At 31.6% G+C, this 72,089-nt stretch overlaps 4 protein-coding genes and 1 pseudogene across 12 annotated transcripts; 3 read left to right on the top strand and 2 right to left on the bottom strand.

Annotated features, from left to right (window-relative positions):
• Nucleotides 1–10,281: 10,281 nt before the first annotated feature.
• LOC133829319 (tyrosine decarboxylase-like) lies at nucleotides 10,282–11,883 on the bottom strand (annotated as a pseudogene).
• Nucleotides 11,884–31,832: 19,949 nt separating this feature from the next.
• Nucleotides 31,833–35,241, top strand: LOC133784020 (uncharacterized). Its single transcript, XM_062223568.1, has 8 exons — nucleotides 31,833–32,473; nucleotides 32,736–32,948; nucleotides 33,049–33,249; nucleotides 33,513–33,620; nucleotides 33,728–33,865; nucleotides 33,968–34,219; nucleotides 34,357–34,677; nucleotides 34,758–35,241. Exons 1-8 carry the CDS (start codon nucleotides 31,880–31,882, stop codon nucleotides 34,923–34,925), a joined length of 1,995 nt encoding a protein of 664 aa, XP_062079552.1. The 5' UTR covers nucleotides 31,833–31,879; the 3' UTR covers nucleotides 34,926–35,241.
• Nucleotides 35,242–35,428: 187 nt separating this feature from the next.
• LOC133784008 (uncharacterized) lies at nucleotides 35,429–41,016 on the bottom strand. The gene is made up of 19 exons (XM_062223563.1): nucleotides 40,925–41,016; nucleotides 40,017–40,693; nucleotides 39,626–39,826; nucleotides 39,445–39,528; nucleotides 39,259–39,318; nucleotides 39,028–39,072; nucleotides 38,627–38,826; nucleotides 37,998–38,498; nucleotides 37,729–37,825; nucleotides 37,463–37,642; nucleotides 37,290–37,379; nucleotides 37,104–37,166; nucleotides 36,921–36,995; nucleotides 36,752–36,802; nucleotides 36,568–36,645; nucleotides 36,345–36,479; nucleotides 36,135–36,242; nucleotides 35,958–36,023; nucleotides 35,429–35,809 (listed from the first exon to the last, which is right to left on the bottom strand). Exons 2-19 carry the CDS (start codon nucleotides 40,389–40,391, stop codon nucleotides 35,735–35,737), a joined length of 2,484 nt encoding a protein of 827 aa, XP_062079547.1. The 5' UTR covers nucleotides 40,392–40,693; nucleotides 40,925–41,016; the 3' UTR covers nucleotides 35,429–35,734.
• Nucleotides 41,017–54,507: 13,491 nt separating this feature from the next.
• LOC133783997 (uncharacterized) lies at nucleotides 54,508–58,102 on the top strand. Its single transcript, XM_062223560.1, has 3 exons — nucleotides 54,508–55,293; nucleotides 56,337–56,423; nucleotides 56,542–58,102. The coding sequence occupies exons 1-3, from the start codon at nucleotides 54,982–54,984 to the stop codon at nucleotides 57,736–57,738; spliced, it is 1,596 nt and encodes a 531-aa protein (XP_062079544.1). The 5' UTR covers nucleotides 54,508–54,981; the 3' UTR covers nucleotides 57,739–58,102.
• A 7,137-nt stretch (nucleotides 58,103–65,239) lies between these two features.
• Nucleotides 65,240–69,677, top strand: LOC133783938 (uncharacterized). 9 transcript variants are annotated; one of them, XR_009871050.1, is made up of 10 exons: nucleotides 65,240–65,476; nucleotides 65,576–65,788; nucleotides 65,877–66,068; nucleotides 66,165–66,367; nucleotides 66,480–66,558; nucleotides 67,044–67,182; nucleotides 67,273–67,359; nucleotides 67,461–67,537; nucleotides 67,631–67,705; nucleotides 69,291–69,677. XR_009871050.1 is itself a non-coding variant. In XM_062223526.1 (10 exons), the coding sequence occupies exons 1-8, from the start codon at nucleotides 65,372–65,374 to the stop codon at nucleotides 67,535–67,537; spliced, it is 1,095 nt and encodes a 364-aa protein (XP_062079510.1). In that variant the 5' UTR covers nucleotides 65,240–65,371; the 3' UTR covers nucleotides 67,657–67,705; nucleotides 69,291–69,677. The 9 variants fall into 9 exon arrangements, 6 of the variants coding, with proteins under 6 accessions (XP_062079510.1, XP_062079527.1, XP_062079536.1 ...); XR_009871056.1 differs by having other exon boundaries at nucleotides 67,461–67,541; nucleotides 67,657–67,705; XR_009871059.1 differs by having other exon boundaries at nucleotides 67,461–67,541.
• Nucleotides 69,678–72,089: the final 2,412 nt, after the last annotated feature.

The raw sequence follows: 72,089 nt of genomic DNA, 5'->3' as shown, positions 1-72,089 counted from the left end.
GAACATTTTGTGCAATAATGAAGAAAAAAATAATGCATCGTTTGAACATGAAGTGGAAGTTGTTAACCCAAGATATGTTTCCAAGAGGGGGGGTGAATTGGAAATTTAAACTAATTTCGGAAATTTAAAACTTAATATGCCAAATTATGCAATAAATCAAATTTATCAAGTAAAAGCAAATAATATGGCAATCAAATAGATAAGCAAATAATCAAACTTGTAATGTAAAGAGTTTAAGGTTAAGAAATTGCAAACTCTCGAATTTTACAAGGTTCGGTAGAACTAAGCCACCTACGTCCTTGGTCTTCAAAGCTATGGACCTAGCTTTGAGTTCAACTATCGAGCCAAGTTAGCGGGCTTGACTAACCCTTACAACCGGGAATTTTTCACCAAGGTATTTCCAAACCTCTTACAATAGTTTTCCACCACCAATGACTATCAACCTCTTTTTCGGATTGTTGAAGTGCCAATCTCACTCTAACCGGGTTGTTTACAAAACCGGTGCCAACCTCACCTCAATCTCAATATGGGAATGTGTTTGATATTACAAGCAAAAATCACTCTAGAAGTATGATAATACAATGAGAAACCTAGAGTGATTAGCAAGCACACTTAGAAGAAATAAATACAAATTTTGGCTCAAGTGTGTGAAAATGTGTTTGGATGAGTTAAACTTTGAAAGCTCTTTGAAATCAATAGATTTGGTTTGGTATATGTAATAAATGCTCAGCCAACAACCAACTTTGAGTGAAAAACGAGTTTATATAGAGTTTGGGAAAAAAACTAGCCGTTTATAGCCGTTAGGAGTTAATTTTCGAAGCTGTCTGCCGCGAACCGGAAGTCCGGATGGGGAACCGGAATTCCGGTCTGGAAGCAACCGGAATTCCGGTTGCCAATCCGGAATTCCGAATGGCAAACAGAGAGCAAAAGTCCGAATTGTGCCATTTTCCCGTTTTTCAATTCTTCATAACTTTTAGCTCGTTTATCCGATTTCAAAAATTCCAATTGCGTTACGACCGTATCGGGATGTATTTTCTTAAAAGTGAATTTAGGATATTTATTTATCATTTTAAAATATCACCATTTTTTAGTACGTGAGTGAGCCAAATTTTATACTTATGACTTAAAGTATACTTGCAATCACTTTACAAGACTAAGAAATGAAATTAAACCTTTATCTTGAGTTTCTTGAGTCTTGAAGTCCATTTCGGGTCGTTTCCGGAAAATTTGGTAAAATGACCATTTTGCCCTTGGTCATAAGTTTGACTTTGAAGTGCTAATTCACTTTGGTTTTTGCTACAAAATCAACAAATCATTAGTAACAAATAATAATCAAATATTTGTTAATCATCAAAACAAGGAGACTTAAGAGTTTGGGTCAACAATCTCCCCCTTTTTGATGATATCAAATATTTGATTATTTTAAAAGAGAAATGAAATATTTTTAAATATTAATATTAGATTAGCTCCCCCTTAATGTGTGCAAGGGTAAAAGAAATTTACCTTTTAGTTTTACCTTGCATGATTTTGTAAACTCCCCCTCAATATATCACTTAAGTTCAAATAACATTGTTAGTCTTAGATATTGAGGTTTTGCCAAACATTAAAAAATAATCCTATCACTTCTCCCCCTTTTGATTCATCAAAAAGGATGGCAAAGGAATTCACAAAATAAATGGCAAAAATCAAAGAAAACATAACTAGCCATTGATTGAAATAACCATCAAAGTCAACCAAAAATATACAAGAATATGATGCACATGCTATGATGGTGGATGGCCAAATCTATTTTACCAAATGATGAAAATAGAGAGAATAAGGGTGAGTTTTGAGAGATTTGGGTAGATAATGAGTGTAAAATCATGTGTGGGGTGTTTTGTATGAGAGAAATGGGTTGGAAGCGTTATTTTTACCCTTAATACTAAACTTCCCGGTTCATCCGGAATTCTGGATGGAATGTGCCCAACCAACCGGAATTCCGGTTGGTCATATATCAGCAACTTTTTCGTAAAAGTTGTCTAAAAACTTCGTTTTTACTCCGAATGACCCGAAACTTTTTCCAGAACCTTAAATATGATAAATTGAAGATGCTCAAACAAGAAAATCAGAAAAATGTTGAAAATTGAAGATTTTGGGTAGATTTTTCGATTTTAGTCAAGAAAACTGGAAATGTACCCAAAATGAGTTTTATTTATCCAAATTGAAAAATTCTTTTTGCAACACCTCAAGAATGTTAAATGTGAGGTGTGGGAAGTTACGGTTTCGAAAAATGATGAAAATTGAGCATTTTGGGAAAAATTCCTCTTTTAGGCTTAAAACTTTTAAAAATGCACATGTAAAATGCATGAAATGCATTCAAACTATTTTTCAACAATTTAGAACCTATAGGCATACTAATTTCACTTATTTAGACATGTTTAAACATATAAATTTATATAATGATCAATAATGCAAAAATTTGTGTATGTACTAATTCAAAAAGTATGTCTAAAATATGCCTAAAAATCACAAAATGACCTATAATCTGATTTTTCAAGGAGTACAAGGTCATATATCATTTAGTTAATTTATTTATGCATTTGAAACATGTAAATATCATATTGAGAGTACATATGCATAAATTTATAAGTAAAGAGAGATATGATACCAATGATTTAAAGTCGCTAGTGAACCTTATATTTCATTGAGGTTGGTCATTCCTAGCTCTCTTCTAATGAAACTAAATCTCTCATCACTAAGAGGCTTGGTGAATATGTCCGCTAATTGGAATTCGGTGCTTACAAAGTCTAGTACAATTTCACTTCTTTGGATATGGTCTCTAAGGAAATGGTGCCTTATATCAATATGCTTGGCTCTAGAATGCAAGATTGGATTCTTAGAGAGGTTAATGGCACTAGTATTGTCACACTTTATGGGTGTACATTCAAAATCAACATCAAAATCCTTAAGAGTTTGTTTCATCCAAAGTATTTGAGCACAACAACTACCGGCGGCAATGTATTCGGCTTCGGTTGTGGATAGGGCTACCGAGTTTTGTTTCTTGCTAAACCATGACACTAAAGAGTTTCCTAGAAAGTGACATGTTCCACTAGTACTTTTCCTATCCGAATTACAACCGGCAAAGTCGGCATCCGAGTAACTAATGATTTCAAAGTTTGAGTTCTTGGGATTCCAAAGTCCTAGATTCATTGTGCCTATCAAGTATCTAAAGATTCTCTTAACGGCACTTAAGTGGGATTCCTTGGGACATGATTGGTACCTAGCACATAGACCAACACTAAACAAAATATCCGGTCTACTAGCGGTTAAATATAATAATGAACCAATCATACCTCGATACTTGGTGATGTCAACATCCTTACCACTTTCATCCTTGTCCATCTTTATGGAGGTGCTCATAGGAGTTTTCATGGACTTTGCATTGGCCAAGTCAAACTTTTGAAGTAGATCTTTGATGTACTTGGATTGACTTATGAATATTCCATCCTTTTGTTGCTTTATTTGAAGTCCAAGGAAAAAGTTGAGCTCTCCCATCATGCTCATCTCAAATTCACTATGCATACACTTTGAAAATTCTTCACAAAGAGCATCATTAGTAGCACCAAAAATAATATCATCAACATAGATTTGTTCTATAATAATGTCTTTTGATTTTCTTTTAATAAAAAGTGTATTATCCGCTTTTCCCATTGAAAAACCATTTGAGATAAGAAAAGTGCTTAAACGATCATACCAAGCTCTAGGAGCTTGCTTTAAACCATATAAAGCTTTCTTTAATTTATAAACATGGTTAGGGTGTTTGTGATCTTGAAAACCGGGGGGTTGAGAGACATAAACCTCTTCCATAATGTATCCATTTAAGAAAGCGCTTTTAACATCCATTTGATACAAGACAAAATTCTTGTGGCATGCAAAAGCTAATAACATTCTTATGGACTCTTGCTACCGGGGCAAAGGTCTCCTCATAATCAATTCCTTCTTCTTGATTGTAACCTTGGGCCACTAATCTAGCCTTGTTACGCACAATGACCCCATGCTCATCTACCTTATTTCTATAGACCCATTTTGTTCCAATCACCGATTGGTGTGACGGTCTTGGAACTAACTCCCAAACATCATTTCTAATAAATTGATTTATTTCTTCTTGCATAGCTAGAAGCCAAGATTCATCGAACTCGGCCTCTTTAAAATTCTTTGGTTCAATTTGAGAAATAAAAGCAATGAAATTACACAAGTTTCTAAGGGAGCTTCTAGTTGTGACTCCTTGTGAAGGATCACCTAGAATTTGGTCTATAGGATGAGCACTTTTGAACTTCCACTCATGAGGGAGGTTAGAATCCATACCTTTGCTTTCATTTACCTTTTCCTCGGGTAGTTCCTCTTTGGGAGTTTGTGAAGGAGCGTTAGATGATTCTCCAATGTCAAGCTTTTGAACCTCTTCTCCCAAACCTACAACATCATCATCTACACTTTTGCTTGTAGGAGGGTTAGACTCATCAAATGCAACATGAATAGATTCTTCAACAACATTAGTTCTTTTGTTATAAATTCTATAAGCTTTACTATGTGTTGAATAACCTATAAAAATTCCAACATCGGATTTTGCATCAAATTTTCCAAGGTTGTCCTTGGTGTTCAAAATATAGCATTTACATCCAAAAACTCTAAAATATCCAATGTTGGGTTTTCTCCCTTTCCAAAGCTCATAAGGGGTTTTATTCATGTTAGGCCTAATGAAAACACGGTTCAAAATATAACAAGAAGTATTAACGGCCTCGGCCCAAAAATATTTAGGTAATGAGATTTCATTGAGCATTGACCTAACCATTTCTTGAATTGTTCTATTCTTCCTTTCGACAACTCCATTTTGTTGTGGAGTTCTTGGAGCCGAAAAATTATGGTTAAAACCATGTTCATCACAAAAAAATTCTAAGGCATCATTGTCAAACTCTCCACCATGATCACTCCTAATGGAGGTGATTGAATACCCTTTTTCATTTTGCACACTCTTACAAAATTTAACTAGATTTTCCAAAACATCATTTTTGAGTTTCAAAAATATAACCCATGTAAATCTAGAAAAATCATCAACAATCACAAATGCAAAGTATTTACCACCTAGACTAGCAATTCTTGAAGGACCAAATAAATCAATATGAAGCAATTGCAAAGGTCTGGAGGTTGAAATCTCTTTCTTGGAATGAAAAGATGTTTTAATTTGTTTTCCAAATTGGCATGCATCACAAAGTTTATCTTTAACAAAAGGAATAGATGGCAAACCAACAACAAGATCTTTTCTAACCAACTTTGAAATAGAATCCATACTAGCATGTCCTAATCTTCTATGCCACAACCAAGAATTATCATTCATAACGGTTAAACATTTATTTTTGCTATCAAAGGAATCAACATCAATAACATAAACATTATCCTTCCTTTCTCCAACAAAAATAACTTCATTGGTTGAAGCATTTTCAATGGAGCATTTTGAGGATTCAAAAACAACACGAAAATCTTTATCACATAGTTGACTAATACTAAGTAAATTATGTTTAAGGTTATCAACAAGAAGCACATTTTTAATACATGGAGAGTATATGTTACCGATATCACCAATGCCCAAGATTTTTCCTTTTGAATTGTCTCCAAAAGTGACAAAGCCACTTTCCTTGCTCTTAAAACTCGAAAATCTTGATGGGTCACCGGTCATATGCTTGGAACAACCACTATCCAAGAACCACAAGCTTTTGCTCTTCCTTGTTGATTCCTACAAAAAGAAAATCATTTGTTGGCCTTTGGTACCCAAACAACTTTGGGTCCTTTCTTGTTAGTTTTGGAACCCTTTGGTACCCATTTGGTCTTGCCTAGATATGCATATCTCTTTACATGACAATATGAAATAGTATGACCATCTTGGTTACAATATGTGCATGTAAAGTGTGGTAGGCTAGTTGGTTTTACAAAGAAGTTTCTCAAAAAATTTTGTTTCCTACTAGGATCATATCCAATACCACTTTTTCCAAAACCACAAGATTGACTCCCTAGCATAAGTTCATAGCCTTCTTTACCTTTTGTAAAAGTATATATGTCATTCTTAAGGCTTTTTATGTTATCATGCAATTTTCCAATTTCTTTCTTATAAGAGGAGCAAGTAGTACATTGAGATTTAGTTAAGAGTTCTTTTTCATTTAATTTCAAAATCTCAATTTCTTTTAATAGCATGTTGGTCTTTTCTCTAAGAGTTTGGTTTTTAACAAGCAATTTTCCAAAATCATTAAATAGATCCTTAAATGAACTAGACAACTCATCATATGGTATTTCTAAGTTATCATCATCATTTTCACTATCATAATCACTTTGGCTAGAAATGCTTACCCCATCATCAAGAGTCATCATGCACATGTTAGCTACTTCATTCTTCTCCTCATTGTCGGAGTCCTCCTCATCACTATTTAGCCAATCCGCCAACATTGCCCTTCCTTTGTATTTATTTTTCTTTCTCATTGGGCAATCCATCTTCATGTGACCGGGCTTCTTGCATTCGAAGCAAATTGGTGGATCATCTTTGCTTCTTCTTTCTTTTTCTTTTGAATCACTTCCTCTTTGTGGCTTCTTCCCAAAGTTCTTCTTGAATTTCATGAACTTTTTGTACTTCTTTGTGAAGAGTGCCAAGTCCTCCATGTCGCTACACATGCTATCCTCATCGTCCTCACTAATGGCACGGGAGGAGGAAGACTTGAATGCAATAGTCTTCTTTTTCTTCTCAACTTCCTCTTCATCTTGTGCACTCATGAAAATTTCATGGTTCATGAGTGAGCCAATTAGTTCTTCCAAAGGAAGTGTTGAGAGATCCTTGGCTTCTTGAATGGCAATCACTTTGCCTTGATAGGCTTTGGTGAGACTTCTCAAAATCTTGGTCACCATCTCCTTTTGTGAAAGTACCTTGCCAAGAGAATTCAAACCATTAGTGATAGTAGTGAAACGAGTATACATGTTAGCAATAGTTTCATCCGCTTTCATCTTAAAGTTCTCATATTGAGTAGAATAAATTTGAATTTTAGTTTCCTTCATAGCATTTGTTCCTTGATGAGTGACTTCAAGCATTTTCCACATATCATAAGCGGTAGAGGCTTGTTCAATATTTTTGAACACATCTCTATCCAATCCACATATAAGTGCATATTTAGCTTTAGCATTCTTAGAAAGCATTTTCTTATCTTCTTCGTCATATGCCTCATATGTCTTAATAACTTCTTTATCATTAATGACATGTTTAGGAATGTAAGGACCATTAGACACTATATGCCACAAATCATAATCGATAGATTGAAGATATGTTTCCATCCTAATTTTCCAATAGGGAAAGTCTACTCCATTAAAGAATGGTGCTCTAGTTGTGCTTAGACCTTCTAACATGTTATTTTGTGAATTACTTGGAAACGCCATGCTCTAGATTGTAAAATCTAATCAATTAAATGAGCCCTAGCTTTGATACCAATTGTTAACCCAAGATATGTTTCCAAGAGGGGGGGGTGAATTGGAAATTTAAACTAATTTCGGAAATTTAAAACTTAATATGCCAAATTATGCAATAAATCAAATTTATCAAGTAAAAGCAAATAATATGGCAATCAAATAGATAAGCAAATAATCAAACTTGTAATGTAAAGAGTTTAAGGTTAAGAAATTGCAAACTCTCGAATTTTACAAGGTTCGGTAGAACTAAGCCACCTACGTCCTTGGTCTTCAAAGCTATGGACCTAGCTTTGAGTTCAACTATCGAGCCAAGTTAGCGGGCTTGACTAACCCTTACAACCGGGAATTTTTCACCAAGGTATTTCCAAACCTCTTACAATAGTTTTCCACCACCAATGACTATCAACCTCTTTTTCGGATTGTTGAAGTGCCAATCTCACTCTAACCGGGTTGTTTACAAAACCGGTGCCAACCTCACCTCAATCTCAATATGGGAATGTGTTTGATATTACAAGCAAAAATCACTCTAGAAGTATGATAATACAATGAGAAACCTAGAGTGATTAGCAAGCACACTTAGAAGAAATAAATACAAATTTTGGCTCAAGTGTGTGAAAATGTGTTTGGATGAGTTAAACTTTGAAAGCTCTTTGAAATCAATAGATTTGGTTTGGTATATGTAATAAATGCTCAGCCAACAACCAACTTTGAGTGAAAAACGAGTTTATATAGAGTTTGGGAAAAAACTAGCCGTTTATAGCCGTTAGGAGTTAATTTTCGAAGCTGTCTGCCGCGAACCGGAAGTCCGGATGGGGAACCGGAATTCCGGTCTGGAAGCAACCGGAATTCCGGTTGCCAATCCGGAATTCCGAATGGCAAACAGAGAGCAAAAGTCCGAATTGTGCCATTTTCCCGTTTTTCAATTCTTCATAACTTTTAGCTCGTTTATCCGATTTCAAAAATTCCAATTGCGTTACGACCGTATCGGGATGTATTTTCTTAAAAGTGAATTTAGGATATTTATTTATCATTTTAAAATATCACCATTTTTTAGTACGTGAGTGAGCCAAATTTTATACTTATGACTTAAAGTATACTTGCAATCACTTTACAAGACTAAGAAATGAAATTAAACCTTTATCTTGAGTTTCTTGAGTCTTGAAGTCCATTTCGGGTCGTTTCCGGAAAATTTGGTAAAATGACCATTTTGCCCTTGGTCATAAGTTTGACTTTGAAGTGCTAATTCACTTTGGTTTTTGCTACAAAATCAACAAATCATTAGTAACAAATAATAATCAAATATTTGTTAATCATCAAAACAAGGAGACTTAAGAGTTTGGGTCAACAGAAGTCAATGTGGAGGGTTTACATATAGAAAGTACTGAGAATGATGATGTTCATGTACATGAAGAATGTGCCCAACCTGACGTTGCACAATGGAGAATCTCGCTTGAATTTTTTAGGATCTCAATTTGTTAAAACAGAGAAAACAACATGTCAAGACAACTGACGAACCAGTTCTAACAAACTTTTAAAATGTGATCAAAATATTTATTTTATATATGAACTCCAAGTTGAAAAAAAAAAAAAATACAAAATCCTTAAGCATTTTCTTTTTTAATTCAAAATGATGAAAGCTTGGTTGACAAGAAATAATGAGCTAGCATGCACGTGTTTCTATCTCTCAATTATTCTAACAAGTCAATGATAATATATATTTTATATTAAGGTACTAACATGATCAATATTGCAATAGTAGTTTAGTTTTCTAATTATTAAATGATGGTTTAATCGGGTTGTTTTTTTGTGATTTTGAATAAGATCCTTTCCTTTTTTTTTTTGATATTTACTTTTGAACTCGGACAAACATGATGAGTTATATATATAATGCTTATTTATAATGCAAATTTCTTATATAATGTTTAGATAATATTTTTTTTAGTTCTTTAATTTAATATTTATGTGATCTACATATCATTAGGTAATCAAAAATTAATTTTAGAAAAAATTAACTAATAACTATAAATATGGACAATTGATTGTAATTAATACTAAAGTAATAATCGATGGATAATAATCATTAAAAGTGCACACATATTTGTTTATTTGGTTCGAAAATAATGTATGATGACTAAATCTCATTAGATTCATTAAATAACAATTTAAGACAAATATGTTCATTGTTTTTTTGTGGAATGAAATTCCAATATTATTGGATGAACACATATGAATTATAATACTCTCACTAAAATACACAATACAATACATTAATATTATTATTATGACATTTTCAATCAAGAACATCTATTTTTTTTTCTAATATTTTGACACCTAAATAATTTTTTTTTTAATGATGGTGTACATTGTAGTTATTTAAGATATTTTATAAATTTTCAATAAATTCTGAATAATTTACCATACCGAAAAAAGGTTGTTATACGCGTATCTATTTTTTTTTACCTTATTTTGAGTAATGTAAACTATTTGGAATTCTTTGAAATTTTATAATGTCTTAAATGACAACAATATAGAAAGTGATTAAAAATATTAGAAAAATAAATTATTTAAGTAATGAAATAGTGAAATGGTGGTTTTGGGTGCACCGAATAGTGTTATATATAAGAGAATTGCTAAGGATTACCACTGGTGTCCAACACCACAAGTAGGTAGCATACTATTATTGGTGCAATACAATATTGGGTCCCACTTATTTAAATTTAATAAAAATGATGAGATATCGCTAACCAATCATAAGACGACACCTCATATATTATTGTACACCTTAAAATGTGAAATAGCAACACTCTATATATAATTAGCTAATACTAAGTCTGTATGTTCCTTCACGACGTTCCAAGCCCTAACAACGTGAGACTCCTCCGTCAAAGTCGACCCGACTGCCAACCGGAGCGCAAACGCTCCACCCACCAAGCAGTGGCTCAAGTACATCCGACCCGACCCGACCCGTTTATCGACTCAAGCAACTCTTTGTTCACCTCATTTATGCACGTGTCCCTTAAATCTGAATCACCATTGATAACATAACACTCTTCTTTCTTACCAACGACGTCGTTTCCGATCTCGTAATGATGATGATGATTTTTACTAATGAGTTTGACTTTAGTAACGGCGAACGGAGAAACTCTGAAACAGACCAATGAAAAGTTCCTCGGAACGACAACTTCAAATCTGTCGTCCGAGGCTAAGAGAGCTTCAAACTGCTTCGCCATCTTCACATGGCTTCGGATAAGCCCTTGGAGTCCCTCGACGCCGTAGCTACGAAGCACGAGCCAGAGTTTAAGGGATCGGAACCTCCGGCTCAGGGAAATCTGCCAGTCTTTATAGTCGATCACCTTCTTTGACTCCGTGGCTTTGTTCTTCAAAAACTCCGGGCTTGTCGATAGCGATCTGGTCAGCGCATTCGGGTCTTTGACCCATAAGCAGCAGCAGTCGAGTGTGGTGAAGAGCCACTTGTGCGCGTTGAAGCTGAACGAGTTCACTCCCTCAACGCCGTCGATGAAGTGGCGGAACTCCGGGCAAATGCATGCGCTTCCGGCGTAAGCAGCGTCGACGTGAACCCACATGTCGTAATCATTCGCCACGTCAGATATCGGTCCGAGAGGATCGACGGCTGTAGTTGAAGTCGTCCCCACCGTGGCGCAAACAAAGAGCGGCACCAACCCGGCTTCCATGTCGGTGATTATCATTCGCCGAAAAATCTCCGGCGACATGGAAAAAGACGTAGCTTTATTCGTCTTGACGATCCGGCAGTTCTCCGGATGAATCCCAGCGATTCTGGAGGCCTTTTGAAATGCACTGTGGGTTTGGTCCGACCCGTAAACAACAAGCTTTCCAATATTTTCTCGTCCGATAGCGCTAAGTTTCCGATCTCTCGCCGCCACGAGTGTGCAGATAATGGCTTCACACGTGGTCCCTTGCAGAACGCCGCCACCGGTGCCGAAGAAGAGGAAGGATTTAGGTAGTTTGAGCATTTCTCCGAGCCAGTCCATGACTATGGTCTCCAGCTCGGTAGCGGCGGGAGATGAGACCCAGTTGAGGCCGACGACGTTGAGTGCCGCGGCTAGTGTTTCGCCAAGGAACCCGGCAGTGCTGGCAGTGTTGGGAAAGAGAGCAAAATGGTTCGGGCTCTGCCAATGGGTTAAGCCCGAAATTATGTGTTGATTCACGTCGTTGAGGATGGTTTCGATGGGTTCCGGGTTGTTTGGAGCGGATTCGGGTAAACGGGTTCGGAGATAACCCGGTTGGACTGTGCTTAGAACTGGGTGAGTTTCGATGTTCTTGTAGTAATCTGCTATGAAGTCGATCATCATATGGCCTTGTCTTCTGAACTCCTCCGATTCTAAAGGGTTCATGGTTATTACAATAAGAAAAGCTCTACTCGCTAATAATAATAATGTTTTCTTTCTATTATTACATCAAATATCTCTTCTCTATTTATAGATTTTTTCCAATTAAAATGTGTGGTTGAGATCAACTCCTACCAAAATTTAGTGATTAGGATTTATTTTAACGTATCAATTAAAAATAATTAAGAATATTGGAATGAATGAGTAATGATATGTGCACGTGCACCTGAAATATGCACTCAAATATTATACACAGTGATGTGTTAGTTTAACTTAGTCAATTACATTTATTAAAACTAAGACTGACTATTTTAAAAATTAGTGACAGTGTGTATAATTTTTTATTGCATATTTATATATGAGTATTGTTATTTGCGATACCCATATAATATTTATTAAATTCAAATAAATGAAATTCGATATTAAATTATAGCAATCATTAAATTTTATAAATAAAAATGATCAAACATACATTACATGTTGTTTGTATATGGTACAATTAATACATCTTGGCTCCTTTTTTTTTATATGGTACAATCAAATAAATAAAAGTTTGGAAAAAAAATTAAAACAACACATCACGTAAAATATATACGAGGAAGGTGAGGTGGTCCAAAGGGTCATCCTCTCATGCATGTGTGAGACTCGAAAAGAGACCATTTATTGAGACAGTGCCCTGGCTTTGCTCCTATTTGGACTATACATACTTCACTTGGTAAGTGTGAAAAAAGTCTCACCTGACAAATATATAGAAACAATAATATTTTTATAAAAGAAAGACTTACTCCATTTAATACCAATTGACTTTAAGATGGAACCACATTCCTAATTTTAGTGGTATTTTCCCCCTCAAATTGTAATATGATATCAAGAGCAAGTTCGTCTTCCGCTGCACTCTATTTCTGACATTTCCAATATATGTCGATTCGTGTTGGATTCTATGACTTGTTTCGAACAGCGTGCATATATATCCACAAAATTCCAGACTAGTCTTGTGATGTCCTATATTCCCACAAATATCTTGAGTCGGTCTTGTAGCATTCTATCAAATATTCATGTTCGGTTTTATTGTATCTAAAGTCGTTCATAATGTCTACATTTTCAGGTCCAAATGTGGGGGGCGTATTAAATGTGAAAAAAGTCACACATGGAAAAATATATAAGAACAACAATATCCTTATAAAAGGAAATAATTACTCCACTTAACATCAACTGGTTTTAAGATGGAACCAGAATACTAGTCCTATGGGCATTTCCCCCTCAAATTGTAATAGTTACTTTTTAGAGAAATTTGTTTTATGTTGTGACTGTTTTATCATTAATAATAGTTTAAAATAATAGTTGGTCGAGAGGTTTCCGCTTTCTTTGTTAGTGGAAGGAGGAGTCTTTAGATCTTAGGGTTCGGTGGTCTTCAGTTTTGGGTGCTAGCTCGGCTTTTGGTTCTAATTCGGTCTCTTCATCTCTGATGGTGCTGAGCTCCTTCACAATGTGGGGGTTGTGTGCTCTCTAGTGCGAAGATCATTGCTAGGCTTGTTGTTTTGTTGGGGCTCACTCTTGATTTCGTAGTTCATTGTCTGACATCTTGGTTCTGATCAATGGTGCTACGCTAAGATTGTCGCTATCTATGGAGCTCTTGGCCACCTTCCTGTGTTGTTTTTGTTTTCACTGTCTTTTTATTTGTGTTTTGTTTTGAAAATAATACCCCTTTTGTGGGTATTGTAGACCATTCCATTAGTAGTGTTTGTATTTACTTTCTTAAATAGTATGGTGGCTCTTTTATTTTGTGAGGTTGCTCATTGTTACTTTGTTTCCTTTAGAGAAAATTGAGTGACTCAAGCGTTTTGACAATGCTTAGTCTTTGCTAGGTTTTGAGATGGTGTTGCATCTTTTTTGGTGGATATGTGAATAGTAAATAAACTAAATGTATCTTAAAATAGTCAATGTTTTCAAAATGTTGTATTTTTTTACTTAATTTTTTTTGTAGTAAATATATACTCAATGTTTTCAAAATATTATACTTTATATCTAATTTTTTAGTAAATGTACTAAATGACAATGTTGTACTTTTATACTCATTTTTTTTTGTAGTAAATATACCCAATATTTTAATATAGAGTTAATCTATCTTTACCATGAATATAAAAATACAATTTGGTAAAATATTGGATATACTTACCACAAAAAAATATATTAGGTATAAAAGTACAATACTTTGAAAATATTATGATATATTTATCGTTAAAAAAATTAGGTATAAAAGTACAACATTTTTTAAAACATTAGATATTTTAGTCATTATTTACTCTAGTAAATATATATTAATTAATGGGTGGACAAGGATTCACCTCTTAATTCCTTTTAAATACAAAATTAAGAAAATGTTATATATTTATCATTTTTCCTTTATAATAAGGCTCCCTTGGAAAAATGACCTATTTTTTGAAGTCATTTGGCACTTTGGCCTATTTTGATAATTTTTTGCAAAATGACCTTTGACACTCCAAACAACTAACCGAAATTTTAGACATAAGCCATTTTGCAAAAAATTATCAAAACTAGGCCAAAGTACAAAATGACTTAAAAAATATTATAAAATTTAAATTTAAATGTTATAAAATATTATTATGATAATAATATATAATCATAATTTTTACTAATTATATTAATACGAATTCAAATATTATAAAGTATTTAATACAAGACTAAATATTTAATATTTATATCAATATAAATTTAAATATTATAAAATATCATTATAATAATATATAATACATAATCTTAATTTTTATTAAAAAATTAATATTTATATATAAAAAAATTATCATATTATATATATTTAAAAAAATTATAAATAGTATTTTGATTTAATTTTTCATTTAATATATTTATGTCATTATTTTATATATAATATTATTTATTTATTTTAAATTTATATGACAATAATACAAATTTAATAAATATAATTAATAAATTTTATAAATAAAAATAACTAAAACGTGCATTGCATTGCATGTTGTTGGTTGTATATTGTACAATTAATACATCTTGGCTTATTGTTTGTTGTATTCAAGTGTCTTATATATTTCTTTTATACGCTATTTGAGCTCGAATGGGATTGTTCAAATTTATCAAATAAATAAAAGTTTGGAAAAAAATAATTAAAACAACACATCACATTGAAAAAATGCCAAAATAAATATGAGGACGGTGAGGTGGTCCAAAGGGTCATCCTCTCATGCATGTGTGAGATTGGAAAAGAGACCATTTATTGAGACAGCTGTTGCCCTGGCTTTGCTCCTATTTTGTTTAATTGAAAAATCAACATACACCTCCAATTTTGGCTAATTTTATTTGTAGGCTGTACAAACACCAAGAAGGAAAAAAAGGCTAAGAGACTTAAATTCATTTACCAGCAAAGTCAAAATGAGGGTGGAGGTATGATATTCTTACACATTTTTTTATGTGAAACACTCGAATAATGCTGGCAAAGAAAATGTAATAGTAGTTCAGTTTGATTTGAGAAGGCTCATAGTTTGGTTATAGATACTTCACTTGGTTACTATTTAACGTGAAAAAAGTCTCACGTAGAAAATATATAAGAACAGCAATATTTTTATAAAGGAAAGAGTTACTCTACTTAATACCAATTGACTTTAAGATAGAACCACATTTTTAGTCTTAGTGGCATTTTCCCCCTCAAATTGTAATATGGTATTAAGAGCAGGTTCGTCTTCCGCTGCACTCTACTTCTGACCTCGGTTTAGGACATTTCCAATGCATGTCAATTCGTGTTAGATTCTATGATATTTTTCGAATAGCGTGTATACTCACAAATTTCCAGACCAACCTTGTGATGTCTTATATTCCCACAAATATCCTGAGTCGGCCTTGTAGCATTGTATCAAATATTCGTGTTCATTTCTATTGTATCTAAGGTCGTTCATAATATCTATATTTTCAAACTCAAATGTAAATGAGCGTATGAAATGTGAAAAAAGTCTCACGTGAAAAATATATAGATAATATTTTTATAAAGGAAATAATTACTCTACTTAATACCAATTGATTTTAAGATGAAACCCTCAATCTTAGTTGTAGTGTGATTTCCCCCTCAAATATTAATAGTTACTTTTTAGAGAAATCTGTTTTAATTTAAAATGAAATATGGATTAGTTGGGGGTATGAGTACCAACTGTTTGATAAAATGCAAGTTCATCAATTTGATGATTTTTTAATCTAAAACTGCCTTGTTACTAACGTTTTATGAGATTCAAATTCAATTACTTTACAAAAAAAAAAAAATTAATACTAATTTCGGAATGTAAGAAGAGACAGATTTAATCAGATTAAGACCTGGGATTTTCTTTTTTAAAACATGTCAAATCATAGAGTAAACTATTCATTGGAGAAATATCATTATCATAAGATCCTGAATACAAGTTTTTTTTCTTCACCGAACAAGTTTATAATTTAAGCATAATCTAATCTTGTATCTATTTTATATAATAAATGGGTAGGTAACAGAAATTTTTTGTTTTAATTGTTTGTTTTATTAAATTTAATAAAATATTATAAATATTTAACGAAATAAATATTTAAAACGAACTTTAAAATATATATTTATCAATTATATTAATATAAATTTAAATATTGTACAATATTATTATTATTATTATAATAATATTTAATACAAGACTACTTATATAATAATTATATTAATGTAAATTCAAATTCAATTATAAAATATCATTATTGTAATAATGTATAATACATGACTAAATATTTAATAATATAAATTTAAATGTTATAAAATATTATTATGATAATAATATATAATCCTATTTTTTACTAATTATATTAACATGAATTCAAATATTATAAAATATTCTTATTATAATAATATTTAATACAAAACTATATATTTAATACTTATATCAATATAAATTTAAATATTATAATAATAATATATAATACATAATCTTAATTTTTATTAAAAAAATTATCAAACAAGACTAGATATTTACTATATTAATATATATTTAAATATTATAAAATATTATTATGATAATAATATATAATCTTAATTTTTTACTAATTATATTAATATGAATTCAAATATTATTATTATAATAGTATTTAATACAACACTAAATATTTAATACTTATATCAATATAAATTTAAATATTATAAAATATAATAATAATAATACTATATAATATATAATCTTAATTTTTATTAAAAAAATTATCATTTATGTTTAAAAAGTAATTATATTATATATATTTATAAAAAATCATAAATAGTGTTTTGGTTTAATTTTTCATTTAATATGGATATGATATTTTTTTATATATAATATTATTTATTTATTTATTTAAAATATTTATATGATAATGATCCAAATTTAATAAATATAATTAATAAATTATATAAATAAAACTAAGTATATTAAATAACCACAAAAAGGACAACAATACATAACCACAAAAAAAGAAGGGACAACAATACATAACCACAAAAAGGACGAAAAAATAAATGTAAACCACACAAAATTGTAGACCAAAATTAAATATCTATTTTATATAAAAAGTATGTATTTAATGATTATAAAATATAATTATTATAATAATATTTAATATTTAATAATTATATCAATAATATAAATGTAAATATAAAATATATAATATTATATAATACATAATATTAATTTTTATTAAAAAAATTTATCATTTATATTTAGAATGAAAACATGTTAATTTTTTTATTACTTAATTTAACTTACATAAATATATATATGTATTTATATTAAATAAAAATAAATATTATAAATACATTATATATAAGTGTCGTGTACGTATAAATAGTAAAACTGTGTAATTACATAAGAAATTAGAATAACATTTATTTTCTCTTCCATCAAGAATAAACAAATTTATTATATTCGTTGAAGTGTGATTTGAATAATATCATGAATGTTTTATATCTTGAATATGGTAGTTTGTGTTCTAAAAACATGGTTAATGTTTTGTTTAATTTTTCTTTTAAATATGATTATGCATTATTTTATATATAATATTGTTTATTTATTTAAAATTTATATCGCAATCATAAAAACATAATAAAAATAATTAATAGATTTTCTAAATAAAACTAAGCAAGCGTACATTGCATGTTGCTTGCACATAGTATTCATATTAAATAACAACAAACAATATAAATGCATTAGGGGAAATAGCGGCAAAAGTACCTAATGTTTTGAAAAACTTCTGAATCAATACCCAATCTTTTTTTGTGTGGGAAAAGTACCCAATGTCCACTTCCGTTTGTATCAGTCAGTACCCAGCCCATTAAGTCCGTTAAAAGCTGACCCTAGACCCACGTGTCAGCTCCATATTGTCCCATTTAAAAATATTTTTAAAAAATTAAATTTAAAATAGAAAAAAAATTATTAAAATATAATTTTATTAGTAAAAAAAATTAAAATTTATTTTTATAATAAGTTTTCAGAAAAATATTATTAAAGAAAATAAATTTAAAATCGAAAAGAACTATTTTGCCTTATAAATTAATAAATATTATTAAATTTAATAAATATTATTAAATTAAATTATAAATTTTTGACATCATTTTTCGTCAACTTAAATAGTAGAGCAATTAAACAATAAAATATTGGTGCAAATGAATAAAGTGGAAAACCAGAGGATTTTTACGTGGTTCAGCAGTTAACTCTGCCTAGTCCACGAGTCTGTGTTATTAAGACTTGAGAGTTTTCTAGAAACTTTTTAGAGAAGAGTTGCCCTGAGTTTTCTCTCAATAAATCAGAAATCGGTCCCTTAAAAATGGTGCTTCCTTCTCTATTTATAGAGAAGGTTGCAGAATTCATTCCCACATATCTCGGGAAGATATTCTGTAAATCAATTAATATAATGCTATTCAATGCATTATTTCCTTTATACACGGAAACGTCCTATGAAGATCGGGAACGGATAACAGATTAAATGATATCCCTTAAATATTGAGATTGTACAACAATAAACATATTCACACGTAACTGATTAACCCAGGTGATTCATCAAATCTTCAAGATCAGCAATTGCCATAACACTTGCGGAGACTATCAATCGATCACGAGCTCGCCGCCCAGCTTCACTTATGCTCGGAACAAATAGATGCTGACGATGCTGTCACATCCGAGCTTGCACTTCCCGAGCTCGAGCCATCTCGCTTGAAGGCAATCAAGGAAAAATATATTCATGTGTAATACCATGGCCATCGCGAGCTCATAGAATATTCGAGGCTACACATCATCAAGGTCGTTGTTTACTTCAGAGAGATTCGACAGTTGGTTCATATGATGCCTGCATATGTTTCGAGCTCACACCTGACGAGCCCAGTTTTTGGGGTCATAACTTCTCATCTCGAAATCTGGGTGTAACATTCTGCCCCCTCAAAAGTATTAGTTTGAATCCCATGAGAAGGAAACTTTTGAACTGCCCTTCTGGGAAACTATACCATCAATTGCACTCGAGTGTGGACATACGTCAGGCAGGTATTGGATGATCAGAGTACTTGAGTATGTTTGCACCATGCCCACGTCTTCTCATCTGCCACCTTTTTGTCGCCATTGCCACGCCTGTACCCGTTCGTTTGATCAGATACCAAACTTGACCAACAGCACAGATTAATTCGTCGTTTGACATTCTTTTGTGGCCTATAAATATGCTTGTGCCATCTTCTTCCCTTACTTTTGCGTTCAAAGTTTTCAGAGAGAAGAGAAGAACAAAAGACCAGAACTCAAAACTCGTTCGGCTCTTGCATGTTCTCCAAACCGAGGAAGCAAAACAATGTTGGCCTGTTCGACTTAATATCAACAGTTACCCAAAGTAATTTTCTGATGACCAATCAGAATTAATCACACTTATTCTGGTAATATCAGTTGTTACCCAACGTGGTTTTCTGACAGTCAATCAGAATTAATTACACACTATTCTGATATCTTAATTTTGACCAAAGTGATTTGCCAAAATCAATCAGAATAAATCACACAATATTTAGATAATATCATTACCATTTTAGGCATCAATTTCTCATTCACTCAAATTTTTTTCCAACAATCCCCCACACGAATGAAATTGATCGTTAAGAAACAAAGAGTCGACACGACTCGACACAACAAGGTGATAGAGTTCTCTTATTGATACCTGCATAAGATAGGTGGGTGTTAGCCTTTGAACCTTCCCTTGTAAGAATATATATATTTTACTAACTGGTCAGTAGATGCGATGTCTTTGAACTGTTCTGTCATTTGTGTAAATGATGATATATCCCACACAAATATCTTTCCGGCATAGTTTCGGTTCTCATGGTTATGTTCATTTTGGCCGTGAACATCTGCCTGGTTCTGTGAGAGGTTTTAGAGAATTGAGCCCCCACAATTCTCCTTTGAAGCGGCCCCACTTCTCTCTCACATAGGTGACCTCTTATCTAAGAGCAATCCCGCATTACTCTGCTCAGACTTCCGATGTGTAAGGGTCATTAAAAGCTTGAGCTTAGCCTCTTTTACAATGGGCATCACTGTTTCAGCATTGGAATGGGTAGGGGTAATCCCCCACAATGATCCTACTCAGTCTCAATAACTAGGTTGTCCCATTGAACCTAGATCTTGGGATCTCCAGTCAACTAGGTTGGGTTTCCTTTATATCGACCTTAATTTCCTTTGGGCTTAAGTCCCATTCCTTCTGATTTCATTTCAACTTGATCTCTGTTTAACCCTTTGGTTAACGGATCCACAATGTTATCTTTTGATTTCACACAATCAATCGAGATAACTCCAGTTGAGATCAGTTGTCTAACGAAATTATGTCGTCGACGTATGTGTCTAGACTTACCATTATACAAAACATTTTGTGCCCGACCAATTGTTGCTTGGTTATCACAATATATGCATATTGCGGGCACAGGTTTAGGCCATTATGGAATATCCTCCAAAAAATTAGGCAGCCATTCTGCTTCTTCACTACATTTATCCAAAGCTACAAACTCGGATTCCATCGTGGATCTAGTGATTACAGTTTGTTTCGATGATTTCCATGAAACAGCTGCGCCACCTAGAGTAAACACATATCCACTAGTACCTTTCGAATCTTGGATGTCAGATATCCAGCTTGCATCAGTGTATCCTTCAAGAACAGCTGGTTCTCTAGTATAGTTCAACCCATAGTTACGAGTATACCGCAGGTACCTAAGTACTCTTGTAATTGCCTTCCAGTGTTCAATACTTGGATTACTCATGAATCGACTTAAAGTGCATACAGTGTAAGCAATATCTGGTCTTGTACAACTCATCAAGTACATTAGACTACCTATCACTCTAGCATACTCTGCTTGAGAGACATTGTCACCTTTATTCTTGGACAGATGATGACTTATGTCAATTGGAGTTCTGGACACACCAGAATCATTTTTACCAAATTTGTCAAGAATCTTGTCTACATAGTGTGACTGACTCAAACTAAGTCCAACTGGCGTCCTTGTAATCTTTATTCCTAGAATTACATCAGCCAGTCTCACGTCCTTCATATCAAACCTTGAGTTCAACATATTTTTGGTAGATTTTACCATTCGTTGGTTACTTTCGACAATGAGTATATCATCTACATACAAACAAAGAATAATATATCCATCATTTGTATTTTTGATATAAACACATGTAGAGTCCAAGAACTTTACTTAGCTAGTTAGATAGTATTAGTAATAGTAATAGCTAGTAGTAGTTATAGTATGTTTATTACTGTGGATTTTGGTTCAAGCCGGGATTTAGTTGGAAACTCCTAACAATAGTTATGGATTTTATAAGTTTAACATATAGTTTAAGAATATTAATTATAACATAAGGTTTGATTAATATTGCTGGTTATTAATATGATGATTATTATAACCTAAGGTTTAGATAGAGTCAATAAGAATATGACACTTGTCATGAGCATAGTTATTCCTAAGGTTTAGATAAAACCAATAGGATTATGACACTTGTCATATGCATGATTATTAAGGAATTATTATTTTAATGATAAAATAAGAAAAATATAAGACTTAGTCTTCACCATAATCGGTTAGGAGCATGACATTTATCACAATTTTATTTATTTGTGGATTAGGTTGTTATTTAGATAATTAAATAGATTTTTCGTAACTTTAGGGTATTATAACTTCCGACCTATTTTTGACCTAGTTATGTTATGAATTGTGAAAAATAGTATTTCTAGAAAGTTGTAGATAATTTAATTAGTTTTCTAACGGTATAAAGATAGTCTAAATCAGAGTCCTACAGCTCCAGATATGTTGATTTTACTGTAGGTGAGTTTAGAGTTACGAGATTTAGGGAGTTAGAAGTTAGGATTCTATTTGTTTTGATTATTTTTGTTTTTAAAAATGAAGCTTTGACTCCTCAAACCTCTCTCTGAACAATTTGACCAAGTCCTAAGCTTTTGGCTGAAGAATATTAAAATATTTCCAATTAAAGTCATTATTTTTATTCAAAGCCAAAAATAAGATTTTTATTCCTAGAACTCTATAAATAGGACCTAGCACCAAGCCTTTTCATTCATTCTTCAAGCATTGATCAGAGCCTTCCAGGTGCTAGTGAGACTATAGAGTGATAAACACTTGGGTTGGGGTTATAAGCTTTATCGTTCTAAGCTTATTAGACACTTGGGAAGTAAGGTTCATAGTGTGTATTTCGGTTTCGAGGTGTAGTTCGGTCATAGCAATTTCAAAGGTATTCCCTCTCTTAGTTCCTTTTCTGTATTGTTTCATTAGTTCTTATAGTTTTTCTCTACTCAATTCCTGACCCAATCTTCTCTATTCTTGGTTAGGCATCTAAGTTCTTTGAACTTGAGATTTCTTGGTTGTAAGTATCTTCTCGATGGTTTAGTTCATTCCTCTTGATCTCTTTCTTTTAGAAAACTCACCTCTCTATTAATGGTTTTTAGGAGTGTTCCAAAATCCTGACCTTGTTCTCATCATCCCGGTATTTTGGTAAGGAAAATAGGCTAGATCTTGTATGATTGTATGATGTGTTATGTTTTTATGTTATGTTATGTTTAATATGTTATGATAAGTTTATGTTTTTATATGTTATGTTATGATTTACCCTACCTCAAATATTAGACAGGGGACATAGATGGGTTATCATACACTACATGTGATCTAACCTACCTCAAATATTAGACAGGGGACGTAGATGGTTTATCATACACTTCATGTGATCTAACCTACCTTAAATATTAGACAGGGGACGTAGATGGTTTATCACATGTTCTAATGGCCATTATTAGTATAGTCTTATATAGTATATGTTATAATATGTTTATAGTATATGTTATGATATGTTTATAGCATATGTATGATATGATTTTATGTGTATGTTTATGTTGTTAGTAGTTTTTCCTTGTTGGGCATTAGGCTCACTCCTTTTCTTTTAGTATGATGCAGGAAAATAGATACAGAGGCGGAAGGATTCTTGGAAGCTTGGTGTGTGTATGGAGGTGAATGGAGTGGATGGGCTGCGTGTCGATTCGAGGACAACGTTTTTTTTAGTCTCTTTAAAATTATGTTTTTATGTATTTTTTCCGCATGTAGCTTTGTAAACCGTTTTATTTAAAGTTATGTTTTATTTTAAAACAATGAGCTCAATTATCTTTTACAAATATTGTTTCTGTAAAGTTTTCAATAAAGTTATGAATTTTCTTATGTATGTTATTTTCAAAGTTGTGCTTATGTCTAGTGGGTTTAATGACCTAAGTTTCATAGATAGTTGGGTCGTTACAACACATTTGTCACACTCATTGATTTTGAAGCCACTAGTCATCATGATACTATCAAATTTTTCATGCCTTTATTTTGGAGCTTGCTTAAGTCCATATAAGGATTTTACCAATTTGCACACTTTCCTTTCTTTTCTTGAAGCTACAAAACCCTCGGGTTGTTCCATGTAGATTTCTTCATCAAGATCCCCATTTAGAAAGGCAGTTTTTACGTCCATTTGGCGGACTTCAAGATTTCGCAATGCGGCAATTGCCAAAATCATCCAAATGGAATTTATTCTCGTCATAGGAGAATACGTGTCAAAGTAGTCATAGCCTTCTTTTTGTTTGTAACCTTTTATTACAAGTCTAGCCTTATATTTATCAATTGTTCCATCTGTTTTCATTTTTCGTTTGAAAATCCACTTGGACCCTAGAGGTTTACATCTGGGAGGGAGGTCAACAAGTTCCCAAGTGTGATTTTGCATGATGGAATCAATTTCGCTTCTTATGGCTTCCTTCCATAAAGGACCCTCAGTAAAGCTCACAACTTCTTTATATGTACGAGGTTCTGCCTCTACCATATAAGTTAGAAAATCTGGTCCAAAAGAATTTTCTATCCTTGCCATTTTGCTTCGTCTTGGCTCTACTAGGACTTCTTCACTCTCCTATTCTATTTCTTGCTCATGGATATTCTCATCAATGATCTCAAATGTTCGTTTAGAAGAGCTTGGTTCATCCAGGTTTACAAGGAAATATATGTTCAAAGAACGATGCATTTTTGGATTCCATTATCATATTCTTGTGGATGTCAAGGTTTTTAGACTCGTGTACAAGGAATCGATATGCGTTGTTATTTTGCGCATAGCCAATGAAAATACAGTCAACTATTTTAGGACCTATTTTCATCTTATTTGGCAATGGTACTACAACCTTTGAAAGACACCCCCACACTTTTAAGTACTTGTAAGAAGGTAGCCTACCTTTCCAAAGTTCATAGGGCGTCTTTTGTTCTTTCTTTTTGGGAATCTTATTTAAAAGATAGTTAGCCGACAAAACGGCTTCACCCCACATGTTCTGTGGCAATCCATAACTTATTAACATAGCATTCATCATGTCCTTTAGAGTGCGATTTTTCCGTTCTGCTACTCCATTGGATTGAGGAGAATAAGGTGGTGTGACTTCATGAATAATTCCGTGTTGTGCACAGAATTCACCAAAAAGTTGTACGTATTCACCACCATGATCACTTCTTATCATCTTAATTTTCTTATTAAGTTGATTTTCAACCTCTCGCTTATAGAGAGTAGATTTCTCTATAGCTTCATCATTGCTTTTTAGCAAGTATACATAACAATACTTTGTACTATCATCAATGAAAGTAATAAAGTACTTGTTACCACCTCTTGTTTGAGCAAACTTTAAATCACAAATGTCACTGTGAATTAAATCAAGGGGTTTAGTGTTTTTTTCAACCGTTTGGAATGATGACCTGGTTAGTTTTGCCTCTACACAAGTTTCACACTTATGTTTGGAATCAATATTAAACGTGGGTATGTGATTTAAGTTAATCAGTCTACGCAAAGTATCATAATTAACATGACTTAGTCTACCATGCCATAAACTTGAAGACTCAAGCAAGTAAACAGAAGAAGTAATAGTATTACTATTATTAATAGTCTTTGGCTTAACAATCATTACATTTATCTTCCACATTCCCTCTTTCCCATAACCCTTCCCAATAGGAACACCAGCTTTAGTCAGTACAATTTTCTGGGACTCAAAAACCATCTTGAACCCATGTACGCTCAACATCGTTCCAGAGATCAGATTCCTGCGAATGTCAGGCACATACAACACATTCTGTAGCTTGACACTCTTTCCAGACGTCATCTTCAAGTACACAGTACCCTGCCTGTTTATCTCAGAGGTTGCCGAGTTTCCCATGTAAATCTTATCCCCATTTTCCACCAAAGTAAGGTCGGAGAAGGCAGACTTGTTCTCACAGACATGACGAGTAGCTCCAGTATCGAGCCACCATTCTTTTGGATTAGCATCGACCATGTTTATTTCAGAGACCACAACACATAGGTCAAGGTCAGCAATCTCTTGGGACATGGCTTCCACAACATTAGCCTTATTTCCTTTCTTTTTCGGTAGTCTACAATCTGACGATTTATGTCCCGTCTTGTTGCAGTTAAAGCACTTCCCTTGGAATTTTGGCTTCTTTGAAACTCCACCTTTTGGTCCTAGTTTGGACCATGGATTGGCCTTAGGCCTCTTCCCCTTGGATCCTTTGTCATGCTCCACCATATTAGCCTTGGCAGCATTGGGATTTGAGGATCGCTTCTCAGCACTTTTGTTATCCTCTTCAATGCGAAGTCTACGAATGAGGTCTTCAACACTCATTTCCTTTCGCTTGTGCTTCAAATAATTTTTGAAGTCTAGCCATGCAGGGGGTAGCTTCTCTATAATAGCAGCTACTTGGAAAGACTCACTCAAGACCATTCCTTCAGCATGTATTCCATGGATAATCAACTGAAGATCTTGCACTTGGCTTATCACATTTTTGGAATCCACCATCTTGAAGTTCAAGAATTGGCCAACCAAGAATTTCTTGGCTCCAACATCTTCGACTTTGTACTTGTGGTCCAAAGACTCCCACAATTCCTTAGCCGTTTTCTTTACACTGTACACACTATACAGCGAGTCAGACAAGCCATTCAGAATGTAATTCCTACAAAGGAATTCAGCATGCTTCCATGCCTCAACTGCATGTTGAGTTTGCACATCTACTTCGTCCTCTCAAACAGTGGGAGGATCCTCTTTCAAGAATCTCACAAGATTCAATGTTGTTAAGTAGAATAGCATTTTTTGCTGTCAGGTCTTAAAATTCACACCAGTGAATTTTTCTGGTTTCTCATTATGGCTCACAGGAACCGTTGGAACCGAAACTTGCACAGGCTGGTCCCTTGAGGATTGGTTCTTTGTGGTTGAAGCCGGATGTCGGGGAGATCCACCAGTACTTTCAGTAGGAATAACATCCATATTTTCAGCCATATCTGAACGGTTACATAATACGTAAATAATTAGGCAATAATGCAACATTAGAAAGATAACACATACCCAATTAAACTTATATATTATGTGATACTCAGAGAATACATGTATACACTTGTATCAGACAGTATATGCAATATATTAATTCTCATGTGTATATATATACATACTTAATTGTAAATATGAGTATGCAAATATATGATAGAAAGATAATATATGTGAACCAAAAAATTATATAATTACCTACTGATATATGGCGTTAAATTATATATATAAATAAATAAATAGTTGTAATGGCAATACCAATTAAGGTAAGTGAATATGCATATACATTGCCCCATTTATTATAAGAATGTGTGGAACATTTCATCAATATACATATACATAGTTAAATTAGACAATATGCCAAAACTATAAACATATGATATATTTAAAATTCTAGAATATACATTAAACATATATGAGATATATATATATATATATATGTGTGTGTTTCATGCATATAAACACAAAGAATATATTTCATATGGAAACATTGCAGAATATGAAAGTACCGAAAAAAAAAATCAGTGCATAGAGCTATGCATATATATATATATATTACTACCACCGAAATGATATAGAAAGAAAAATAGATATATGCCCATATGTGCTTGAATATAATAACTCAATATAAAAAAAAATTGGAATAGCAACACGTGATTTTCCCTGGAAATAATCCAACTAGTCACATGTAGACTATTTTATGTGATAACTTGATAAAACATGCATTAATTGGAATCGCGTATATATGTAAAAATAGGGGTGAACATCGGTCGGTTTAGGCGTTTTTTTCATAACATAAAATCCAGAATTTGATTTTCGGTCCGGATTGGTGCAATCCAAAAACCGATCGACCAAACCTGTTAAAAGAAAACACCGACTGTTTTGGACCGCGGTTTGGTCAGTTAAACTGACCAAATCGAATTTATTATTATTTTTTTAATTTTTTTTTTTTAAGTTTTAGTTAAAAAACTAAAAATTTTGGATTGTTGGAATCCATTTTTGTGCATTTTTAAAACATAAATATATAGAACATAATTTCATATATTTTTTTTTATTTAATAATTTTAATAATTAATAATTATATAATATTATATTATTATATATTATATTGTTAAGTCAGTTTCGGTTCCGCCGGTTGGTCCACACAAAATTTTCAAACCGATCGAACAGTGGTAGTTTGCGCCGTTGGTGGTTTTTTCGGTGCTCGGTTTTATTGGTTTTGGGTTTTTCGGTGTTCGGAAGGTCGGTGTACACTGTTTTTTCGATTTTTCGGATTTTATGCTCAGCCCTTTGTAAAATATGTTAATAAATGAGACAAGAAAATTAAGCATATAAAATATATGCAAAACTTTCATATTAATACATATATATATATCTTAAAGAAAATTGAGAGAATAGAAAGATAATAAAATTATTATCAGTAGCGATTAAAACAAAAAAAAATTCAAAAATAGTTTCCGCCCTTCAATCTGATCGTCTTCTCTGAAGGAGTCTAAAATCTGCTTTAAGATTGTTAGAAATAATATAGTGGAGAAGAACAAAATATATATTAATATATTTAATTGAAGAACAGAAATGAAAAAAAATACAATAGAAAGAATAAACCAAAGTCGAGGCACGCGAAACACGCTTTCCTTAAAACAGATTTGCCCATCTACCTGAACGGTGCTAGAGAATTCGTGAGCAACCACTTCCTAGGATACAACACCTATCAAGCAGGACGAATGCACCACTGAGTCTGCTTAGGCGAACTCGAAACAAACATTCCCTCTATCACTAGAAAATACTACAGAGACTAAAGATAGAAAAAGACTAAGTGTGTGATATTCTGTATCAGTGTGTGATAGAATGAGAGGAGAAACCTCTTTTTATAGGCTTCATGGAGAGTTGAAAACGTGGGTGAATCAAGTGCATTAATGCCCAAATATCCAACAAATCTGGTATCTTAATATCTGAAAATCAATCAAAATTAATTACCCTTATAATGGTAATATCAACAGTTATCCAAAGTAATTTTCTGATGACTAATCATAATTAATCACACTTATTCTGGTAATAAAAGTTTTTATCCAAAGTGATTTTCTGACAGTCAATCAGAATTAATTACATACTATTATGATATCTTAATTTTGACCAAAGTGATTTGTCAAAATCAATCAGAATAAATCACACAATATTTAGGTAATATCATTACCATTTTAGGCATCAATTTCTCATTCACTCAATTTTTTTCTAACAGGCTGCTGTGGCTTGGAGTTCAAATTTTAAATCCTTTTAGAAGCTCACTGAGCCCAAAGATGGTCGAAGCATTAATTTGTCTCAAAAACTGGTGGAGCAGATCACATCAACCCATCATTGTTCGAGACTATATGAATGAAGAAGAAGTTATTCAAATATCAGAGTATCTTGAATTTGGTAATTTATTAAATTTTATTTGGATTTTTATGGTCTAACTTGCATCTTATAAATATTTATTTTAAGTGTGTGAGTGTTTTAGAATCTAATATTTATCTTTTATATTAATAATATTTGTAGAGATGGTTGATGATACTAGTGCTGGGCCAGCCTCATTTTCTGTCAATGTTTCGTCTTCAATCTCATCATCTGCACAACATTCTGCGAATTGAATGAATTGCTTGTAAGAATTTCTTCATTTCTTATTTTACTTGATGTTTTGTTATTTATTTATTTTATTTCTTTTATTTAATAGTTTTTTTTATTATTTTAAAAAGATTTTCAATTGGACATTGAACACTTGAAAAGAATGAAGGAAATAAATGAAAGAGTGGTCATACTACTAATCTCTTTCTTTGTATTTCAGACTTTATGTTTATGGTTGGATTTAATGGACTTGTATATTTAGACTTTATTATGGTTGTAGTTATGGACTTTATATTTAATTATGATTATATTTTGAGACTTTTGACATTTTTATATTTGTAATTTAGACCTTGGAGTTTGGACATTAGGCAAGGGATTCATTGGTACTAATGTTTATATTTAAGTGATTTAGCATATTTCTTTTTTATAACTCATGTTTCATGATTTCTCTGTTAAAATCAACTAATCAAGCCTTTACAGTTTAGAGTTTAGAGATTATGTATTTTTCAAATTTTTTTGAATGAAATAAAAAATTGGTAAAAAAAACAATTGAACCAAACAAGCAACAAACTTACGATACTAGGATTTTTATTTGTAATTTTTTCTATCTTTTTTTTTAAGAAAACAAGTGAAAAGTAAAAAAAAAATTAAAAAAATTGGTATGTTTGAATTTTTTTACCAAGGCCCATTTAAGCCCAATCACATCTGAAACCCAACCCCACCAAACCCGCCCACACCCGCAATCGAGTGGGTTCAGTACCCCATTTCCTCATTCAAAATCCACAAAATCCGAATCTGATGCACTCGAAACTCAAAAATTTACCCGTGAATGAAATGTATTTTATTATTAAAATTATTAATGGAATGTTTTCTCTTTATTAATTTTATTTATATTGATCAGAATCATGAATTACTATTAAAGTTGAAATGGATGGACAACTTTCATAAGTTGTTTATGTTTTGTATATAGAATGTAAATAAAATATTATGTATAATTATTGTACTATTTTCATTTAGTAGTATATAGATAAAAAAAAAAGCCCAAAAAAAAATGGAAAAATTACATGTCCCACCGTAATTTAAAAAAAAAATCGTTTTATACGGTATATTACATTAATTACAAAAATACGGTTCTCCCCAACCGTATATATGTTGGCCCTTCTTTTCTCTGTGTAGTTGATGCATAATTTCAAACTACATCATAATTATGTATTTATATCCATACGCTTTGACTATAAAAGATAATATATATAAAAAAATTATTCTCTCTCACTGATCTCTTTTTAATTTATTTTTTGTTCCTTTTTTGTCTCCATTCTTAATGAGAATTCAGGTGTACCAAATAATATAATAATAAAAGTAATAATAATTATAGCTACTACCTTCAATAAAGTAGATTGATTTATTTTTATTTAAAATAAATATATTTATTAATATTAAAATAAATATTTATACAATTACTCAAAATAAATAAATATTTATACAAGTTAATATCGAATTAATTGAAATTAAACTTAAATTTATAAATCTTTGTAACAATCATGTTAAATCAATTTATAAATATTTATGTAAATGATAGTTACAAAAATAAATTTTTTGGTTGTGAAATTAGTTTTGTAAACTGTTGTTATAAAAATGTAAAACTTGTTTAAAAAAATATTGTATTTCACCATTATATATATATATTTAATAAAGTGTTTTAAGAAATAATGAATATCTTAAATTTATATTTTTAAGTTATATAACATAAATATGAAGGTTCTTGTAATTTTTTGGTACAATATTGTAACAATATGGAAAAGTATAATATTTTTATGTATATTTTGGCTATGATTTCTTAACTATAAAATATTTTCGTAAATGTTAGTTACAATTTTTTCGTAAATGTTAGTTAAAAAAAATATATGTTACTTGTTTAATGCAATTTAACATTTTAACTTAGTTTTATATATTTTTGTATGTTATATGTTAATTAAATTCACAACTTACTTTTAAAAATATTAGTCACAAATATAAAAAATTTTAGTTATAAAATTAGTTATGTAAACCATTGTTACAAAAAAAATAAAAAAATAGCAACGAATTATTTTGTAAATATTGTCTACAAAAATGTAAAACTTGTTTACAAATATGTAAAACTTAGTTATATATTAGTAAATGTTGTTTACAAAAATATTTTTATTTAACTGGTTTACGTATCTGTAACACATGTTTACGAATTTGTAACGACTATTAACAAAAAAAGTTGTATTTCACTGTTACTCCGTATTTACGCTTTTGCCACTCCGTGTTTTTCATAAAAATTCCGTATTTTTGTAATCTACCGTATTTTTCATATATTTTTTAAATGTTAATGTATTTTTGTAAATTTCCCAAAAAAAATCCATTCTTGTGATAATCCAAGAAGTTAATTGGGCTTTTGGACAAGGCCTAGGCCCATCTGCAACCCAATAATAATAAATACTTTAGACCGTTCATGGCGGTGCCGTCGTAAAACTCCGGCATAGAGAAGATCTGAGCTGAAAATGGAGGACGGAGAAGAAATCTACGACGGTATCAGAGCCCAATTCCCTGTCACTTTTGGCAAACAATCAAAGGCCCAAACACCTCTCGAGCTCATCCACAAGGCCACTCGTCGCGGCGCCACCGACGGAAAACCCTCTTCTTCTCCCTCTGCCAAGACCAACGACCTTCCTTCTGTCTCATCCTCCTCCAAGTCCTGGCTCCATTCTCTTCGCAAACCCAAAACTCAGAACCCTAACCCTAATTTTGGCACTGAAGATGACGACTCTCCTACTGTTGGGCCTCCTCGGCCTGCGGTGGTCGATTCGAGTGCGGATGACGAAGGCGGCGATGTCATGGTTGGACCACCTCCGCCGCCACCGGCGTCCGTTTCTGGCGATGATGAGGATGATGAAGTGATTGTTGGACCGCCTCGGCCACCGGCAGTGTTGGCTCAGAGCGATGAGGATGATGATATGATTGGACCTCCGAAACCGCCTCCACGGTTTAATGACAGCGATTCGGATGGGGATGGGGATGAGGATGAAGATAACGAGGAGGAGAATCGATTTCGGATTCCATTGAGCAATGAGATTGTTCTCAAGGGCCACACGAAGGTATCATCTTCTGTAAATTCGTTTATTATCTTAAGCTACAAGTTATAGTATTAAAAGGGTACATTGTAAATTTGTGATGAAGCTATAAAACTGGTGATAGATTAGACTAATGTACTTGTATGATCTTACTGGCATAAAACTTGTGTTATTGAAACAGTCTAGTTGGGTAGGGAGTAGGGGCTAGGAATTAGACAAAGCTTTGACCTTTGGAGTTTAGAATTATGAAGTAATGCAAGAAACTTATTCGAGTGGATCTTTACAGGTTGTTTCTACCCTTGCCATTGATCATTCGGGTTCTAGAGTACTCTCTGGTAGTTATGACTATTCTGTTCGAATGTATGACTTCCAAGGGATGAATTCTCGTTTACAGTCCTTCAGACAGTTAGAACCATCTGAAGGTCATCAAGTTCGGAACTTGAGCTGGAGCCCAACATCTGATCGATTTTTGTGTGTGACTGGCTCAGCTCAGGCTAAGGTAATGATAGTCAATTTCTTTTGCAATGTTATTATTTGTCATTTCTCTAATAGTTATATGATCACCAAACTCACATCCGTATTTAATTACTGCCTTTTAGATTTATGATCGGGATGGGCTTACGCTAGGAGAGTTCGTGAAGGGTGACATGTATATCCGTGATTTGAAGAACACTAAGGGCCACATAACTGGATTGACTTGGGGAGAGTGGCACCCTAAAACTAAGGAAACAATATTAACTTCTTCAGAAGATGGATCGTTGCGCATATGGGATGTTAACAATTTTAATAGCCAGAAACAAGTAAGTGTAACTTATACAAAAAATTTCTAAATTTTGGAGAAATGATGCATGTGATTGTTTAAAGTCTGACGACGACATTGCCAAAATGAGCAGCTCCAGAGGATGTTTCTGTTAATGAAAAGTCATAAGTTGTGCTAGATTCAAATTAAGATGTAGTGTGATTTTGATACTTAGTCACTGGAGAAGCATACTTTTGATGTCAAATACGATGTTGAACCAGAAAAAATATCCATTGAACTGAATATGCGATAACTCAATGATAGGTAATCAAACCAAAACTTGTGAGGCCTGCTAGAGTACCAGTTACCACTTGCACTTGGGATCGTGATGGAAAATGCATTGCAGGTGGTATAGGCGATGGTTCTATACAGGTAGCTTTTTCCTTGCATTCTTGATGTACTCGATTAGAATGTTTTTTGTGCTGTTTATGAGCTAAATTGCATTGTTGTCTTTTTTGCACGCTATATTTTTCTTACAGATTTGGAACCTTAAGCCTGGTTGGGGAAGTAGGCCAGATATATATGTGGAAAAGGGTCACACAGATGATATTACTTCACTTAAGTTCTCTAGTGATGGGCGTACTTTATTATCAAGGAGTTGTGATGATTCTTTGAAGGTATTTAACTAAATCTTAAACTTATAGTTTGTTTAGTTTAGCATGATTTTCAGACATTATGCTGTGCTATTCCACTTTATAATCATGAAAAATATGTGCCAGGTTTGGGATCTGCGCCAGATGAAAGCGCCTCTTAAAGTGTTTGAAGATCTTCCCAACCACTATGCTCAAACAAATGTTGCATTTAGTCCTGATGAGCAACTTTTCTTGACTGGAACATCCATTGAAAGGGAGAGCACAACTGGAGGTTTGCTGTGCTTTTATGATCGAGCTAGACTTGAGCTTGTTTCAAAAGTTGGGATTTCGCCAACTTGCAGTGTTGTTCAGTGCAGCTGGCATCCAAAGCTGAATCAGGTAATCCCATAGCCAAACCCGTTCAGTTTAATCAATATATTCCAAATCATGGTAGTGTGAGTGCAAATGTTTCTGCAGATTATTTATGTTTAACTTGAACATATGCTGAGACACTGTGTTTCTGTTTGTATTTGAAGATCTTTGCCACGTCTGGAGACAAAAGTCAAGGAGGAACTCACATATTATATGATCCTACAATTAGTGAAAGGGGAGCTCTTGTTTGTGTTGCACGTGCACCAAGGAAGAAATCTGTCGATGATTTCGAGGCTAAACCAGTCATACACAATCCTCATGCTCTACCCTTGTTTAGAGATCAGCCAAGCCGTAAACGTCAGCGAGAGAAGACATTGAAGGACCCTATGAAGTCACACAAGCCTGACCTCCCCATGACAGGGCCAGGATTTGGTGGGAGAATTGGTACAAGTCAAGGAAGCTTATTAACTCAGTACCTCCTAAAGGTAAATTGTTTATTCTTTTCGTCATTTCAGGGCCTCATGCCATTGTTCGGCAGACTTACAACTTGGTTTCCCATTTGCAGCAAGGGGGTATGATCAAGGAGACATGGATGGATGAAGATCCAAGAGAAGCTATACTGAAGTTTGCAGATGTTGCAGCTAAAGAGCCCAAGTTCATCGCTCCAGCATATGCAGATACTCAGCCTGAACCACTTTTTGCTAAGTCCGATTCAGAGGATGAAGAAAAATAACCCAACTAATCTGCTTCTAGTTTTCTATAGCTGGAATGACCCCTTGCCGGAGAGAAAGGGGAGAAATTCAGAAGGCTAGTTAGAACTAGGCTAAGGTTGACGCCACACTCCCCTCTAAAAAGAAGAAACCTCTCTTGCCTAAATGTACTTTGGCAAATTCAAATCAAAGCTTCAAGTGAGGGATGTAATGTAGGTACAGTTTACCCAAGCTTGTAAAACTAAAACCTATTGGAGGTAATACTGCCACTAGCCAAAATTTTGATAGAGACCATGTAAACATACATGTTCATCATAATGTACTGCATAATTTGGCCCATTTCTTTTCTGGCTTGGTATAATAAAAATATAGATGTTAAGAAAAGAAAAAACAGCTCTTTGACCCAATTATTTGACTGAATTGGTTAACCTTTATTTAGTTGTCAATTCTAAACATAGTTTTACTTGAATGAGAAGAGTCTTGTAGAGTGGCGGCAAATAATTATCAGAAATATTGGCAAAGATAAAAGAAAAAAGAAATACACTCCATTCAAACACAGGGATTCATAATGTTAAATATAATTGTTGACATTTACAAAATTTTCAAGATGAGATGAATTTATAGGCCTAATTTTATATCATATCCCCCTAAAAGATTGGGACTATGATAATTTCTTTTGGGCTCTAATCCAAAAGGGGTGTTGGGATTTGCAAGATAACTTATATGTTACAACAGTTGAAGCAAGCTTTTTCTCCATGGCAATATATAGTCAAACCTTTATGCTACATTCATCTGCAACTCCGATTATATAAACTAATCTATAATGAATAAGTTACAAACGACCATTCTCAAATCTTGACAAACGAGAATCTGATAGAACAGAGAACATTTGAGTGTCCACGAAATGCTGCCAAGCATACATATGCACAAAAAAGAAAGATTAGAAACTTGTGTATATGTATATAATTTAACATCAAAATGTAGAAATGGTTCAATTGAGTGTATGCAGTGTTTTCTCACTATAACATAAGAAGATGAAGAAAAAAAGCAAGTACCTTGATAAATGGCTGGTCTCGACTAGAAAAGGAATCAATAAAGCTGTCCTTGAGAAGTAAAGAAACCTGAAATGTGAGCAGAGATTTAAATGTAATAAGTATATGAATTAATGGAACTTGTTGTGTTTGGTTACTTTACAACTAAATGAGAATATGAGTTAACAATTTTTTTTCTACCCTATCATTGTTTGATTGCACACTTGTTATTGTATGCAACCTTAGATCTGAACAAAGTGACTCCAAGTAGCCCCTTGTTACTTTTAAAAACTTTTCTGCGGCTTCGGCCTGCAAATCAAACCGAAGGATTAACACACATTGATAAAAAAGTGACCCTTGACTCATTTATTAGTAACTTGTAAGTAAAGCAGGCACAAGAGAAATCAAAACCTGTGTTTCGCTGCACTTATGTACAGGATGCTTCTTAGCCATTGAAGTTTCTCGTGACAATCTAGCATGAAATGGCGCTAGAGCAGTGGCAAGCTCTTTATGTCTTGGCAGTGTTGGCAAGCTACAAGTTTTGACCTGTTTAAACAAATATGCAGGTAATTCTAAAAGAAATGCTTTTCGGAATTTTCTAATTAGAAAGTGGCTAAAACAACTTTAAACAAACCTGGTCCTTTAACAATTCAACATGAACAAGATTAGATGTTTTCATTTTGAAATCATTGGGTTTGTTTAGCAATCCAACCTGAAAATGATTATAAAGGGCAGCTAAGTCCTTGGGCTGTTTAGCAGAAAATCTGACATTATTATGCAGATTATTTATATAACATAAAAAAAGGGTAAAAACTTACAATAAAGGGGACTGGTGCATCAAGAAATTCAGCCATTCTTCCTGGCAAGACCTGAAAGAGTTTGAAAAGGTATCATCTTGAAGAGTAATTTTGTTTTTTAACTAGTTTGTGACAAAACAAAAGTATAGGCACTTAAATATTTTGCCTTCAAAGAGTTACTTTGACTTACAGGAAGCATTAAACTATGCCACTGAAAGGGAAGAATCATGGAAATGAGAGATAAAACTGTAGCCGATAGTAATCCCTGCATCCGTTAAAGGTCAAAAGTTTAGCGAAAAAGAACAATTTATGGGAAGGAAAATTTATGAGCTTAAAGTTGGCATAATAATGCAACAGAGTAAGTTAAACTTACTAAGTTTGGACACACAACAACTACTTGTTTTTCAAGCAATACACCTGTGAGCAGTGACAAGACCTGGAAGAAGCACTATTTATCAAACTCCAAATCACTATTAAAATGCAAAGTTACTTGATGAAGCACATTTTAGTGCTGAAACTCAACATTAACACAGCCAAACTGTAGCCCAATTATTCTTACACTTTCGAGGGATAGAACACGACAAATTGTTGCGGTTGTCCATATTGATAGTGCAAGAGCTTCTTCAACTGCAGCCAACTTAAAATTGACCTTTATGCAAGATCAAATTGTATTGAGTGAACATGAGTCATGATGAGCATAACCTAGTAACTATTAGGAACAGAAGAAAATACCTCAGAAGATTCCAATGAATCCGAATATTTGTCATAAACACCAAGGGAAGAAACTGGAGGTCGCCTGTATTCAATAGACTGCAAATGTTCAAGAGGTTGAAAAACTAGTACACCTCCCCGTGGAGGAAGAGGAAGAGTATGATATCCACAAATAATCTGTAGCAAGTCATTTTTATTTTCCTACCACATAGATCACACAAGAAGGAAGATCAACTAGTGATCAAAACAAGATCTGCATCAGATAGATGTATGAGCAATCAACTAACCTTAGCCCATTCCATAATTAAATCATCCCTATGATCTTTATCAAAGTTGGCAAAGAGTTCATCATCATCATCCTCAGATGTCATGCTTCTAGCTGGACTGCCAAAAATAACAATATATTATTTATCATACAATACAAAGAAAACAAACATATTTTAGATGTTAAGAAGATCATGTCTATTGCATTGAAAACTGAAAATTCCTACTGATTTTAGCTTTATCAAGCATAAGGTCATTTGATAATTAGTCAAGATAATAATGTATCTACTACCTGAATAAGAATTCAGAACTCTCAAGATGCTCCAATGTGCGAAATCTAGAGGAGAAAGACGCTCTAATGTCTGGAGAAGAATGGCCTTCATAGCTTCCACACATTCTCTCCAAAGTATCTGAACGTGTTTCTGAGGCCTCAGAAGCATAATCATCGAAATAATGCAAATTCTTTCTACCATCTTTATCTGTATCCCTTGCTTGACTGATTTCTGAAGATTCACTAGCAGTAATACTTTCAGGAGAGTTAGGCTCCCATATTCTTAGTGAGGAATGTGGAATGACATTATCAGGTATAATTCCAGCAGCAGCAGCAGTCATAGCCACTGCACTGTCCACAGGTATTGCAGAAGTCATCCAACCACTCAAAGAATCTCCCTCGAGCGATTCGACATTCTCATGCATTTGATCATGTCTGGTAGGAGTAGAAGGGACATAATCATAGAGAGACATTTCAGTAACAAATTCTGTTATTCGATTCAGACGTTGCTGGGCAATTATACTGTGACCAAGAGAGTTAAACATCAGTTATTTGTAATAGATTGACAAAATCAAGTTTGAGAGGTGGATTAAAGGCAATCAGAACCGGTGAAATCCCACTACTGCCAGTGATTTAGACTTAAAATTTACCTATTTAACATCTCGTAGTGTAGCTCAAAGAAAGGAACTCTAGTTAGCACACAGTAACAGCGAGGTGCAGACACCAAAAATCGGTTGAATCCTCCTGATGAATGAGACAGAGGTGATGCTCCACCTAAGATTCCAGGTGGTCTCTGTACAATTTCCAGGACATGCAAGCAAACACCATAAAGTGTTGCATTGTCTGACCCCTGATCAAGAATAGAGAACTTTTAAGCAATCAAATACCTGTGATTCTTATGTACAACCAGTATACATCAAGTGAAAAAAACAAAGTAGAAGGGAGAAGAACTACACAAGTAAAATTGGATGAGGTTATGATATTCATAACATATATACTTTTGCTTTGGAGAAAAGAACTTCTTATTTGGCAAGACTAAGACATTGCATACCTTAAGTGAGAAGATGAATGATAAATCATCCCGGCCCAAATGTCCCTGTGAAAATATAGGACAATAAAAGAAGTTATTTATTTGTTCAAAGAAGAAATGGCGTGTGGAAAAAGGCTAACTCCTTCCTAAATAAGTGACATATTGATTTATTTGTTAGATGAATAAAACCTAATGTGACATATTGACTAGAAAAACTCTGCTGGAAATGACATCTAACAAGAATTAATATACCTGTCCATAAATAAGTTCATTTAGATCACTTAGTGATGGGGTTTTCTCCAACAACTGTGCCTGTATTATGACAAACCCGTATAAGTGGAACAATAAGGAATGATAAACAAAGTCAGAGGTTATCATGTTGATATGGAAAACAGAAGATTTCCAAAGGAAAAGGCATAGAAGATCAGAAATACAAACCTTAACTCCTGCTGGAAAACAGAAGGCAGCTAAATCCTTCCAACGCATTGCTATCTTCTTCCCCGGAGGATATTTGAACAGTATCTAATAAACCCAGAAGAGTATACACAATGCTCAGGTTGACTAAATGGCAAATACACAAACAAAACAAAACAAATTCTTATGAAGTCAATCACTCAACCTGAGGCTCCAAGCTAGGGAATGAAGGCCCCCGCTGGCGAAGCATTTTAAAGTCTACTAATTCAGATCTTGACATCTCCATCTCCCACTCCTTCCTCTTAGCAAAGGCAGCCTCCACGGTTTCAAGGTTAGCATCGGGTTGAAGCCCAGCAACAACGAAGTGTTCAAATAGCGAGGTTGGCTCCTTGTAGTTGGTATGATCCTACAATGACATCATCTGATAAGAGCTCCAATCTTTCCAAAATAACAAGATTCAGAATAATCCAAACCCAAGTGCCAAAAAAGAATAATCCAAAGCTAGCTGACTTCCCATCCACGGTTCAAGTAAAAGTCTCTACAGAATCATGTAAGAAAGTGAAAGAAAAAAAAAACTAGATCAACATTGAATATACCAGAACTTTGGAGTGAAGCTGATACCACTGGCGTTTTTGGTTAGCCAAGACCTCAGGATTGAAATTGGAACGGCGACCCTCTTCCCGTGAATTGCTTCCCCATTTCCAAGCCCTCTGAACCTGACTTTTCAATCTATGAAAGCCATTACTTCGCGTTTGACCAATCAGTACCTCACTTTGGGCTCTTCTATGGCCAGGCCCAGGTCCAGGTCTCTGTCCCAATGGAGAGGTATTGACTATGTTAGAAGGGTGACCCGGATACACACTATGTAAAGCCTCCCCTGCTACTCTACATGCCTCCTCAGATAAATGTTGCAGCACCCAAATGGGGGACGAAGGCCGATCATCATCTTCTCTGCTATCCATTTTAATCATTTCAACTCATCTTGTAAACTCTTCATTTCACCATTATCAACCACAGACTCCATTAAAATTCAGAGCATTTTCACATATATCTTCTCACCAGTTCAACCCAATTAAACTAAACCAGATACGAAACAAACCCAAGTTTGGAATGTACGAGTTTGATCCTCAAATTCAACAAATACCCAGATCACAAATACGTCCAATATGCTAAAAAAAATCGTGAAAATGACCCCTTTTTCACGTAATCTTCACTTGGGTTATAACTTTTTCTATTATTTTTATTCAACTTTCTCGACCATATAACGGATACCCTGATCGCAAAAAATGATTAATGCAGAACGAATAAGAGAGTCAAATCAAACATTTGTTATTATATATACTTGAAAACGTGAAGAACAAAAGATTCATAACCGAAACAGTGTGTGAAAATACGTAATTGGGATTCAATAACTGCTTGAACAAATTAAACTGTCGTACAGTGAATAATAGCATTATATATATATAAAAAAAAATTGATAGAGACATTTGAGAAATGTATGTACCTGGCTTATATTTTCGGTTGCAGAGAGCTGTTTTTTTCTTGAGGAGAGAGAAAGTGAAAGAGGAAGAAGAGAGAAGTTGCTAAATATAGATTGGAGTTTGGACAAATGAAGGCCAAGCTTTATATACATGGCAGAAAATGTAGGGAGTTTTTACCAGCCAAATCCAAAAATTCAACTCATGTAATAATAATAATAATAATAATAATATCTCAAAAAAGTAATAATAAAATAGATAAATTAAAAAACCATAGGTCAAACATGTCTTTTGCTTCTAGAAAATAAAAAATTGAAATTGGAAGTAACTTGTTTCATTTTGTAACCAAAATAGGGAAAATATAATTTTGACCCTTGTATTTTCCCTGATATGTGATCGGTCTCTGTGTTTTGTTAAATGATAATTCGGATCGTATGTTTTACAAAATAGATCAAAATAGTACCTAGATCCGATTTTAGTCAAAATATTTTTAATTATAAGATTAATTCTCGGGTCATTAGTGAATAAAATTGGGTATAAGATATTATTTTGATTCATATTGTAAAACACAGAGTCTGAATTGTCATTTAACAAAATACATAGGTCAAATTGGTATTTTGCCACCAAAATAATATTGTTTTTAATTAATTACCAAAAACAATATAGAAAACAAAATGCACCTAAATAAGTCAAAGACTCGCAGCAATAATAATATGAATTTTTGATTGAGAAAATTTGATAATTTAATCAAATATAGAGAGATGTGAAATAATAATTTGAACAAATAATATTCTCATATAAAGTGAAGACAAATTTGTGAGATAATTATATTAATCCCACCAATGAATTTAAATGTCATACGTTAAACCACTGAGAATAAATATTAACAAACATATATGATGTATTAAATAAATCAGAAGGTGTGATTAGTATATAAATAGAAAATGTTAATCATATAATATTTATTCAAGACTAACACTATATATATTTTTAGGGAAAAAATATCTATATATTAGTGTTTTTATATACATTCATCTTTTTTCTCTTTCCACCATTTTGTAAATAAATCCCACTTTTTTTTTTAATTTTCTTTTCACACACCTAAACAAATAGTATAAAATTGTCCACAAGTAAATAAAAAAATACCTCAATAAATATGGGTTTGAAAAAAAAATTAAACATTTTTAGCAATCTCAATTAAAAAATAACAATTTTTTGAGGAAAAGAAATCTAATCACAATTTTTTATTTTTTATTTTGACGATAAAAATGATTTAAAATTAAAAAAATTATCTCATGAAAAATCCAAATTATTGATAAAATTAAAATATTAACATAAACTAATTAACACATAAGCCATGTATTGTTTATTTTGAAGAAAGGTTAAAATATTTAAATTTACTTCTTAATATTTAATTAGGATAGTTATGTCAATTAATCATAATAATATATTCAATAATAATTAATTTTTTTAAAGGATTTAATAATAATTAACTAATTAATTATAAAAATATGACTATAGAAAAAATAAAATACCAGTAGTCCTACCTTTTATATATTATTTGGAAAAAAATATATAGTGTAGTGCTAACAACAACCTCTTATTTCAATTATTGCTTTCGAAAATATATGTCGGAGTATTTTTTTTTTATTTTTTTTGCGGTGATATTTGTTGTAGTTGCAATACATATCCTGCAAATTTTCAAAAAATTATTAATATTTTACCGTGTCAAAAACAAGTTTGTATTTTGTTGAACAGACGTGGAAAACTGGAATATCAAGAAATATCAAAAACTTTGTTTTCGACACTATAAACTATTCAGAACTTTTCAAAAATTTACAGGAAGAATGTTATAATTATAGCGAAACACCATAAAAAATGAAAAAAAAAATACTCCGATATATACTTTTAAAGGCAAAAATTGACTAAGAAGTTGATACCAACCTATCACTTTTGGTCATCATTGAATTACTCATTTACTCCTTACCTTTATTTACTTATTTGCTTTAAAAAATAATAATGATCATTTGTGGCACTATATTTTATTTCATTTGTGAAAGTGTATATATTCATCAAAATGTATATATTCCAGCTAATTATTAAAAAAAAAATTATTAGTGTATTATGTGTTTGACAAAGCAAAACTTTCAAACTATATTCTTCTGATCAGTTTCTAAACGTTTCACTTGTAAATTTATTTTAAACGTTATCTTCAAGCCTTTTTTTTTTTTTTTTAAAAAATCATAGATGTTGATGAAAGCATTAAATAATAAGATTAAAACAAAAAACAAACATTTTGCTACAGTTTCATAAAAATTATTTTTAAAAATTTTTGTCACTCCTTGTCGTTTTCTAATAATTATAATTTATTAACAAATGTTATATCTAAAATATCATATATAAAAAACAATGAAATGTGAATATATCTAAAATATTTAAAGAAATTAAAACAAGGAGGATTATTTGGTAGGAGCCTAAAGAAGAGCCTCATTAGTGGGGTTGTTTTGTATTTTCGATCCGTGAATAGTTTTCGGTTGGATTTCTTTTTATGACTGTGAATATTATAATTATTTAGAGTATTCTGTAAATTTTCAGAAAATTATGAATAATTTACCGTACCAAAAATTAAGTTCAAACATGTTATTTTCCACGTTCTTAAAAAAAATTAGTCACGCGTGCAACAATTTATTTTTAAATTAATTTTCAGCACTGTAAATTATTTAGAATTTTCTAAAAATTTACAAAATATTTTAAATAATTACAATATATACAGTCATAAAAAAATCGCACCAAAAACTATTCATGAGTCGAGAACATAAGACAACCCCACCGGTACCATGGAAATTTCCTTAAAACAAAAGCATAACCTAAGTATAGTGAATTTAGATTTATTCAAAAAAACAATAACAATTGAGAAAGTCAACAAATTAAGAAATAACCAACTATAAAGAAGGTTAGAAAAAAAAAAGTATATTAAATGTAATTTCTGTCATATTTTTCATTTGTAATTTCTTTTATTAAATATATTTTATTTTATTTTTAAAATAATAACTTCCAATAACGAGAAAGTGGTTTTGACTTTGATACAAAGCACTGAATTTCCACCAAACAAACGGTTAATGCAGTGCAAGTGGGACCCACTTTATAATATAAATTTTAATATTTTATATATAAAAAATAAAAATGAAAGGACGGTAGATCTGATCTGGACTGTCCATTTCTATTATATTTATCAGTTTAATATATCATAAATAGGGGATTGGAGTAAAATCAGCAAATAACGTGTAGTCCATTAAACCCATAAATTTCAAAATCATACTCTCTAATTTGGCGCGTCGATCCACCGCGCTACCTCAATCAACATCTAATTAAAACATTTTCACAATTTATATATATATATATATTTTTTATTTTAAATAGGAGTTTGGTGCAATATCGTTCTTAATGTCCATATTTTTAATTTGAAAAATTATAGTAAATAGTAAAAAATAATAGCATCAAGAAGCTAATGTCCTCATTTTTAAAATTGTAAATAAATCACATTTTTACATTGTTAATTACCTAAATTGTTATTTTCTATAATTTATTTATTTATTTAGGAACATATGACTTTAATATAGTCGTATATGTATATTAGTTATGTTTAATTAGTTTTTATTTTAAAGTTATATTGATTTTTTAAGTTTTTTATTGATTGTTGGTATATTATTTTGTAACTAATGTATATGTTTTTTGTGGTATGGTATATCAATTTTTTTTATGATATTTAGTTTTGTTGACGCCGTTTTTCGTCAACTTAAATATGAATAGCACTAAACACAGAATGAATAAAATAAATCAGAACAACTGGGATTTTACGTGGTTCAGCAGTTAAAATTTGTCTAGTCCACGAGTCAATATTATTGAGTGGTGAAATTCTCTTAAAGTTTTTACAAAACAAATTTGTAGAGTATTCTCAGTACCAAATTGTGTGTATCCACAAATGAAATTTTCCAATCTATTTATAGACTGGTTAACAAAATATCTTCCCTTTTATTTCGGGAAGTTACAATTCAAATTTAATATATATATAATTAAATATATTAATAATATAATATCCTATGATAATCGGGATTTATTATCATATTACAACAAATTCTCAAGGAATATGGATTTTCTAACAGCAACCGCGTTCAAACTGGATTACCGACCTCGAACATACAATTTACACACTTTCGAGATCGACCAACATCACGAGCTCGTCACTCTGGTTAGCCTCATCCTTAGCGATTGATTTCATCAAACATAACCATCGGAGATCAACCTCTTCAAGCTTGCAATGAAGGTTCGAATTTCACTTAGACTTCGGAGAAGATTCATCCTTTCGAGCTTCATACCTAAGCTCGAACCTTCTTAACTAGTGTTCGGTCGCCAAATGGAACAACTCATGGAACATATTAATTTATACAAATGCTAATCCCTTACTTGCCATTTTCGAGCTTACACTTTACGAGCCTACATTTCGAGACAAAAATTTCTATTATCGAAATTTGGGTGTAACAAGTTTCTATCTTATTATACATAATGGTAGTATATAATTTTATACCATGGTATATACATTTTAATAGTAGTATATAATTTTAGGGAGCAACTACAATGCATCCACTTTTTTGACAACACTGGTGCATCATTTTTTTATTTTCGGCACCTGGATATATATAATCCCAATTTTTTTTATATGACGGTGTACATTGTAGCTCTCTAGAATATCCTACAAATTTTCAAGAAATTCTGAATAAATTATGGTACTAAAAACAAGGTTCAAACAACTTGTTGTACACGTGTAAAAGTCAACTATTTGAACCTTATTTTCGGCACTATAAATTATTATGAATTTCTTGAAAATTTGTAGGGTGTCTTAAATTAATACAATATACACTGTCATACAAAAAAAAATTATCGAGATGTAGAAAACACAAACTGGCTGCACTGGTGTTGTAAAAAAAAAGTTAATGCGTTGTAGTCGCTCCCTATTATTTTATTAGCATAGTATATATATTTTATAGTAATAATTTTGTAAGTTTTGTTGGTATATTTTAGAAAGAGTAATGATATGTGCACCCAAAATATGCACCCAAATATTACACACAGTGACGTGTCACTGCTTTTAAAATAGTGGGTCCCAATTTTAATAAATGTGATTGGCTAAACTAAACTGTCACAACACTGTGTGTAAGATTGGTGTGCATATTTTGGATGCACATATCATTACTCATATTAGAAAACCTTAACATATACACTATTTAGAGCAGCTATCTAATGTTGGGGCAAAATATATGGGTCAAACTGATTATTTTTTTTTTTTAAATTAAGCACTATTATATTGATAAATTTTTTTTGCCATTAATATCTCAAATATAGAAAATAGGGTGCCGGGGCAGGAAACGCGCGACAAATAGTGTGAAATGGAGCAGCCACCACCACCACCCAATAAAAGGCACTCATTTTGCGTAAAACTGCCCTACGTAGCACATGCATGTGTTGCCGTACATTTCTCGAAACTTGTTCTTTTCTTTATGTTTGGAATCAAATTTACATTATTATTTAAATATTCCATTTTCTTCTACATAAATTACTTTACTATTTCACAACTTAAACACACATTTTCAAGGCACTGTTTTTTTTAATATGAAAAAATATCATTTAGAGTATGTTTGGCAGAAATGATGGAAAATAGGATGGATGTCACGATGGAGATGATAATTACTCTCATTTATATTGTTTGGTATTAAGGATGAAGCTAGAAAAATAGAAAATAAATTAATTATTAAAATTAACATTTTACATAAATATTTATTATTTTTTTAAAATATATATATATGACATTTTATACATTAATTTTTGTCTTTTTTTAATCCATATATTTTTAGAAGGATTGAATTTTTAAGCTTTGGAGGGAAAAGGTTTCCCTCGATCTCTCGTCTTATTTCCTCTCTCCCTCTTGCCAAACAAAAAAATTAAACATTTCCTCCCACTACTCTTCCTTCACCCCTCTCTATCCACTCATCTCTCTTCCCTGCCAAACATAGTGTTAATGTATTATACTATGCAAACAAGGCGTAATTAGTTATAAATGAGCTTCACAAAAGAAAGAAAAAATAATATATGTTAAGTTATCTATTAATTAGAACAAACGATTTGTGATATATAGATTTATAACTAAGTAATTTTAACATCACGATTCTCTCAACCAAAAGAGAAAAAAGATAAGGTAATTTTCGATTCGACCCCCAATTATTGCTTATTTTTTTCTTAAAAACATGTGTATCATTTAATCCATATAAAAATATTTTATACTAAGCTAAAATTTTAATCTCGAACTGATTTGGTCTTTTTTAATTGTTTTTTTTTTTTGACATTGGAAGAAGTGGTTCAATTTTGGGACCTCTTTTCATGAGAACAATTGTGGTACCATTAGATTATGCATGTAATTATTTTTTCTTTAATTGATTGTTAATCTAATAAAGTTGTTTGCTCATATGATTATGCATTCGATTTTGATCAAATTTTTTTTTTTAACTAAAATCACAAATAATTCATCAAACTAACAACTCAAAACAAAAATACAGTCGTTCTGTCTAATAAATGTGTTGTTATATTCAATTTTTTGTTTATCAAAACCAGGTTTAGGGGCCTATTTGAACAATTTTACAAACATACAGGGTCCAAAAAATAATTTGTCAAAACATAGGGTCCAAACTGATAACGAGGCAAAACACATGGTCTAAAAAGGTACAAACCTTTTTTTTAATTGCAGGGTAAATATTTATTTGGTATTTTGTATTTTATTAAAATGCAGACTTGATACTTTATATTTTCAGTAATGCTCATTTGATGCCCTGTAATTTAAAATCATACATATTTTGTACATTGAACCCAAATTTGATCGATAAAATTTTGTCAATATGACCAAATTGTCATCAATTATATAAATTTTAAATTCAAATTTAATTACTTAATTACACATAACTAATAATAGTTTAGTCATATTGAATAAATTTTATCGATTAAATTATGGTCCAAAGTACTAAATATGTATGATTTTAAATTATAAGATACTAAATAAACATGAAAACTTAGGGTATATATTTTGACAAAACACATCTACCCTAAAAAAAAAATTCAATAATCTTAGCTAACTGACATTGTTCAATTCATATTGATTGACCCAATTAGAATTCAACAAATGGACTATTATAGAGAGTAGTACATTATGAATAGAATATGTACATGTCACATGTGTTTTTTAATTATTTTCCATATATGATGATTGACTTGACCTAGCTTTTTGTACTAGAAGGTGTCACATATATGATATTTAATGAAATAATTACTATATAAATAAGATTAAAATTAAGTATCCCAATCCTTTTAGTAACACTTTCAAATTAGGTCAATCTCATGGCTCTAGTGCTTGGTTTCTTGTTAGAAAATTATTCTTTAGTAACACTTAGTGCATGCATTAATTATATATAATTAAATTTAAAAAAATATTTGACTTGTGTTAAATTTGTTTTCGTAATTTAACACATCATAATGTACATATTTTGTATATGTCCCTAATATTTTTTTTCAACATCTACATAGGATAGTGACTCACCAAAACACTATAGATATATATATATATATATTAAATATCAAACAAATACTTGTTACTTTATTTATTTATTTTATTAGAAAAATATGTCTATTGCTACATATTTGTTTATGACTTCTAGCAACTACATATTTTGTTTTGTAGTTACTTTTTTGAAGAGAGGTTAGTGCATTTTTTAGTGACATTTAACACTACTAGTGGTTAATAGAAGACAAAACAGTGATATTAAGACTAAACTAGTTATTTTGTATTCAATGGTTTATTTTATTTTACTTATTTTGTAACTAAATAGTTGATGAGAATTGATGTGCCTCCTAATAGTACTACAAAACAAAGAATGGTCCACTACCTACACAAATTTGGTTATATATGAAGGCAATATATTATTAGGAGTATCTTTTAATTAAATACATTTTTTAGTAGGAAAGGAAACCAAGGCTTAAATTTAAACTATATATATAAAAATTAAGGACAATTTTTCTATAGGAGGGCTTTCAGTGTTTCTCGACCGTAAACAGTTTTCGGCGCGATTTTTTTTATGACTGTGTATATTGTAGCTATTTAGAGCATCCTGCAAATTTTCAGAAAATTCCAAATAGTTTACAGTACCGAAAACTAGGTTCAAACATGTTGTTTTCCACGCGCATCAAAAAATTAGTCACACGTGCAACAACATGTTTGAACCTAGTTTTCGGTATTGTACACTATTTGGAATTTTCTGAAAATCTGCAGAATGCTCTAAATAGCTACAATATACACGGTCATAAAAAAAATCGCACCAAAAATTATTCACAGATTGAGAACACTGAGAACTCTACCGATAGTCCTATAAAAGAATTCCCCTAAAAATTAATATATATTTATATTTTTAAGAGAAAAATATTACCTACCAAAATAGACATTTGTATGATTGATGATGGGACACTATAGTTTTGTACACTAAATAAATATAATGAATTTAGGCTGGCTGTGGACCCCAACACACATAATTATATATTATATATCTTAATCTTCCTTGACTTAGTTTTGCACATTTATTTACAAATTTAATTTATGGTTACCCCAAAAGTCCTGCTTTTCTTTTTCCATTTTATTTAGAATATTGTTACTAGACATAGTACAACTTAATGCAGAATATTATTATTGGTGTAATTTAAAAAAAAGAAAATCTATTAATTAATTAGCAAACTTCAACTATTGAAAGAGTATACAAACATCTATATATCTTAATCTACCAATAAGATGTAACTCATCTCAAAGTCTAAAGCATCTCGAAACCTAATTTTATCACTGTGTTAGGCTATTAGAATTCTTTTACAGGAAACGGTGATAATGACCAATGTGTCAAAGGAAACAAAACACCATACTTTCTACGATAGACAATTATCAATATCATCGCACAAAGTGAACTATAATCACCCACATAAGAAGTATTATTCACTAAACTAAATACAGAAAATAAAAACTACTCAAACCACACAAAACTAGATGCTACTTTTGGCATCAAACTACTTTTGATAATATCAAAATAATTTGAGAATCAATTTTATTTTTATTTTTGACAAAATTCGAGAAAAATATTTATTTGAGATTTTTCCTATAGAATTGAGAATTTTTATTTATATAGTCTTAAAAAAATTCTTATATAAATGCTTAATTTAGTAATTGCTCACATACATTAGTTACAAATTGAAAACAAATTTCCCTCGTAAATATGATAATGTTCTTATTAAGATTCAAAAAGGCAACTTTAAACCCAAATAGAAAATGAACCATTTTGTTGGATGCCCTTCTCACTATTTATTGCAACTAAGTATTGTCCAATCGGGCCCATTGGGCTTGATTATATTACACCCAAACTAAGTTTATTGGGCTTTATTATATTAGTTTGGGCAATTGTGTGCAAGATAATCAGCCATATAATTAGAGATAACTTGAAAAGTACCAATTTTTAAGATTAATCTTGATAGGAATATTAGTATCTTATAGAGTTCACGAATAAGTTGAGTTCATTTAAAAATTCACAAACGAGCTCTAATATGATCCGATTTATAAGTATTATAGGTAAAAAAATACAGATCGAAACAAATAATTCTTTCTACGCCCCACTAAAAAAAATATTCTTGTAACTAAAATTAGCCTACTAAATACACTTAGTTTAATATTACTCATTTTTATAATTATATTTCTCATAATACCACTTAAAAAAATATACTGAGTATTTATAAGTATTATAGGTAAAAAAATACAGATTGAAACAAATAATTCTCGCTACGCCCCACTAAAAGAAATATTATTGTAACTAAAATTAGCCCACTAAATACACTTAGTTTAATATTACTCATTTTTATAATTACATTTCTCATCTTACCACTTAAAAAAGTATACTGAGTATTTAAGGAAGAAAAAAGTATATCAGAAATAGCAACTAAAATTGTGGATATAAAAATAAAAAGATTCAAAATATAAGTATAAATGTGAGATGATGACTTAAGATATTTTTAGATATTATAACTATCACAAATAATAGTCTATAATCAACTTACCAACCATGATCAACTAACTCAACTTAGCCACGTATTATAACTTACCAATTCTGGTCAACTAACTCAACTTAGCCACGTATTATACACGGCAAAATTTACTTAATTTTCTCCAAATTCTATAAATTTCCAAATGTCTTTTCATAAAATTTATTGGTTAAGCATTTCTAATCTAATACGTAAAAGTTTATTCTAAAAAATAAAGCTATTATATATTTTTTTTTTAATAAAAAAAAGGTTTATGTCTTTTAAGTCTGTATTTTGGTTTATTTTTTGTTTGGATCTATATTTTGATAAATTATTTTTTGGATCTTATATTTTTTAAAATAGTTCAAATAGACCATTAAATTTGATTTTGATCAAAGTTTTTTGAACTAAAATCACAAATAATTCATCAAACTAACAACTTAGAACAAAAATACAATCATTCTGCCTAAAAAATGTGTTGTTATATTCAATTTTTTGTTCATTAAAATCAGATTTAAGGGTCTATTTGAACTATATTACAAAATACAGGATGCAAAAAATAATTTGTCAAAACACAAAGTCCAAACAAATAATAAAACAAAACACATATAAAAATATATAAACCCTTAAAAAAATCACTATCATATTATTCAACTCTATACGTTTCCAATTTTTTTTTTTTTAAAGTAACTACAATCACCATCATATTATAAGTTTACTAGATACAAACAAGTTTGTTTAGTTTTATTTATAGAGTTTATTAATTATTTTTACTAAATTTATATTAATGTCATATAAATTTTGAAATAAATATCATATTTTAATTAAATAATTTTTTTATTTTTTGTTTAAGTTTATGTTTATTCTAGTTTTGAATTTGGAAGTGACAATAAGAGATTATATATTATATGTTTAATGTAATATTAAATATTATACGAGGATTTTAAATTTAAATTTCTTGCTATTTAAAAAAAAAAAACAATTTGTTGCTAATTCACAGTAGATGATATCATATGTTTAATATGATATTATTCTACTAAGTGAGTTTAAGTTTAATTAAATTTTATTTAAGTTATAAAATGTATAATTTTATTATTTTTAAATAATTATCATTGTAAAATATCTCAAAAATATCAAATTTTAATTTATTTAATTATTTATTATTTTAAAATAATTATCATTGTAAAATATCTGAAAAATATCTTATTTTAATTTGTTTAATTATTTATTATTTTTAAATAATTATCATAGTAAAATATCTTCAAAATATCATATTTAATTTTTTTAATTATTTATTTTATTTTATTTTATTTAAGTTTAAGTGTTTACAAATCACCGTTAAATATAATAATATTCTGTTAAATATAATAATATTACATTACAAAATAAATAAAAAACAGTTAAAATCAATAATTTCTATTTTATTTACACACTTATTATATAGAAGAGATAACATAATTACTTTAATATACTATTTTTAATAAATAAAATACATAATTATTATCTAAAATTAAACTATCTAGATGCTATAAATAATTTGACTAAACTTAATTTAAGTATAAACGTGACTTAAAACTTAGAATTGACAATAAAGACAGGCGAGGGCAGAACTGGACAAATAAAATTTATATGGGAGGGAGTGAAATATCACTCTTCATTGGAATTATTTTTTAATTATATATTATATAAACTTAAGAATAAAGTCGCTTTTAATTTTTAACATTTACAATTTGTGGAATAAATATCTACGAAGTTGTATTTGTTATACTTAAATGTCTAAGTAAAAATTCCGGCTGCAAAAATAAAAAATTAAAAGGAAATATGTCAATGAAACACAATCAACAAGCGACTAAAATATAACCAATTTTTTTACTCAAGTATACAACATATATAATTAAATAAGGACTATTTGTAGTAGAAGTACCCAAATTATTATATTTGTAGTACTTAAGTACTCAAGTTATTTTTTTGTTGGTGAAAGTACCTTCTGCCCATATTTTGTTGCAGCCGTTAGTTCAAACCGCTAAGTGTGTTTGTGACATATTGGTGAAAGTAACAAATTAAGTAAATATGTGTGGTGAAAGTACCTAATTTAATAGATATGTGCAACAAAAGTAAACAGAGTATAAGCTAATTTGACATCACGTGGTGGACTAAGTAGCAAAATAAACAACTACAGAAAAATATGGATGGAGGGTACTTTCACCGACAAAAAAATAACTTGGGTACTTAATTGCTACAAATGTAATAATTTGGGTATTTTCACCGCAAATATCCCTTAAATAAATAGTGAGTTATGCCACAAATTTCTCTTTTTAACACATGTTAAGGGGTAAACATTCGATCAAATCCAACATTTTTGTACTAATCAAATCACTTATAAACTAAACAACTCCATTCATTTAGGTTCATACTATAAAGAGTTATCAACTTTGTAAGTTTAATCAAACTAAAAGCTTTAAGTAATATTGAAAATGAGAGAGAATAGATGCGTACTTTTTAGTGTTTTCTTCTCTAATTAGGTGTGAAAGTGTATAGGGAAAAACTAATAGTTAGTCAATAATAATGTATTAAAAGAAATATAAATGTTTTTTTAATATATTTAATGAAATATAAATAATTAAATATTTTTAATACACATTATATGTAATTGAATTGGATCAATTTTTAATTGGATTTTTATATTATTCTCTGCCATTTGTTCTAATCCAATTAATATATAATTATTCAAATCCAATCCAACTGTAATTGGATATCCAATTTTTTGTAATTGGATTAGATTGAATTGTTTCGGTGTAATTGTATTAGTTTTGATGTTGCCCACCCATTAACTTTTTTTTAAAAGTAATTAGTGAAAATGACTTATTTTTTGGAGTCATTTTGTATTTTGACTTAGTTTTGAAATTTTTTTGCAAAATAATCTGACCAATTGTCTAAAAATTTCAACGAGGTGTCGAAGGTCATTTTATAAAAAAATTAAGCCAAAATACAAAATGTGTTTAAAAAAGGGTTTATACCTTTTTAGACCATGTGTTTTGTCCCATTACCTGTTTGGACCCTGTGTTTTGATAAATTACTTTTTGGACCATATGTTTTGTAAAATGGTTAAAATAGAACCCTAAACTCAATTTTGGTTAATGTTTTCTCAACTAAAATCACAAATAATTTACCAAACTAACAATTCAAAACAAAAATAAAATCATTCTGCTTAAAAACTGTGTTGTTATATTCAATTTTTTCTTCATCAAAATTTAGTTTAGGATTCTATTTTAACTATTTTACAAAATATAGAATCCAAAAAATAATTTGTCAAAACACAAAGTCCAAACAAATAATGACACAAAATATAATTTTGTCAAAACCAACTATTTTTTTTATTACAATATATTGTTATGTAGTTTTAACCACAGGGACTTGTGTTAGGAAGATGGGACATGAGTATACCATGTTGTAGAATCCGAGACGATACAGTAACAAAACCCTAATTTAATTTTTTGTTTTATTATCATTCTTATTTTTTGCTAAGGTTTTGTTTTATTATTTTCAATTGAGTTTAATATTCTCTTCTTTTCACTCAAGCCACTCATATCTCTGTTCTCGCCTCTTTTCTGTTACTCTCTCGCAATTTTATTTTCATGTCAACAAAAAAAAAACGAAAATAAAAAATTGATCAATGGGTCAATGGGTCAAAAAATAAGTAGAGCTTTTTGAAGATTTTGGTATTTAGAAAATTCCACTGTTGGATTATGTTACTTTTAGATTATTATTTATCGTTCTTTGTACCCATTCTCCAATTTTTTTTCATGGTTTTGTTTGTGATACCGGTTTTTTTATTTTGTGGGCATATGGAAAATGGGAATTTTTTTGGGTTTTCTTGATTAGGAAGTTAGGAACCCTAGTTTTTCTTTCAATATTTTTGGGATTTTTATATGGAAAAATGGAGCGATGTGCTGTGGTATTTGACATAAGCTCCGATGAGGAAGAATTTAGTTTTACAGAGCCGAAAGGCGATGATTATGATTGGCTAGCGAAGTTTTTCGAGACCGGAGATAAGGGATCGGACAATGATTCCGATGACGTTGTGGTGGTGAGTGAGACCAAGCCTAAATCGAGGTCAAAGTCTTCTAAACCTACGGTCAGAGATGCGGATGATGATTGTGTGATTTTGGATAGTGACCCAGACAAGCCTATCGTCGATGATGCTGGGAGTGACTCGGACGAGTTGTCTATAGTTGGCGAGAAGGGTCCGGTACGATTCTGTAAACTTAATTTTCAGGAAGAAATTTTTGTTGGGTTTTCTTCTATTTTTAATTTTTTTTTATAATTGTTTTTGGGTAATTATTTATTCCATAAATGGATAACATTGCTTAGATATGGTTATTTGAACTTGTTATTTTGGGTTAGAGAATGGTTTATTGTACTTGTTAATTTGGGTTAGAGAATGTGTATTGAACTTGTTATTTGTTAGAGAATTGTGGTGTGAAAGGAAAACGATAATTAGGACCTGCATTTGTTTTGGGTTACTTTGAATGAAAATTGAATAATTCTACTTTGGGCCATTAGATGAGGTAGTGAAAGAGGGAATGGCCGATGTTTTGTTAGTGAAGGATGCCAAGCCATGGATTCTTTTACAGTCTAGGTTGTTATATAATATGCACCAATTTTGATGAACTATCATTTGAAAAGTTAGATGTCCTATGGTATAGAAGATAACTGGTTTATGCTTTTGTCTAACCTCACGACAGATGTTGCAGGATTTGAAATTTGTGTTTAGTGGCAAAAGATCTGGTCTGTGGCCACTGGCCAGTAATCACAGCTGCTTGGTGTGAAAAATCTCACTTTTTCATGATCAGGTCCAGGGTTGGATATTGAACCCAAACTAATGTTAAGAATTTAAGATCTAGAGCAAGTTATGGGTGGCAGTTATAACCTGAATTGGAGTGCGTAAAGATGTTGTATCAAAGAGGGATACACTGTTTGTACACCTGTATCGAAAGCTTTTTCATCAGAAACCTTAGAAAATGTATCTACCTTTTCCATTTTATTTCTCAGACAACAGGTTACCTGGTTATTTGTGATGTTATTAATAACGTACTTAGTAGTATATCGGGGTTTAGAAGATAGTCAAACTGTCAGCTCTTTGTGGAACTATGTTTTTTATGAATGGTTTCACCATTATTTTTCTTATATTCATGGCAATTTCTTTATAGTTTGACTGGAACGAACGTTCATATGTGTCCTTTGTTTAAAGGCTAGCTTCGAATTTTTATTAGGGTTTTGTTTTGTCTGCAGATTGCTTGCCGAGACTTCCCACATTCTCGACATGTTTGTATTAGCTTTCCTTTTAATACTACCCCCCACGAGAAGTACTGTAACCTGGTAAGATGGCTTCGACAAGCTATGGCTTTCAGGTTTTCTAGAATATAATAATCTGATACTGAGCTGTCGTGGAGTTATCTTTCTACTGCTCTTAATTTTGTCCTTTCAACATATGCAGTGCCATTGTTATGTCTGTGACTTACCTGCACCCTGTGTGCATTGGGCAACTAGCAACTCAATTATTGGCCATTGTCATGCCACTGACAAAGAGGGTATATGGAGAAATCAGAGGGAAAGCTTTAAATCGGGGAAAATTTCTTCATCACCACCTTTAAAAATTTCTGACAGTCCACTATCTGTGTGTGTGCCTCCAAAAAACCAAGTTCCACCACTCAATATTATTCAATTGTCACCTTGCTCAAGACCACAGGATTTTGTCTCCAGGCCTTCGCCTGTCCAAGCTTGTTCCTCAGCTAATTATTCTCTCCCTACTATTATAAGCCGTAGTAGGAGCCAACCATCAGGATTGCTTTCATCCAAGAACAGATATCAACCACGCATAGTATCAGGAGGACCGGTGCTTGGTGCTAGGCATACTCTCCGGAAGGGCCCTTTGAACTCTACTCATGCATTGTTTCCAAAATATATTGGGGTCCCCTTTCCAAGGAATCCTTCCTTGTACTCTTCATCAAACAACAGGAATCACATTGGTGCCGCTCAATATCCTAGGTTTCCCACTTCAGCACCAGGATTGACAGACTTAAACCACCCGAGCATGTGGAATGAGTTTGACTCCATTTCGTGTCAAAGCTCCTTTGATCAGAACTTACTTCGTGCAGCATTAAATACTCCACCCTCCGAACCCCAAAGTTATAGTCAACATCTTCCTCCATCAAATAATGATAGCCAGAATATTTATCAGCACGGGAATCAATTTCAGATTAATGACCCAAGTATCCTTAATCTTGGAGATGAAACTCCAAAATTCACTCAAAATATCTGTGAAGAAGACATTGAAATCATAGGTGCAAAAGATGGTAGTTCTGTAGATAGTATCTCCACAACAAAATGGGTGAATGATGCCAGCCAAAGCAACCAACAACCTCCAGTCGAAAATACTCAACATCAGATTTCGGAAACCTTTTTCGCACCATCTGTTAAGGACTCTAATTCTCAGTTTAGCATCAGAAACACTGATCTTAGCTCAGACTTCAGGTTTGATGACTTGTTTTTTGAAGACCGAAGTGGTCCAGTGGTTGCAGATGGTTCTATGACACCTCCATTGGATGTCATCTCTCCCGAGTCTGCTCCAATTGATCCAGGTATGCTTTTCTTTGATTTTGAAACCTCGTGGAACGGTCTTACCCACTTATAGGGGACTCGACCCTGCGGCCGACCCTTTACTCTTTGGATGCTTCTTGAACAGATATGGAAGCCTGAAAATGGAGTCTTGCATTGCATTGTGCTCCTTTGTAAATAAAAATCCATGCTTTGTTAACTTTGCTTTTAGGCTGAAAAATAAGCATCCCCATTGAAAGCTGGAGGAGAGCCTAGTGGTGTCTTATCAGTATACGAGTAATTTTATTTAGTAGTCAGTACTGCTCAAAGTCGAAAAGTGGGGTTATTTTTAAGGATTAGAGGTGGTGATTTTAACCCCTTGATCCTTTTCTTCTCGTTAATCCCAAATGTGAGATAATTATCATTATTATTATTATTAATCTTGCTTAGTTCTATCTCCATGCTGGTTCTAATATCTCAAGCTTTTTTTTACTTGGTGATTGTTTTGATATGATGGAAGCTTATAGAACTATAGTAGTCTCTTCAATTTTCACTTCAACCAATTTTTTTTTTTTTAAAAAAAAAATCAAAATACTTTCGATTTAAATTACAAAATATTATTTTTAGTTTTATTTTAATATTTAGTAGTTTTAGTTGGGTTGTGTGGGAGAACTGCCCAAATCAATGAACAACCCCAACAAGGAAAGATCACAGCTAATTAAAACAATTTATGATGAAGAAAAAAAAAACTCAAATGTAAAGAGATATTTTTTTATTGTTGGGATAAAATGTGTTTATTTGAAAAATCACTTAAGAATCAAATAATTAAAAAATAAGTCCCGAAATAATATAAATTTTACTCAATTAAAAATTTATCAAATAAAATTTTATTTTATAATAAAAAAATTGTTTGCTTTTCTAAAATATATATTTTGAATTGTATTATAAAATCTTTATAATTTAACTTTAGTATTCTTATGTTTATTTTTTAGAAAATTTTCCAAAATAATAATATTCTCTATCTATTTTTCATTGATTTTTGAAGTTACATGCATCTTCATCTTCTCTAATTTGCTCGACTGCGTCACCTCTGCGATCCAATCTTTTCAGCAATGGCGAGTCATTATTGTCCAAGTTAAATTTATGTAAGATTTCACATTTTAAGACCTTGGACTCACAACTCATTGAGTCCATCATCACTAATGCTATATCATGTGGTTTATCTTCTAATCAATTAAAGATGTATATTTTCTTTATACGAATAAAGATTCTATATTTTAACGGGAATGACGAATTAAGCAGGACTGTAATAATTTTATGTTCTTAATCCTGTTTTGATGGAAATTGGTTTAAATTTTTATTTATTTTAAAAAAATATTTTATTTTATATAAATTGATAATATTTTTTTATATTAAATTAGTAGCATTTTTATATATTTTAAATTTATTTTGTAAATAAATGAATTTTGTGGGGATTAAGCCACACCCCTAATGGAAAATATGAAGAAATGGGGGCAAATATGGAAATTAAAATGGTTAACAAAGACAAGGACATATTTTGTAAATAAATGAATTTTGTGGGGATTAAGCCACACCCCTAATGGAAAATATGAGGAAATGGGGGCAAATATGGAAATTAAAATAGTTAACAAAGACAAGGACATGAACGAAAGAACAATTACCACACCCCTAATGGAAAATATGAGGAAATGGGGATTAAGCCACTCGTGTGCTATCATGTTTTTTACTCACCTCTTCCATCCTTACAAAGGAGCTTATTATTTTTTATAATTATGTTTATTGGTGCATATGATGTGTAGAATGAGTAAGAAAATGAAAATGCAGTTTAGTATTTATATATTTTTGGTAAAAAAAAAAGCATATATTTTAATTTTGAATATTTATGTTATTTTATGTTAATGTTGACTCATTTTTTTGGACAATTAGTAGTTTAACGAAGAAAGAACTTCAGTGCATAAACATTGAGAGAATATTAAAGTGTAATAAATAAAAGTATGATTTTTAGTGGTTCGGCTACTTACGACCTACATCTACTTAGTAGTATTAATTATATTTCTTTTACTCAAGATCAAATGTAATTGAGAGGAATAAATTTTTTGAGGTAGAGAAGGGTTGATTACAAAGAGTGAATACTCTTGAATACAAATTAATCCAACTCTTTATGATTTCAGGTCCTAGTATATATAGTAGAAAATGGTAGGCGAACGTGATGGATAGTATTGCATATTTTCCCCTATGAGGATGGGGCCTTGTAGGGACCCGCTCCTAATGGGGCAGGGATTCCCAGTCTAAATGAAGAATGGGGCAAGGACGGGAATGGTACTTCCCGTCCCAATGGAGATCTGTACAATATATATATATATTAAGAGTGTTTCATAAAAAAAATATCTTTATTTATGTGCTTTTGTAGAATATTAGTAACATTTTTGTATATTTTAAATTGTATTTGAGATAATAATTAGTATTGTGGATCATAAATTATGTGTAGCATTTTAATTTTTATGTAATTTGCTTTTTTGTATATTTAAAATTTTAATATAAACTTTATTTATAAATAAATGGGTCATTGTGGGGATTCCTCGTCCCGTCCCTAACAAGAAATAAGCGAGGACGGGAACGGGAATAAATATTAAAATTCTCAATGGGGATCGGGATGGAGGGGGCACTCTCTGCCAATTTTCTGCCCCATGTGCATCTACTTATGGGACAACACAATCCGTGATATAGCTGTAGTGGACAAAATCTGTATACTTGATAAATAATAGTCCAACAAGCAGTCAGTAAGCCCAATAAGCTATCTAACTAGCCAATAAGGCCCAAGCTCATGTAAAATAGGCTCGCATATACAAAGTACCATCCAAATACCCAAAACCATACCCGGACCCGAATTCGGATACACTCAGTCAGCCAGGGACCTTGAAACAGTCAAGGCTCCCATCACGTTCGCCAAGAATCTCGGAACGAAACCACTTGGAGCGAGTCAAACGAATCAGAAAGACGGAGGAGGACGGAACGAAAAGGAGGACAATAAATAAGACCATCAGAGATTGAGAAAAGGCATCAGATAATCACTGGACTTTCTTTACTCTCTAATTGAAAAAAGGCTACTCTATTTCTGAGCGATCCAATCAAACAAGACTAGTTAGTCAGTCTAGTTGGACTTGATCTAGTTGCTCGGCCCCTCCGTCATCGCCACCGTCACTCTGACCATTTTACGACTCTTCCATCCATCATTATTTCGATTATTTATATCGTAATTTTATTGCTTTCTATTATCTCTCATTACAACCCGACTGACTTGAGCGTCGGAGTCCCTTTGGCTGACACCCCACCGGTGCTCCCAATTGAACTATAACGCCCTGGTTACCCCAGAACAATTATGGTGAACAGTGAACCGGAAATTTGACTCACTACCCGAGTCCTTTGGTTAAAAAAAACGTGATCTAGGTACCATTAACAGGTTAAGGTGAAAAAAACCAATAAAAAGGAAATGGTACATTTCAGTAAGTAAATAAACTGCTCATGAGCCTTTTAAAATGTTTACAAGTAGTTCGTAATACAAAAGAGTTGCCATAGTTCCAAATTTACAATCCCCGCCGGCCTAAGCGGCAAAAATAGGGTAAACCCCTAGTCCCTCTGAGAACTCCTTGACCGTGGCAGTCAAGCGGCCCTGTATGTACATTACATCGCCCAAGCTCTCCACTCAAGGCTGGCCAAGCTTTTCCTTTCCTTTACCTGCACCACATAGCACCCATGAGCCAAGGCCCAGCAAGAAAACATAATAAAACATGATATAATATCAACAACGATCATAATAACCATTCAGGACTATCAGTCCCACAAATATGTGACAATAGCCAAAAGTCACAGTAATGAACATCGCTCCCTCTAGCCATGTGACGATAGGGTCACCAGGGCTTAACTGATAGGTGATTCTTTCATAAGCTTGTTCAGGACAGGTGCATGGTGATTGGTCACCAACATAACCTTCCTCACGACTCTAGAGTCGAAACTATGGACAACGTCCCTTAGCCACGTGACAAACGGTCACCGGGGTCATTTACCTTGGCTATAATCATCTGGTCGTAGACCAGGCAAGCGCTTGTAAGTTTCTTCGACCCTAGGGTCGGTCTGGCATTAATGCTATAGAGCCATTCAATGCATGATTCTCGACTTTAGAGTCGGTCCCTGACTAGTCAGTGTCTCAAGCAGGTAATCAGCGTTCAATAGCATTTAAGATGCAATCCATGTCCACATATATCAATCAGCATGCCTCAAATATCAAACCAAACATGCCATATATCTATACAGGGTGCAACTGCATTCTTACACTGTTTTCTTACCTCTGGTTCGAGTGAGAATATTATATGAACGACCCCTGAGAACGATCAACCTTTAAAATCCTTGACGGTCACCTGGTCATAACCAAATTATAGAATTTATCAATAAAAATGATAACCGAGGGTTCCCAAACCAAATCCCAGCCCCCGAGACATCAAATACTACCCAACCGGGTACTAGGTCCAACCCCGAGGCCTATGGTTTGAATCCCCAAGCTAAAAACCACTTTTTAGCAAAATTAGCCTTAAGGGTCGCGGCCCCCCTCTGCTGCACCGCGGCGCGCCTCCAAACAGAGAGGCTCCCTGCTTGCCAAACGCCAAGGGCCGCGGCGCACCCCTGCTGCGCCGCGGCGCCCAGCCCAGATCAGCTAGTCGGCCACACACGAACCAGAATTTAACCCTACGTTTTCCCCTTCAAACCAGTCCCTCGAATCATCTTAAAACCTCTTCCAAACATATAATTGAACCCCCAAACAACACCCTTAGCTTACTCACATCAAACCCCAATCAAACTAACACTAAAACCCCCTTTGATTCACACTTTCCACATCAAAACCCATGACTGAAAAGCTAAAACGAAAACAGAGCATAGCTTAAGTTCAGTGATCAAAACTTACCTCAAAACCTGTTTTGAACTCCCACACAAGCAGAACCAAGTCTACTACCTCAGCCTTGAAGTTCCTTAGCTTGATATCCCACCTAGAACTCAAAACTCTCAAAGAAGGCAATGGAGAAGATGAAGCTAGGAGAGGGTACGGGAATGAAGGAGGCAAACCCCTGTTTTTACTCTGTTTTTTCCACAGCCTTCCAATCCACTTATGTCACATATATCCTCCCAAAAAGACCAAAATACCCCTTGTGTCAACTTAAGCCTCTAAAGCCACCCCAAGGGCAAAATTGGTACTTATCGCTTAACCCGTTAATTATAATTAACACTTCCCAATTCCCGCTAATCTCAATATCCTCAAACATCAATAATTCATACCCCGTTACCCTAAAATCCCCGGTAGCGCTATAACCATTAATATCACCCCGAGACTCACCCCGAGCCCCGAGCTCAAACCTGTTATGACCAAACCGATAAATCACGTTTAAAGATCGTCTCATGTCGAAATACTCGAACCAATCCACATTATAATGCGGTCTTACAATATATCATTATCGCACATACAAATATACAATTATACCCTCAGCGGGTCAAATTACCATAATACCCCTGTAAACGAATGTGGACTCACATGCATGTATTTAACATCATATCATAATATAATTCTCATAAACATGCATAAACACATTTAATGGCATAATTAAACAGTTATGACCCTCCCGGCCTACTAAACCAGCCATTAACCATAATAGGGAATCCGAGGCATTACATGAACTCTCGTCTCTTTTCTCTTTGTTCTTACAGGTTGCTGGTGCCCATCTAATCAATTGTAGGAAATTACCTCTGCAATAGCTACATCCATAAATGTGTGGGAATGTCTCTAATATTGTACCAACTATGCCTCCAAAACACGCTATGTACTAGGTGGCTTGGATTGCTGAGAATGTCAAGTTAGTGCGGTTTAGCGACTTTGATGTCATTTAAGTGGCTCCACAACGGTTTAGCGATAAAAATCCCACAAATGATCCCTCGTCATTAAATTAAAAATGGGTATAATATTGTATACATAAATTTATAATTTTATTCAACTTTTTTTATTCTCATGAATTTATTTTTAATATATTTTAGGTATATTTTTAGTATAATCCAGGTATACATTGGATATATTTTTAGTTTACATTAGATTTATTTTGGATTATTTTTTATTCTTCTTTTAGTTTAATTTAGGTTTTTTTTATTTGTATATTGAATATAATTGGAGTACATATATATATATATATTTTTTTGTCTTTTGGTATTTTTTTTTTTTTTTGTAATTATTTAGTTTATTTTGTATATGTTTAGCTTTTTTTTAAGTATATTTTGAACACATTCTAGTATGTTTTAGTTTGATCTCTAATTAAATGACTAAATCTAAAAAAAATTAAAGCACCCTAAAAAAATTATTTAAAAAAAAGAGTATATATCTTTTATATAAAAAGTGTGTAGATAACGGAAATTCTTGGTTTTAATGGTTTTTTATTTTTTTAATGTTAACTTTGCGGAATATTATTATATTTAACAGAATATTCATTTATTAAACGGTAGTCTGTAAACACTTAAACTTAAATAAAATAAAATAAATAATTAAAAAAATTAAAAAAAAATATTTTTGAGATATTTTACAATGATAATTACTTAAAAATAATAAATACATTAAATACATTAAAATAAGATATTTTTTAGATATTTTACAATGATAATTATTTTAAAATAATAAATAATTAAAGAAATTAACATATGATATATTTGAGATATTTTACAATAATAATTATTTAAAAATAATAAAATCACACGTTTTATAATTTAAATAAAATTTAATTAAACTTAAATTTACTTATTAGAATAATATCATATTAAACATATAATATAATCTAATGTGAATTAGTAACAAATTATTTAAAAAATAAAACACTAGCAAGAAACTTAAATTTAAAATCAACGTATAATATATAATATTACGTTAAATATATAATATATAATCTATTGTTGTCACTCCCAAATTAAAAAACGATAACAAACATAAACTTAAACAAAAATAAATAAATTATTTAATTAAAATAGATATTTATTTCAAAATTTATATAACATTAATATAAATTTAATAAAAATAATTAATAAATTCTATAAATAAAATTAAGCAAATGTGCATATTGCACGTCGTTTGTATCTAGTTTTTAGAAAAATCTCTAAAATTAAACCCATAATATTAAAATTAAAAAGATTATCTTGATGAAAATTATTTATTGATTTCGTTTTATTTTTGGGTCTATACTTTTTTTTGGAGGTTGTGTTTTGTTCCATTACCTGTTTGGACACTGTGTTTTGACAAATTATTTTTTGGATCCTATATTTTGTAAAATAATTAAAATAGAACCCTAAACCCGATTTTGGTCAATGTTTTCTCAACTAAAATCACAAATAATTTACCAAACTAACAATTCAGAACAAAAATTAAATCATTCAGCTTAATTAATAAGAAAAGGTAAATTTTGGGATTTTACTAAAATTAATTAATTAAGTATGGATGGAGGTTTTAGTATTAAAAAAAATAAAAAGTCTTTGAATATTGGTGTACTATGATATAAACCTCAGCGAGTGTTGCTTTCTCAAAGAAGAGTTGTAGAGTTCGAATAGCGGTGTCTACAGTCTACTCCTCCACAGTTGCTTCTGCGAAAATCAGCCTGAAATTCGTAAGGTGGCGGTATTGTATTGTGCTCGTAATGGCGCTATTGATGGAACCTGGTTCAGAACCCCTTACCGAAACCGAGAAAGCCGACCTGGATGCTATCGCCGCTCTTAAGGAGTCATCTTCCATTGAGCTCAAGGTCTTGTCTTTTTCTTATTTTCTCTTTTTCTGGGACTAAACCAGATATGGGTTTTCTTTATTTCTTTTTTCTGCATACTGACAAGTATTGGATTCACAGGAAAAGGGTAACCAGTTTGTGAAAATGGGCAAAAAGCATTATTCAGAGGCTATAGACTGTTACACAAGAGCTATTAATCAGAAGGCTTTAGGTGATTCCGAGACCTCAATTCTTCTTTCCAATAGAGCCCATGTCAATATTTTGCTTGGTAATTACAGACGTGCTCTTAGTGATGCTGAGGACGCAATTAAGCTCTCTCCCACTAATGTCAAGGTACTCTTTTGTTTTCTTGGCTTGCTGTATATTTGACTTTTTGTGGTGTTAAACATGTTTGAAGCAATTTCAACAACTGTTAAATTAGGCATTGTATCGAGCTGCCAAAGCGTCTTTGTCATTGAATCTGTTATCTGAAGCCAAATCACATTGCGAGAATGGACTTAAACACGACCCGGATAACCAAGAACTGAAGAAACTTTTGAGGCAGATTGATTCTCTGAAGTTTGAACAAGAACAACGCCAGGCTCAAGTTTCCAAAGCTGTTGGAGAGGCTAAGGTCTCCTTTATTGACTCATTTGTTTAGTTTTGTCTGATGTGGGGTTATATTGAATTGTTATAAGACTCATGTCTTGTTCTTGGTTGAATCATGCAGGACCTTCTTTCTGCTATTGAATCTAGAGGTTATAAGATTGGGAAAGCAATGTTCAGAGAACTTATTGGACCAAGAAAGCCAGTTCTGGATAAGAATAAGATTGTTCATTGGCCTGTTCTTCTTCTTTATGCTGAGGTTATGTCCAGTGATTTTATTGAGGATTTCTGTGAGACAGACATGTTTGCGGTTCATCTCGATATGATATCCTTTTAATTTACAGAGCTTTAGGATTAATTTTTTATTTGTGAGTTTTGTTGATGCTATGTTTTGCTTCTCTATGTGTTTCTTTCTTTGGAATCCTTAGCTTTCAAACATGTTTTCAGAAAGTGCTCCACCTTTGCCGTGGGATGCAGAAAACAATTATACTCGTGAAGCTGTGGAATTATACTATGAGGTAAGATATTTTCATTTTTTCCATTTGGTTGAGGTTTGTGGTTTTTGAAAACATACATCAGTGTCCTTTTTGATCTGGTCATTCTGGCATTCTTTAGAAGTGATCTTCACCATTCAGTGGAAAAATTTCATGGCCTGTAGGTTCTTATTGGACTTTTTTCCTATCTTATTGGTTGTTTTGCCTAATTCATAAATACATGGTTGTTGTCTTACTGTTCAAGTGGGAATATGTAAAAGTCGAACATTCTAAAATTTCTAGGCAAAAGGAAGATTAAAAAAAAAAAAAGACTGCACGAGAATTCGTATGAAACGCCTAGGCATTAAAAGTTAATGTGGTTTTATTTAAGGAGATACCTTCCAAAGTTTAAGTGTTATTCTCTGGACTTCACATAGGAAATCATTTCAACCTTTAACTCGATATCCTTGTAATGTAAGTTTGCATCCCGTTCGAGCTTTCTTTTGAACTCCTATGGCTTGCTTCAACAGGCTGCTCCAGGAGCTTGTCTACCAAAGAAAAAAATTCTTCAGTATCTCCTTGAGGGCACTCCAGCTTCTCATGTAGAAGAAGACATTGGTGATGATGACAAGGACGCTGCTCGGGATTCAAATCACGGCACCTCTTCAGGTAGACAGTATTTCATTCCCTTTCTTTGTCCACTTGTGTACAGTGGTTCTCTAGTGCACCATCTAATATAGAAAGTTATCTTTTGATTAGGCTCCTCCAAATGGATTAAAGTAGATGAAAAGAGAACGCTTCACAACGTACTGAAAGAGCCCAACTTCATCATTCAAGGAATCCCAGGTGTGTCCACATGTTCTCATTTTACATCAAGGTGTTTTTGTTGCCTACTTTAAGGAATTTATGTTTCAATTTCCTGATGAATTTGCTGGTTGTTGATGCAGTCTTCTATGTTGTCTCTAAAAAATCAACCAACTTCTATAGAAAGTTCAAGGCTGGTTTATGGACACTTCCATCTTGAGTAGGTTGCATATTTTTTTACACTACATACATAGTTTGCTTTGGTTTACTATCAAAGATATAAGGAAATTATTGAGCCTGAGATGCTTGTCAGATATGTTGGTCTGTGCTTTTTTGTAGGCTTGTATCAAAATCTTCAAGACCCTGAAGTTGAGGAATATTTATCTAGGTGAACTTGTACTATTATTTAAACTCTACTATTTACAAAGTAAAGGTTTAGGTTTTAGTTGATGAGTAATGATATGTGCACTCAAAATATTAACCAAAACATTACACATAGTGACACGTCACTGTTTTTTAAAACAGTGGGTCCCAATTTTAATAAATATGATTAGCTAGGCTAAACTTCCACATCACTGTGTGTATTTTGGGTGCACATATTATTAATTGATTTGATTTATTGCTTTGTACGAGCAGTACAAGTACAACATTGTGGAATTTGCCCTCTAAACAAAAACTGTCCTGAGAGAATAGGAAAAGTACTATTGTATACAAGTCTGTCATAAACTAGGAAAACTATTAATTCATTGATTTTTAAAAGTTACTTTTATGATTACCTTAATTATAATGGAACTATAATAAAAAAAAAAGAAAAAACACATTGTTTAAGACATTCCTTTCCAAATGAATACAAATAAAAGAGAATGTTCTCCTGCATATTTTAAGACATTCTCTTCCAAATGAAATATATTTTTTTTAAATACCAAATATTTTATTGTGCAAATTTAAAATACAACTAAAGTAGGAGATATTCTTGAACACTCCTAGGGAGGTCTGTAGAGCATCTCAATCAACCTGCTTGCAACTTGTACCCTCAAATTTTTTTATTTTTTTACAAAAGTTACGAGAAATTTCCCAATAAAAAATTTTGTAACAAAATTATCATCGTTAATGGTTTATTGCAAGTTACCTATTTTAGATGTTAAATGTTACGTAAGCAAGTTAAGTGTTAACTAAGATACATATGACAACACTTTATAAGGTTTAATGTAAAATATAAATAATTATGTTTTAAAATAATAAATTTAACTAATAAAAAAATACAAAAAATAAATTTTAATCTTTTTCAATTTAATTTTTGTTTGATTTTAATTATGTATTATTATTTTAGTATATAAAATATTAGAAAAAATAATTAAAACACCAAAACAGCTTAAAATAAAATAAAATTAAGAACTTTTTTCAAATAAATTTAAATATTGAAGAGAATAAATTTAAAAAAAATTTCAAATAAATTTAAGTTTTGAAAAAAGTTTTTAAATTTATTTTTTGTATTTTAAGTTTTGTTTTAGTGTTTTAATTATTTGTTTCTATTATTTTAATGTTTTCAAATAATAACAATACATAATTAACATTAAACAAAACTTAAAATTGAAAAAAGTGTTTAAATTTATTTATTTTTTCTATTTTTTTATTAATTAAATTTATTATTTAAAAAAAATTATTTATTTTTAACATGTCGCCCTACAAATTGTTGTCATGTGTATCTTAGTTAACACTTAATTCGCTTACATGAAATTTAATACCTAAAATGAGTAACTTGCAACAAGTTATTAATAGAATGAAGTTTTGCCACCAAATTTTTTGATTGGGAGATTAATCGCAATTTTTGTAAAAGAATGGAGAATTTTGCTGCAAATAATATATATATATATAATTTTATAGTTTCATTTGTTTAGATTTGTCTGATGTGGTATTTTATTTATGTAATTGTTATGAGACTCATGTCTTGTTCTTTGTTGAATCATATGCAGCATCTTCTTTCTGCTATTGAATCTTAAGGTTATAAAATTGGGAAAGCAATGTTCAGAGAACTTATTGGACCAAAAAAGCCAGTTTTTGATAAGAATAAGATTGTTCACTGGCTTGTTCTTCTTCTTAATGCTGAGCTTATGTCCATTGATTTTATTGGGGATTTCTGAGACAAAAATGCTTACAGTTCATCACCACATGATATCCTTTTAGAGTGTGTGCGAAAGTAAATGTGTAATTATTAAGCGGTTTAATTATAAGATGTGTTTGGATGTTAAGTGATAATTACTTATGAATTTCTATTGTCATGTTTGACAAAACAGTTAGTAATTACATAAAAAAAAGAATATTATGTATAAATACTATTTAAAATTGATACTATTTAATAATTACACAGTTTAATTATACTCAATTATCGTAGGAATTATGAGAACTGGAGAGTAGAATTGGGATTTCTTAATTACTTCTACTTACATAATTACCATGTAATTATATAGCTAGACAAACACGTCAATTCGAGTAATTACTCCTAATTATACTTAATTTTAATTACATGACGACTTTCAACCGAACCCTTAATTTAGAGAGCTTTCAATTCATGGTTGAGTTTTGTTGATGATATGTATTGCTACTCAAGTTGTTTAATTTGATAATTTAACTCAACAGTTTCAATAAAAATATTATTACATAATAATATTGATAGATTCCAATCATAATATTTTAAATATATATAATAATAGATTAGAGATTCTTTATTCAATGGTTATATTTAGAATACTTTCTAGATCAAGTATAAATGTCAACTCAACATGAAATTAACAATAATAGATTAAAAGTAGAATGAAATGAACATAGAGATGTAATGTACTTATTTAGAATTAAATTATTATATTAAAACTCAAATTAGTTAATATTTTTTTAGAACATCACATGTTACAATCAGATATATATATGATATGATTCAATACAAAACATGTTATGTTGAATCCCAATTTCATAATAGAATTTTCAAGTCGTACAATGTCTACCAATAGAGATACTTACAACGACCAACAATATAAACCCACTATAATAAATACATATATAAATCTATTCACAAAGGATGGTGGGAGTTTTGAATCCCCAAGCCTAGGTGGGGTGATTGGCTAACAAGTTAATACTTGACGACAAGTATATTATTCAAAAGTCTTTTTTATTATTATTATTTTTTAATTATATTAAAATTTCATTCATTCCCATTCTCAATCTCATTCCCATTAATAAGTGAATATTGCATCTTTACTTATGGTGAATGAGAGAAAATAATTAGAAATGTGAGTGAGGGTGATGACTTTTGTTTCCTTTTTATTTTATTTTTTAAAAACAAAAATTAAAAGACAATTTTGTCCTTAGAAAATATATCTCACAAAGTATATATATAATATTTTTTTAACAAAAAAGAATAATTTAATATTTCCATTATAAAGTATACAAGATAAAACAACTCTCTACACACTATTTTAGTAAACAATATAATACAAATAAGAGTATATTGATTAGTAGTGAAAAATACACATTTATTGATTTTAATAGTCAAAATAAATTAAGTTTTAATTAATATTTTCATGGAATTAATATGATTTATTTTATAAATGAAAATATGTGATTATGATTTAATTTATTTTATTTTGTATGAATTAATTGGTATTTTTTGCATTTGGAAACAGAGAAAAAAAAAAAAGCAAGAAGGAAAGAATTAGAACTGAAAATATAGTGGAAATTGTGGCATTTTTGAATAAAATTGGCCCACAAGTTCGGCCTAAATAGCCCAGGCCCGCCTGGTATTCTTCCCTCCCAATGCTAGGTGGCGCGCTCCAGCCAGCGCCACGCATCTTCCTTCCAGCCAACTCGAGGCCGCCACGTCGCCCAGCACTTCAACCTCTTGTCTTGGGTCCTTTGCTCCAGCCGTTGACTCGGTCAACTCCTCAATATCTCAGTCACGCCTTGCATATTTCCTCCAGCATGCAAATGTCCTCCAGTGGCCCGTATCTGAAGCCCAACGAAAAGCCAGCCCAAACGCATAAACACCTCAATCCGCAGGCCCATCTGAAGCTCCTCTAAGCCCAGCCAGCTGCCTACGTGGCAGTTTCCCATTAGCTGGGAATGGGTCAAAACCCCTATCTGCCACCACCCACTTTCAACCCATATTTTGTGGGGATTGTGCCTTGCAAAATTACCATTTTGAGCTTTAAAACTCATCTTTTTTGGTACTTTTGAAAAATGATATTTTGACCATACACCAAAATAACTAGGTTAATATTTATAATATTTTATTATTAATATTTCAGATTTATTTTGTAAACCCCAAATTGTTGTTTAATTTCTTTTTAGTTCTTTTCTCCATCTATAAATAGGGACATTTTCTTCACATTTTCTATGTAATTTTTAGGTAGCAAAACTCTACCAAATTTTAGTCTTATTTCTCATATTTTCTCTCTATAATTTTATGAGAATGTCTAACATAATAGGCTAACCTTCTTAGGAAGGTTAGGATGATCTTATATGCACTATGACTTTGTTTGGTATTTTTTATTCACCATGTGCTCAAAGTTTATATATTTTAGTGATTTATTTTCTTTCATCTCTACTTCTTTATCTTATTATCTATATTTATGTTTACTAATAGTATATAGATTTTGTCATGCACTTTCTATGTATTATCAAATTAGTGAAAATAATATAGATAATATCTTTATCATTTTCTCCATCTCACTCATATATATGTGCTTTTGCTAAAATCTATATAGAATTAGTCATGCTCT

This window comes from Humulus lupulus, chromosome 1, assembly GCF_963169125.1.
Source record: "Humulus lupulus chromosome 1, drHumLupu1.1, whole genome shotgun sequence".
Lineage (NCBI taxonomy): Eukaryota > Viridiplantae > Streptophyta > Magnoliopsida > Rosales > Cannabaceae > Humulus > Humulus lupulus.
The sequence above is the reverse complement of the archived record's forward strand: the minus strand, read 5'-3'. Positions and strand labels throughout refer to the sequence as shown.

Bases quoted from the DNA above. Each gene is read 5' to 3' on its own strand.
- LOC133784020 (XM_062223568.1), top strand. From the start codon at position 31,880: ATGGAGGACGGAGAAGAAATCTACGACGGTATCAGAGCCCAATTCCCT. The intron at 32,949-33,048 runs GTAATGATAGTC...ACTGCCTTTTAG, and splicing joins CTGGCTCAGCTCAGGCTAAG to ATTTATGATCGGGATGGGCT. The intron at 34,220-34,356 runs GTAATCCCATAG...TTGTATTTGAAG, and splicing joins GGCATCCAAAGCTGAATCAG to ATCTTTGCCACGTCTGGAGA.
- LOC133783997 (XM_062223560.1), top strand. From the start codon at position 54,982: ATGGAGCGATGTGCTGTGGTATTTGACATAAGCTCCGATGAGGAAGAA. The intron at 55,294-56,336 runs GTACGATTCTGT...TTTTGTCTGCAG, and splicing joins TAGTTGGCGAGAAGGGTCCG to ATTGCTTGCCGAGACTTCCC. The intron at 56,424-56,541 runs GTAAGATGGCTT...CAACATATGCAG, and splicing joins ACGAGAAGTACTGTAACCTG to TGCCATTGTTATGTCTGTGA.
- LOC133783938 (XM_062223543.1), top strand. From the start codon at position 65,372: ATGGCGCTATTGATGGAACCTGGTTCAGAACCCCTTACCGAAACCGAG. The intron at 65,789-65,876 runs GTACTCTTTTGT...CTGTTAAATTAG, and splicing joins TCTCTCCCACTAATGTCAAG to GCATTGTATCGAGCTGCCAA. The intron at 66,368-66,479 runs ATCCTTTTAATT...GCTTTCAAACAT, and splicing joins GCGGTTCATCTCGATATGAT to GTTTTCAGAAAGTGCTCCAC.
- LOC133784008 (XM_062223563.1), bottom strand. From the start codon at position 40,391: ATGATTAAAATGGATAGCAGAGAAGATGATGATCGGCCTTCGTCCCCC. The intron at 37,380-37,462 runs GTATTTTCTTCT...TCTTGCATAAAG, and splicing joins ATTCATTGGAATCTTCTGAG to GTCAATTTTAAGTTGGCTGC. The intron at 36,243-36,344 runs GTTTTGATTTCT...TTTGATTTGCAG, and splicing joins ATAAGTGCAGCGAAACACAG to GCCGAAGCCGCAGAAAAGTT.